General features: G+C 45.9%; 2 protein-coding genes across 2 annotated transcripts; both read right to left on the bottom strand.

The window, feature by feature from the left end:
• Window positions 1–13,033: 13,033 nt before the first annotated feature.
• LOC308331264 (uncharacterized protein) lies at window positions 13,034–49,693 on the bottom strand. Its single transcript, XM_080786610.1, has 21 exons — window positions 49,583–49,693; window positions 47,970–48,032; window positions 43,595–43,692; window positions 43,328–43,441; window positions 41,529–41,642; window positions 39,462–39,575; window positions 37,182–37,295; window positions 35,423–35,536; window positions 34,740–34,853; window positions 33,201–33,314; window positions 31,442–31,555; window positions 30,759–30,872; window positions 29,501–29,614; window positions 28,451–28,564; window positions 26,644–26,702; window positions 24,556–26,344; window positions 23,867–24,040; window positions 23,068–23,241; window positions 22,831–22,986; window positions 19,216–19,265; window positions 13,034–14,477 (listed from the first exon to the last, which is right to left on the bottom strand). The coding sequence occupies exons 3-21, from the start codon at window positions 43,672–43,674 to the stop codon at window positions 13,816–13,818; spliced, it is 4,398 nt and encodes a 1,465-aa protein (XP_080642736.1). The 5' UTR covers window positions 43,675–43,692; window positions 47,970–48,032; window positions 49,583–49,693; the 3' UTR covers window positions 13,034–13,815.
• A 14,205-nt stretch (window positions 49,694–63,898) lies between these two features.
• On the bottom strand, window positions 63,899–66,739 carry htr1fa (5-hydroxytryptamine (serotonin) receptor 1Fa; the record flags this gene model as incomplete). Its single annotated transcript, XM_080785708.1, is given in 3 exon segments — window positions 63,899–64,168; window positions 64,170–65,190; window positions 66,642–66,739. Coding segments are annotated over 2 exon segments (1,290 nt in total). The 5' UTR covers window position 65,190; window positions 66,642–66,739.
• Window positions 66,740–72,089: the final 5,350 nt, after the last annotated feature.

Raw genomic sequence — 72,089 nt, forward strand, 5'->3', positions numbered from 1 at the left:
GTTATTCTTTTCCGGGTCTCTCGTCGTCATGAAAACTGCAACGCTCTATAAGGGTTCATTTGGTTACCAACTATCCATCATTTAGCTGGGGACCACCTAGCTGGAACCCTCTCAAGGACCACTGGTGGTCCCCGGACCACTGGTTGAGAACCACTGATTTAGATCATTGGAATGGAAAATACTTTATTAATCCCCCGAGGGGAAATTTAATTCATTTCATTACAAAACACACATCAACCACATTAATACACTTAGAAAATTGCTGATCTACAAGCATGCGATGTGACACATTGTTTAGTTTATATAGATCTGCCATTTTCAGAATAACTGTATACAATTTATACATTTGAAAACGTGTGTGAAATAAATGGGACATTGTGCATAATAATTGCGACCGTAGATTACTATGAAAACCGGCAAAACCCGTGGCGTGACCCATCAGTCACTCCACCATATACGGGCATCAGTCCGTCACGCCTCGTGACACAAGCGAGAACAGAGCGACACGGAGGCTGCCGTGACACTCCATATATGGGCATTGCATTGGGACTGGATTACCAAGAAGCCCTGAGAATTAAAGCTGCTAGAAGCAATATTTCTCAACATTTTTTTTAATTGATTTCTTTGGTATTCAGACAGCCAGATATGAGTAAAACGCTCAAAAAATAACGTTACGTCTCTGTGACACATCTATGTGTCATCTCTGTGTGTGTGTGTGTGTGTGTGTGTGTGTGTGTGTGTGTGTGTGTGTGTGTGTGTGTGTGTGTGTGTGTGTGTGCGTGCGCATGTGCACGTGCTTGTGTGCAATCCCAATCTCAATGTTGCACATTAAGCTACATCAACTGATTCACATCCGTAAGACTACAAACTCCCTGTTTACGGATAATTTACTACCTCTTGTTGACAAACTTAAACAGGACCTAGAGAGATGGAAGACCATGAATATATCCTTGGCGGGAAGAGTGAATAGTATAAAGATGAATGTTCTACCCCGTTTTGTGTACTTGTTTCAAGCATTGCCAATATTTATACCTGTGTATTTTTTCCGTAATCTGGACAAACTCATGTTATCATTTATATGGGGAGATAAATCTCAGAGAATTAAGAAAGAAACCCTACAAAGATCCAGACCTGACGGGGGACTCGCCCTTCCCAACTTTAAGTACTATTACTGGGCTGCTAATATATCCAAGTTGGTCAGTTGGGTTCACAATCCTGATTTGGACTGGTGCCAAAACGAAGCCAGTTCATGCTTGGGCACATCTTTATTGGCTCTTATCACATCCAACCTACCCATTTCCCAGAACCGCTATACCTCCAACCCTATTGTTAGGAACACCTTGAAAATATGGTCCCAATTCAGATCCTCTTTCAACCTCAGAGAACTTTCTCCCTATAGCCCGATACGTAATAACCACCTGTTCACCCCCGCTCTGTCAGACCCAACTTACTCTCTATGGTCTAGATCAGGACTCGTTAGACTGGAGGATCTCTACGTCAACGACATTTTTGCTAACTTCAGGCAACTATCATCTAAATTCAATCTACCTAACTCTCATTTGTTTAGATATTTCCAGATCCGCCACTTCGCCCAGTCACATAATCCGATAGTTACGTATGTAACTACGGTTCTATGAGTCCCGAATGACCGCCAGAGGCGGTGCTTTAAGCATGAATATGTCCTTCGCGCATGCGTCGTCGAGTGTTGTATACAAACAAAGTCAATTTTGACCCCGTGATGACCCGAAGTAGTCTATATCTTCCGGTAGTCTGCAGGGGATCAGTCTCTACAGAATTTTCTCGCGCGAATACGAGGATTCTGAGTGACAGAGTGCCTCTGGCGGTCATTCGGGACTCATAGAACCGTAGTTACATACGTAACTATCGTTCTATTTCGTCCCTGCTGACCGCCAGAGGCGGTGCTTTAAGCATGAATGACTTATGCCAGCCAAGTCACGAGGGATCCTGATCACAAACCATAAGGAGTAGGCTTGGAGGACTCTCGTAAGAGGACCACGTCGGCAGGTCTAACAAGCGGCTCTCAGGGCCCACACTGGGCGCAATAGTTCCCGCTCGTCCATCCACTCTCCTGGTGGAGGGTAAAACTATGCTAGCCGTATAGGCTGGTTGAGGTGTGTATGTGACAGCACCCTCAGGAGGAACACTGTTCGGCCACAGAGACACTCAGGCCGTGTGAGCTTTGCTTCGGACGCAAGTTACTAACAGACAGGACGTGCCGCTCACGGACACGCTTCGTTACAGCAATATTGATTCTAGCATCAACATGATATTGCCCCTACTTATGCTTTTAGAGTAGGAGATCGGCCCTTGTCTAGGAGGGACTGCGGAACTCCAGACAGGTAGGCAGGGCAGCGCACTAGGTCTTTGCTCTGGCCTCAGTTGGAAATAGGTTCCATCGGTTATCGTACAGTAGCCTGATGGATGTCATGGATGTCACCCTTGAATTCAGGGTGGCATGCCTGGCTGGTTCCACACAGCGGTTCAGGGCCGCCAGTGGCCAAGCGCACAGTTGGGGGCGTTGAGCATTTGAATGCCGTATCCGACCGCCTCCCAGTTGGGGAGACCTCTGTCGGGGAGACGCCATGGCGTCCTCCGACTGGGTCTGTTCAGCAGAGGAGACCAAGTACTTCTTGGCTGGGGGGGGGGGGGGCAACCAGCAGTATGGTGTGACCCTCCTAAATAACTCTGAGGCGCTGGTCGTATCAGAGAGGCAGTGGCAAGGCATATGCAGTGCCTCTGGCAGTGCGCATTTAAAAGGATAGTGCCCTGTGGGCGGTGGTCTGCTTAGGGCCATGTGTGTCAGGAACGATGTAGGTCGTTCCGTTCATACTGGCTATGTGGCAGGAAGCCTAAGAAGTCCAGCAGGCTGACAGCCATTTGTGGCGTTCAGGTTCTATGAAACCTGGCCCGGTGGGCTGGGTGTCTCCGTTAGGGAGAACCAGGGAGGTTAGTGAGGTCCAGGGTGAGGAGGTCCACCTCCGCTCTGCCGGGGTAGCCTCTGATTTAGTGTTCACCACCACTGGATGGGGTACCGCTCCCCTCATGGAAGCTTTCGATGGGAGGGAGAGCCTACCATGTAGTCCCGCTCTCCACTCAGACAACTTGCCTATAGGCTGATCGGGCGGGGAGGCTGCCCAAGTCAGGAGGGGGTCCATAGACACCTACAGCAGCCAAGCAAACGTGGCCCTGCCCGATGACTTACGTGATACACGATCGAGGTGTTGCCCGAACGTATGAGAATGTGCTCGCCTCTCCTGTACGGCAGGAAGTGCTGTAGAGCGGAGCACACCACTTGCCGCTCCAGCACATTGCCGTGTTCGGCCCAGTCGGCTGGCACGGACTTCATAGACCTGTTGGGTCCCATCAGATTCAAGACATGTCGACACCCGTCTGTCTTGCGTCACAAGGAAGTATGTAGATCGGACTTCCCTTAGTGTGACTGAGGATATACAGCCTCTGTTGCGCCCTTGGGCAGGAGGACACCTCACTCCTGGTCTGATAGTAGGGCTCTCGTCATGTTGCTGATAATGGCCAATTTGACCCGCCGGATATGGGGGGCTGGCGTCAGAAGGCGCTGCACAGCCCGGAAAGTCACAGTCAGGTCCCTGCGTGGGACGCCAGGGAACACGCTGGCCTCTAGTGTGGGCCGGCGGTGATACGCGAGCTCCGAGGGCAGTCAAGATGATTTCATCAATGTTGGAGCTCGGCCCTTTGGGAGGCGTGATGTGTCGTAGGCCTACAAGCTGCAGCCTGGTCTTCCCCACCTGGATGGTTCGCTCCAGCGCTTCTCGCCCAGCCGAACCACCTAGTGCTCCTGGCTCCTCCGGGAGACTACGGAGACTTGGCCTAGTCTCATCAGTCAAGCTTGACTGTGAAAACCCGGCTTGGCGACGGGCTAGAGATACGATGGACATCAGCCGTCCGCGCTCTGAGGACATGACGCCAATGCCTCCAGTGATACACCAAAGGTGGCTGAGCCAGTATTAACGTTGCCACTATTAGGTGTGAAAAGGAGGCCCCAGTGAGCAGGTTGCCTGTGCTCCTGTACTGGGGTCGAGGTCACCTAGCGTTCTGCCGCCGGGCCTCGCTGGAGAACACCATGAGGGATGCAGTGACAGGCTTGGTGGCTGGCATGTAACCCAGGCCAGCCCTTATCGCCTTGTGCGTTCCAATCTATTAAAGTGTCAAGTCGCAACGGGTTGTCTCAGGACACTTTTTCCAATCAGGGCAGGGCTGCCAGGATTTCACCATCGGTATAGAGATGGGAGAAGGCCCTGATCGTCCGCCCGGCAGGCCTGTAGCTGACTCAGGTACAGGCGTGGGGGACGGCGAAGACGGCAAAGCCGCGTCTGCAGAAGGCGCTTGGAGGAGCCGACTGCCTGCTTTAGTATGCGTTCCACGGCTATGCGCATGAGCTGAAAAGTGGGAGGCTGGCTCTGATGCCTGGGAGGCACTGCCTTCTGCATCTTCCTCATAGTCATGGAAGTGCATAGCTTAAGCTGTCGGGGAGAGCACATCAACCTCGAGTCAGCTGTGTGGCATCAGAGAGGGAGGCGCTTCGGCACCCTCCGAGGTGCCTAGGTGTCATCCGAAGTGAGCATGGACCTCATGTGGGCCAACTCCGCAGATAGCTGAGCCCTCTCGGATCTGCTGTAGCCAGCGGTCAGACCTTTTCCTCCTGGCACACGGGGCAGGACCAAGGTCGGCTCACAGCTGAAGGAGAGCTTCACACGAGGTACAAAAGTGGGAGCTCTCCATTGTGGTGGCACCGGTTACTCTGGACCGGCCGGTGCGCACAAGTCCCAACTAGCCCAGGGCGCGGACGCTGCTGGTTGCTAGGTGTTGGCCGTATGCTGGGGGGAGGAGGCGCGTACGCTGCCTGTACCAGCAGAGGCTTTCGAGGTACAAAAGTGGGAACTTTCCGTTGTGGTGGCACCGGTTCCTTTGGGCCGGCCGGTGCACACCAGTCCCAACTAGCCCAGGGCGCGGACGCTACTGGTTGCTAGGGGTGGGGCCGTATGCTGTAGGAAGGGAGCGCGGACGCTGCCTGTACCAGCAGAGGCTTTAACTTAGATCGGCATCTAATGACTTAATCGAAAAACTGAATGCTGCTATACCTGCCGCAGCATGCATTTACGTTTTATGCAAATGCTCATTGTAGCACTTTGAGATTCAACCAGATGTAAAGTGCATCATAGAAACAGCACACAAATGTTGCTGTTAGATAGACTGTGCGACCTGCATGGTCGCGGTGGGGGAGGGGAGCTCGTACGCTACCTGTACCCCCGGCGAAGGCTTACTTATAAATTATGATAATAAAGTAGCCTCCAGTCAAGGTTTGGACGCTGCTATGTAGCAGCTGTAGTGTTCCTATGCGAACGCTTATCCCAGCACTATGACATTTATCCAAACTCCAAGTGCTTTATTATTAGTGTGGTTGCCCTAAGAGGGCAACCAGACTATTGTAATTTATGTTTGCTAGTCCAGAGCGAAACAAAAGACACTTCCAATACACTAGTCAAGTGTGCACCACTACGCATTCATGCTGGGAGGAGGGAGCACTAACGCTGACTACCCCAGCCAGAAGTTTGGTTAAATAAACCGACACAAGCTAGTTTTGGAGAAAAGGCTACAACCGATGGCTCCACCAATAGGGGCCGCCTGCCGAAAGAAGGGAGCGTGTACGCTGCCTGTATCAGCTGCAGCTAAGAACAGAACAAGCTATACACCGATAGCTGTTAATAAATGCTTGAGCTAACAAACATTAGTAGTAAGTAACATCAAGCTGGCCGTATGCTGGAGGAGCGGAGCGCATACGCTGCCTGCCCTGTACCAGCTGGGCCAACAAACAGTAAAGCAAGCTATACACAGATAGCTTTTTTTATCTTAGATAGTATAATAAGCGCTTGGGCTACAACTACAGGTAGCAGCGCCAGTTAGAGATCTATGCTGGAGACCAGCTGGGCTACTAAAAAACAAGACAAGCTATAGCCTGTTCATAAACAGCTTTAACTTTAAACTACTGGTAGCTGCTGTGAGCTACGCTGGCAGCAGTGCCAGATACCCTGTGCTGGGGACCAGCTGGGTTAATGGGACCTACAGGTGGACAAACCAGTTGCACCCACTGTATATGCAAAAAACTGTTAATGGAGCTTTGAGCTCCAGACATAATAATAATAATAAACTTTATTTATATAGCACATTTTCATACATAAATGTAACTCAAAGTGCTTCACATTAAAATAAAATAATACTGTATAATAATACATGCTGGTAGCAGCTTCAGCTAGGCCCACTGCTGGGGGCCAGCTGGGTTAACAACCAGACAGGCTATGTACACCAATAGCTATTTAGCTACAGACTATACTGGTAGCAACATCAATACCCTGGGAGGACGCAGGTAGCTGCTCCTGTACCGGGCTAATAATAACAACAAGAATACAAGCTATTCGCAAAAGCGGTTAAGCTTGAATGCTGCCAATAGGTATATGGCTTTGGCCAGCGGGGCTTGTCAAACAGAAAATGCCGGTTAGCCTTAACTAACTTAAGTCATAAGTTATATGTCGACTGCTGAGAGTATGTAGCGACAATGCTTGCCATCAGCAGGGGCTAACCAAAGCTTGACAGTAGCGCGTTTATCAAACGAAGGTAATATTATGACAGTGTTCTTATCCTTCGGCAAGTCTTATAGTCGCTTATAATAAGCGCTAGCGTTCACAGTTGAACAAAACTTTGTATGCAGAGCAGGGAGGCGGCGCGAACGCAGCCTATACTTACAAGAGGTTATGCCATGATACAATAATCATATAATTTGAACGTCTGTTAGCGTTCACAGTCGAACAAAACTTTTATGCAGAGCAGGGAGGCGGCGCGAACGCAGCCTATACTCACAATAGGTTATGCCATGATAAAAATATATATCATATCATTTGGACGTCTGTTTAGCGGGGATAGCACCACTTTAAACGATAACGTACCTTTTGTCCGAGGGGGGTTAGCCTTCCTTACCGGCGAGAGAGATTGGACGCTCCTGCGTCCACGTGAATCCGCGAAATAAACTCCATTCATCGAGGAGATAGAAAACCATAGTCGCAGTTCCTGGAGGGCGAACAAACGCTACTCCGACAGGCAGTCACGCCGTCACAGAACTACCGGCGACCAGGTACAGGCACCGTAGCTGCATATTGTATTGCATAGCAATACCTCGCAGCCCAGTGCAAATTTCTCACCACGACGCGCGAGAACAATTAGAGACTGATCCCCTGCAGACTGCCGGAAGATATAGACTACTTCGGGTCATCACGGGGTCAAAATTGACTTTGTTTGTATACAACACTCGACGACGCATGCGCGAAGGACATATTCATGCTTTAAGCACCGCCTCTGGCGGTCAGCAGGGACGAAATAGAACTTCTTTTCCTAACATCTCTCCCAAATCTGGAACTGAATCCATCTTAGATGCCCCGTTGCAAAAAAAAGGCCTTCTGTCTTATATTTATAACATTATCTCTAATTTAAGGACCACTTCTCTTAATACAACCAAATCAGGCTGGGAAGGGGAACTAGGTGAAACCATAACAGATGAGACGTGGAGTAACGCCCTCACTCAGGTAAATAGTAGTACCTCATGTGCCAGGCTAAACCTAATCCAACTTAAAGTTCTGCACCGCTCTCACTACTGCAAAGCTAAACTAGCTAGAATGTATACCAGTGTTGACGACAAGTGTGATAGATGCCACATATCCCCAGCTAACTTAACACACATGTTCTGGTCATGCTCCCAATTAACACAATATTGGACTGTTATATTTCGATCCTTATCAGAAATGTTTAGTATATCCTTACTCCCCTGTCCTGAAGTGGCAATCTTTGGTGTACTTCCAAAAAATATTAAGTGTAACAAAAAGGTTCATAACTGTATAGCCTTTCTATCACTACTCGCTCGAAGGAGAATCCTCCTAGAATGGAAATCCCCACTCCCCCCTAAACCAGACCATTGGCTGAAAGATACCATGCTATTCCTGAATCTCGAAAAAATTAAATTCGATCTACGTTGCTCTCCAGGAGGATTCACCTCCTCCTGGGGTCCGACAATAACCTATCTGGAGAATCTCTCAAGTCTGCTGATCGTCCCATAGACCAATGGTTATAAACCATGTTGTTCCCCTCCTACTCCGCACACCAACCCCACTCCTTATACTTCCGTCTATTTTTCTCTCTTTTCTACTTCTCATATATCCCTGCTGGCTATTACTACTAATTACCCTATTGAAATAAATGTATAGAAAAAGGCGTCAAAGTTCCAAGTGGGAGGGTGGGGGGTCGTTACTCGTCCTGTCTCTTGTTCCGTTTCGTTTAGTCTAATTTTTGTTTTGTCTCAGTGTCAGTTTTGTGACCAAACCAACTTAAAAACAACTCTGTCCATGTACTACCAGAACTGTCCTGTTCCCTGTCTGTTCTCTGTATTTGTATGTAAAAATAGAAAAAGAAGCATGACATATGTACTACATTACTTCCTGTCTATAACCCTATTCTATGCTCAATAAAAAACTCTAAAATTGAAAAGCTACATCAACTGTGGACCCAGGGGGACGATTTGTATGAAATGTATACAAATAGCAGATCTACAAGCTCACAACATGTCCAAACGGCCAAGCTCTCTCTCTCTCTCTCACACACACACACACACACACACACACACACACACTAAAGTAACCAAAAAATAGCCTCTGAGATTAATATCACATCACACAAAAAACAACAATACTTCTATAACTCATAGGTTCCCAAAGTGGGGCCCGGGGACCCCCAGGGGTCCTCGAGGGAGTTCCAGGGGGTCCCCAGCTAAATGATAGTTTAATTGGAACCAAATGGACCTGTAACTCTGAGAGAGTAGAATGGAACCAAATGGACCCTAATAACAGATCCATTTATACTCTCAGAATTAAATAAATGTTGATTTTACAATAATATAAATTGGGGGTTCCAGAGATAGAAATGCCATTAAATGGGGGTCCGTATAACTAATGCATGTCAAACTGGGGGTCCTCGAAATTAAACGGGTTGAGAATCACTGCTAGAGCCGTAAAAACCTCCTCTTATGGGGGGGGTCTCTGGCGTATGTTTTCAAACGTCCACCAGCGGTCCTTGAGGGTGCATGGTTCCAGGGCAGGTGGTCCGCATGCAGATATGAGTTTAACCAAATGGACCCGTCAACAGTAAAAAAAAAAAATAATATTGTTTAATACCTGCATTAGGCCAATTCATTTACCACAAGTCTAGATAGCATTTTGATCAACGTTTGCCTGCTAATATCTCTCCTAATGGTAGACCCGCCTACTAGCCCCTCTCGGAACCCTCCGAAAGCTTTTATGATCGGACCTAAAGTGTCAGAAACTTTACCACATTTGGGTTCTGCTTGTGGGGCTAACCCGCCTACCGACATCAACACGGCATGGGAGTATGTGGACAATTCGACAAACTCTTATCCGACAACAAAATATCCTAAAGTTATAGTTGTGGGTCCGAGAGGCTAAATGTCATCAGATGGTGGTTCCGTGGCTCAAAAGCTGAATACATAAACAATGGGCCCGATGTGTAAAAGGTTTTAAAGCACTGATCTTAAAGCTAACGGCTAACAACAAACACTCACCTGTTGTTGAGGAGCTATCGGCTGGACCATATAACGGCCTAACTTCTGTTTGATCAGCTTCTTCTTTGTAGAACTTATTGGTGTTTCTTCCTTTTAGTTTTTCCACCAGCTGGTAAAAAAACACCGTCGACTCTCATTAACTCCATGTTCATGTCAATGAAAGTGACATTCCGACGTGTTTAATATCAAAACAAACAAACAAACACTATAGCAGCGTGCTTGTTTGGGCGTGTGTGTTGTGTGTGTGTCAGTGACTGTGTGGTGGTGGTCGTGCGCGCGTGTGACCAGGAGGTGGCGCGCACGATCTGACGACTTAAAATACATGCACGTGCGTTATTATGGATCCCACCGCAGCTCAAGACAAACCCCCCCCCCCCCCCCCCACACACACACACACACACACACACACACACACACACCCCCACGCTCAGAACCCCTACTGCAAAGACGCGCGCACGCACACACTGACTGACTGACGTTATCTGGTTGCATTGAAGGCCTATACATGACTTAACTTTTAACGTTTGATATTGTTTATAATTATTTTAACATGTTATTGATGATATGTATCTATAAGCATACATTTATGAATTCAAATTGAACAAACAATATATATATTTTTAAATATATGTTTTATAAACTTTATTACAGGCTCGTGGCCCACAAGGTATAAGACAGTATAGTACATCACATATACGAGAATACAAAAGAAATAAAAAATAATAATACAGTACATTTACCCTGAAGCCCCACAGGTTACTACTGTAGGCGAGGCACTCATGCCTGCAGCGTCCTCTGGTGGTAGAAGTGTACCTTACAGAACTACGGCCTGGGTCTGTCGTCTGTCCAATGAGTCCATTCAGTGTCCTCTGGTGGTAGAAGTGTACCTTACAGAACTACGGTCTGGGTCTGTCGTCTGTCCAATGAGTCCATTCAGTGTCCTCTGGTGGTAGAAGTGTACCTTACAGAACTACGGCCTCATGGGTCTGTCGTCTGTCCAATGAGTCCATTCAGTGTCCTCTGGTGGTAGAAGTGTACCTTACAGAACTACGGTCTGGGTCTGTCGTCTGTCCAATGAGTCCATTCAGTGTCCTCTGATGGTAGAAGTGTACCTTACAGAACTACGGTCTGGGTCTGTCATCTGTCCAATGAGTCCATTCAGTGTCGAAAAAAATCTATTACGGGGTCCCTGTCATATATTTTAAAAAAATCTATTACGGGGGTCCCTGTCATATATATTTAATAATATCATATATATAATATTCTATTGCGGGGGTCCCTCCCTGTCATATATATAATATTCTATTACGGGGGTCTCTGTCATATATAAAATATTCTATTAGGTTGTTTTTAGTTCAGTGTTTGTTTTAAAGACGCCATTAGTACTAACGCCACTAACCCTAACCCTTGACAACGAAGGGAAAATGTACGTCATCTTGTCCCTAAACACAAACATTAAATGCCATTAACAATAAAGAGAATGTAATGTTTGTTTTACATCACCTATATAATAATCAACATGAGTTTTGATTACTTTAATATATCAGCGCCCCTCACTTCACACGGGTGTGATTAAGTTCTTATACGGACCGTAAGAAATAAGTTCTTACGTAACCGTAACACAGACCGATGCCTAATCAAAGCCTCGGAGCACCAGCTGCGCCCGCTTGATTTACTGCCGTTTCCAGCATGACAGCCACGACGTAAAACACACACGCAATGTTCATTTACAGCTGAACAATGTTTATGTTTATTATAATCAAACATTGCTCTGAAAAGTGTTGTTGAAAACCTTTGAGCGAGAAGCTGGAGTTTAAAGTGTAACGCCTGGTATGATGGTTACACATGGAAGTCATCTGGAAGTAGAACATCTTTCATTAAACTATTTTGTTGTTTTAAGCATTATGTTATACTTTAGCTATTGAAAAATAGCAGATCTATACAAGCTCATAGCGCGGCACCGCTATGAGCTTGTAGATCTGCTATCTTTTTTTTAAGCGTGAAAATGTTTGAATATATATTATTACAGAGTGAACATTTTAACTCAAATCTTTGCTTCTGAGGGGTCCCTGGAACAACATATTTTCAAAGGGGGGGTTGGTGGCATTATTACATATTATTTTGGGGTCCTTGACATGAAATATTGAGCACACAGAAACTTAAGGTTTTTCAGAAAACTGTCAGGATTTTGAAGACATTTTTTAAATTTCGACGTCAGGCCAAAATGGGTTAGGAAAAAGAAAAATCACACCCGTGTGAAGTGAGGGGCGCTCTTATCATTCATCATACATCACTTTCCGTGTTCAACCAATCAAATCATCCGGAATGTCATTCCGGCCAATCGCAATGTTGTGTCCTCACCGTTTCCGTCTTCAATCTTCCTGCCCTCACTTTTAGCTTCAATGTTTGCGTTCTGCTCATAGGAGGGTCACACTCACCCTGAACAGCTGTTCATAGGAGGGTCACACTCAGCTGCTCATAGGAGGGTCACACTCACCCTGAACAGCTGCTCATAGGAGGGTCACACTCACCCTGAACAGCTGCTCATAGGAGGGTCACACTCACCCTGAACAGCTGTTCATAGGAGGGTCACACTCACCCTGAACAGCTGTTCATAGGAGGGTCACACTCACCCTGAACAGCTGTTCATAGGAGGGTCACACTCACCCTGAACAGCTGTTCATAGGAGGGTCACACTCACCCTGAACAGCTGTTCATAGGAGGGTCACACTCACCCTGAACAGCTGTTCATAGGAGGGTCACACTCACCCTGAACAGCTGTTCATAGGAGGGTCACACTCACCCTGAACAGCTGTTCATAGGAGGGTCACCCTCACCCTGAACAGCTGTTCATAGGCGGGTCACACTCACCCTGAACAGCTGTTCATAGGAGGGTCACACTCACCCTGAACAGCTGTTCATAGGAGGGTCACACTCACCCTGAACAGCTGTTCATAGGAGGGTCAAACTCACCCTGAACAGCTGTTCATAGGAGGGTCACACTCACCCTGAACAGCTGTTCATAGGAGGGTCACACTCACCCTGAACAGCTGTTCATAGGAGGGTCACACTCACCCTGAACAGCTGTTCATAGGAGGGTCACACTCACCCTGAACAGCTGTTCATAGGAGGGTCACACTCACCCTGAAAAGCTGCTGATAGGAGGGTCACACTCACCCTGAACAGCTGTTCAGAGGAGGGTCACACTCACCCTGAAAAGCTGCTGATAGGAGGGTCACACTCACCCTGAAAAGCTGCTGATAGGAGGGTCACACTCACCCTGAAAAGCTGCTCATAGGAGGGACTAGCGCCCCTCAAAGAAGGGTCATAGGAGGGTCAAAGAAGGCGTTCAACAGCATGAAATGTAAATATGTTTTTAATCAACACATCTCAAATATAACAACAAATATATAGTTATATAAGATAACAGCATTGTGACAACAGTGTTGTTTTGGGCAGCACATTTCTATTTTAGTTTTAGTCAGTCTTTGGAATAAAACATTTGGCGGGCCTTGATGCGGTCGTAATGACAGTTTTTACACAAAATAGCCGCTCTACAAGCTCACGCTGCGACACACTGGACAGCTTCTCAAAGTCTTTGTCTCTCAGGGAACGACTCAGGTGGAGAGAAGTGGATTGGGTGGATGTTTATCGGAGGTGCCGTGCCCCGTCGCGGTCCATTTGGTTCCATTTGAACCATCTGGACCCAATGCACACACACTGTGTGTGTGTGTGTGTGTGTGTGTGTGTGTCCGTCTGTCCTCACAGCCTGTCTGTCTGTCCTCACAGCCTGTCTGTCCTCACAGCCTGTCTGTCTGTCTGTCTGTCTGTCCTCACAGCCTGTCTGTCTTCACAGCCTGTCTGTCTGTCTGTCCTCACAGCCTGTCTGTCTGTCCTCACAGCCTGTCTGTCTGTCCTCAAAGCCTGTCTGTCTGTCCTCACAGCCTGTCTGTCCTCACAGCCTGTCTGTCTGTCTGTCTGTCCTCACAGCCTGTCTGTCTTTCCTCACAGCCTGTCTGTCTGTCCTCACAGCCTGTCTGTCTGTCCTCACAGCCTGTCTGTCTGTCTGTCCTCTGTCTGTCCTCACAGCCTGTCTGTCTGTCCTCACAGCCTGTCTGTCTTCACAGCCTGTCTGTCTGTCCTCACAGCCTGTCTGTCTTCACAGCCTGTCTGTCTGTCCTCACAGCCTGTCTGTCTGTCCTCACAGCCTGTCTGTCTGTCCTCACAGCCTGTCTGTCTGTCCTCACAGCCTGTCTGTCCTCACACAGAGACACAGAGGAGTCAGGGTCCAACCAGAACCCAGCATAGAGCGGTTCAGTGAACGTGGTCTGGGCGGTGTACAGGTGAGTCAGAGTGTCCTCTAACACTCTGTAGAAGGACAGAGTCCCAGCGGGACGGTCCAGATATACGGCTACTCTGTTGGAGCCAGAGGGACGGATAGGAAGGACAGTGATCTTAGTATTGTGTATGACATAGTAAGGCTGTATTCCACCATGCTGAACATCTTTACAGGACAGACACCAGGAATGTTCATTCCCTCCAAGCCGACAGTCCCGACCGTCTCCTTTCCTACTGATGTCTCCATCAGTCACTCCTATCACAACCCCTCCACTGAACTGTACCTCACTGTAGCAGCGTTCATCTAGACTCTCTGAACTCAGGACCTGAGGCTGTCCATCAAACCTGTCAGGATGATCAGGATATGAATGACGCTGACCATCCTGACGGGTCACCTTCCTGTTGTTCTGAGACAGAGTGAGGTCACAGTGTGCTGTGTTTGTGTCCAGAGTGAGACGCTGGAAATCTGATGAGAAAACAACACAGTACACATTAAATACATCCTTCACTGAATGATACGTGCACGGAGCACGACACCACACACACACACACACACACACACACACAAGGTATCAGATGTACAAGCTCAAAGCGCGGCACGCAGTGATGCGCTGTGAGCTTGTAGATCTGCTATTTTTAAATAGCCAACGTATAAAATATGGATAAAGTGTTTAACCCATTTTTGGGCGGGAACCCCTTTTGGTGTTAGCATTATGTTATGCTTTAGCCATTGAAAAATAGCAGATCTACAAGCTCATAGCGCGCCACTCGGTGGCGCGCTATGAGCTTGTAGATCTGCTATTTTTGAAAAATCGAAGAACGACCCACGACCCACGGACCCCCTGGAACCCCCCACGGACCCCTGGAACCCTCCACGGACCCCTGGAACCGTCCACAGACCCCCTGGAACCCTCCACGGACCACTGGAACCCTCCACAGACCCCCTGGAACCGTCCACAGACCCCCTGGAACCCTCCACAGACCCCTGGAACCCCCCACGGACCCCTGGAACCCTCCACAGACCCCTGGAACCCTCCACAGACCCCCTGGAACCCTCCACAGACCCCTGGAACCCTCCACGGACCCCTGGAACCCTCCACGGACCCCTGGAACCCTCCACAGACCCCCTGGAACCCTCCACAGACCCCCTGGAACCCTCCACAGACCCCCTGGAACCCTCCACAGACCCCTGGAACCCTCCACGGACCCCCTGGAACCCCCCACAGACCCCCTGGAACCCTCCACGGACCCCTGGAACCCTCCACGGACCCCTGGAACCCTCCACAGACCCCCTGGAACCGTCCACAGACCCCCTGGAACCCTCCACAGACACCTGGAACCGTCCACAGACCCCCTGGAACCGTCCACAGACCCCCTGGAACCCTCCACGGACCCCTGGAACCCTCCACAGACCCCCTGGAACCGTCCACAGACCCCCTGGAACCCTCCACAGACCCCCTGGAACCCTCCACGGACCCCCTGGAACCCTCCACGGACCCCTGGAACCCTCCACAGACCCCCTGGAACCCTCCACGGACCCCTGGAACCCTCCACGGACCCCTGGAACCCTCCACAGACCCCCTGGAACCGTCCACAGAGCCCCTGGAACCGTCCACAGACCCCTGGAACCCTCCACAGACCCCCCACGGACCCCCTGGAACCCTCCACAGACCCCCTGGAACCGTCCACAGACCCCCTGGAACCCTCCACAGACCCCCTGGAACCCTCCACAGACCCCTGGAACCCTCCACGGACCCCCTGGAACCCTCCACGGACCCCTGGAACCCTCCACAGACCCCCTGGAACCCTCCACGGACCCCTGGAACCCTCCACAGACCCCCTGGAACCGTCCACAGACCCCCTGGAACCGTCCACAGACCCCTGGAACCCTCCACAGACCCCCCACGGACCCCCTGGAACCCTCCACAGACCCCCTGGAACCCTCCACAGACCCCCTGGAACCCCCCACGGACCCCCTGGAACCCCCCACGGACCCCCTGGAACCCTCCACAGACCCCCTGGAACCCTCCACAGACCCCTGGAACCCTCCACAGACCCCCCACGGACCCCCTGGAACCCCCCACGGACCCCCTGGAACCCTCCACAGACCCCCTGGAACCCTCCACAGACCCCTGGAACCCTCCACAGACCCCCCACGGACCCCCTGGAACCCTCCACAGACCCCCTGGAACCCTCCACAGACCCCCTGGAACCCCCCACGGACCCCCTGGAACCCCGCACGGACCCCCTGGAACCCTCCACGGACCCCCTGGAACCCTCCACAGACCCCTGGAACCCTCCACAGACCCCCTGGAACCCTCCACGGACCCCCTGGAACCCTCCACAGACCCCCTGGAACCCTCCACGGACCCCTGGAACCCTCCACAGACCCCCTGGAACCGTCCACAGACCCCCTGGAACCGTCCACAGACCCCTGGAACCGTCCACAGACCCCATGGAACCGCCCAAGGACCCCCTGGAACCCTCCAAGGACACACACACACACACACACACACACACACACACACACACACACACACACACACACACACACACACACACACACACACACACACACACACACACACACACACACACACACACACACACACACACACACACACACACACACACACACACACACACACACACACACACACACACAGTATCAGATGTACAAGCTAAAAGCGCGGCACGCAGTGATGCGCTGTGAGCTTGTAGATCTGCTATAAATAGCCTGTGATGATCGGGGATCATTATATCATTATAGTGTATATTTGGGAGGATATATATGAATATTTATCAGAAGTTCTCATATTGTTCTCAACTACACAGTACTAGGGTGGGGGGAGTGGTGCCTGTGTGTGTTTTCCCTAATCATCCGCAGGTGGACTGATTGATGATTGACACCTCTGAGGCTGGCCCGTCTGTCAGGGAGTGATGGGCCCTGACTGGCTGTCGGTCTGGAGTGGGAGTGCTCCTGATCATGGCTCTCCTACTCACCTATACTATATGAGTCAGTCTGTTCTAGAAGACAACGGGGAGACAGGCCGGAACCCTCTCTCTCCTACTCACCTATACTATATGAGTCAGTCTGTTCTAGAAGACAACGGGGAGACAGGCCGGAACCCTCTCTCTCCTACTCACCTATACTATATGAGTCAGTCTGTTCTAGAAGACAACGGGGAGACAGGCCGGAACCCTCTCTCTCCTACTCACCTATACTATATGAGTCAGTCTGTTCCTGGAAGACAACGGGGAGACAGGCCGGAACCCTCTCTCTCCTACTCACCTATACTATATGAGTCAGTCTGTTCTAGAAGACAACAGGGAGACAGGCCGGAACCCTCTCTCTCCTACTCACCTATACTATATGAGTCAGTCTGTTCTAGAAGACAACGGGGAGACAGGCCGGAACCCTCTCTCTCCTACTCACCTATACTATATGAGTCAGTCTGTTCTAGAAGACAACGGGGAGACAGGCCGGAACCCTCTCTCTCCTACTCACCTATACTATATGAGTCAGTCTGTTCTGGAAGACAACGGGGAGACAGGCCGGAACCCTCTCTCTCCTACTCACCTATACTATATGAGTCAGTCTGTTCTAGAAGACAACGGGGAGACAGGCCGGAACCCTCTCTCTCCTACTCACCTATACTATATGAGTCAGTCTGTTCTAGAAGACAACGGAGAGACAGGCCGGAACCCTCTCTCTCCTACTCACCTATACTATATGAGTCAGTCTGTTCTAGAAGACAACGGGGAGACAGGCCGGAACCCTCTCTCTCCTACTCACCTATACTATATGAGTCAGTCTGTTCTAGAAGACAACGGGGAGACAGGCCGGAACCCTCTCTCTCCTACTCACCTATACTATATGAGTCAGTCTGTTCTAGAAGACAACAGGGAGACAGGCCGGAACCCTCTCTCTCCTACTCACCTATACTATATGAGTCAGTCTGTTCTAGAAGACAACGGGGAGACAGGCCGGAACCCTCTCTCTCCTACTCACCTATACTATATGAGTCAGTCTGTTCTGGAAGACAACGGGGAGACAGGCCGGAACCCTCTCTCTCCTACTCACCTATACTATATGAGTCAGTCTGTTCTAGAAGACAACGGGGAGACAGGCCGGAACCCTCTCTCTCCTACTCACCTATACTATATGAGTCAGTCTGTTCTAGAAGACAACGGGGAGACAGGCCGGAACCCTCTCTCTCCCAGCCGCCACACAGTTGTGGACTTTTGATTATAGTTATTCCTTAATTTATTCCCTTCGGAAAGGAATTTGTTTTGCTTTAGTTGTCGTATTATTTTGTGTCTGTTTGTTAGGTTTTCTTTTGAGTTTAATCTGTTATTCTGTAAAACATTCGTCTTTTCCCTATTTATTCATCCATATATAAAATAAATGTTCGCATTTTGAAGCTGGTGTCCTGTCGGTCCATTCAATGTTACACTTAATTACCCCTAGACTAATTGTGTCGTAACATAGCCAACGTATAAAATATGGATAAAGTGTTTAACCCATTTTTGGGCGGGAACCCCTTTTGGTGTTATAGCATCATGTTATGCTTTAGCCATTGAAAAATAGCAGATCTACAAGCTCATAGCGCGCCACTCGGTGGCGCGCTATGAGCTTGTAGATCTGCTATTTTTGAAAAATCGAGGAACGACCCACAACCCACGGACCCCTTGGAACCCTCCACAGACCCCTGGAACCCTCCACGGACCCCTGGAACCCTCCACAGACCCCTGGAACCCTCCACAGACCCCCTGGAACCCTCCACAGACCCCCTGGAACCCTCCACAGACCCCTGGAACCCCCCACGGACCCCTGGAACCCTCCACAGACCCCCTGGAACCCTCCACAGACCCCTGGAACCCCCCACGGACCCCTGGAACCCTCCACAGACCCCTGGAACCCTCCACAGACCCCCTGGAACCCTCCACAGACCCCCTGGAACCCTCCACAGACCCCCTGGAACCCCCCAAGGACCCCCTGGAAACCTCCACGGACCCCTGGAACCCTCCACAGACCCCCTGGAACTCTCCACGGACCCCCTGTAACCCCCCACGGACCCCCTGGAACGCCCCTAGTTCCACAAAATATTTTCAGCAGATTTGGTGTAGAGGGAAAAGGAGGGTCCGAGGATAGATCCCAGAAGGACAGACAGACAGACAGACAGACAGACAGACAGACTCACGTGTTGTAAGGAGTTGAGGTTTAGTCCAGTGTTCTCCTCCATGATTCACACTGTAGGAAGTAGAACAACAATGAATCAAGTCAAAACCTCTGCTCTGGGCGGGAACCCCTTTTGGTGTTTTACCCCCTCAGGCCGGGAACCCATTGTTGGGTTCTGTACAGTATGGACAGTATTCAAAATTTTAAAATAATTTATGCTGCTATATGATCACATTTGATCATTGACACAGGGGTGAAAAATGGGTTACAGAATCGTGGGATCAAAATATATATTAAAATAATAATAATTGAAGTTTTTCAGAAAACTTAGGTCAGGCTTTAGAGGCGTTTTTAGAATCGGCCTTAGGCCTAAATGGGTTAATGTCTCACATCGGCCTGTTTTAGGCCCACCAAATATTTACTAAACACATTTTGTCATCATTCTCCCACAGACTCTGTCCAAACATCACACACATTGGTACCATAAAGGAAAGGAAAGGTACTATGTTTACCCAGGGTAACTGGACAAAGCTCAAGAACTAGTTTACAGCCAGGCCCTGCTCATAGAACATTTCATGGTAGGGGTTCAAATGCCTTGTCCAAGGGCACTTCAGCGGTGGTAATTGTAACGTGCCGGTACGGGGATACGAACTGGCGACCTTCCGATATCAAGACTTTCAAGACTTTGTACTTTCCCCCCTAAAGGACGCTTGGAGGAAGCTGCCACCAGTTTTGATGACTAAGACTAGACGATTTCAGATGAGTAAAATAGGACTAAAACTAAAGCGTGTGTTATTCAAAAGACTAAATTGGAATTAGCTGTCAAAATGAACACTGGCCAGGCTACCATATTGCAGCGTTGCAAACTGCATAATATTGCTGCCCTACAGAACAGATGTGAGTCAAGCAAGAACCCTCATGAAACAGGTGTTCAGAGAGCAACATCTAGTGGTCTATTGCACCTTTAAATCTGAGATTGTTTTGGGTCCATTTGGTTACAACGGAGCTTGTGATTGGCTAATTTAAAATTGTCTATATAGGCAACCTTAGGCACAAATAAGGAGGGTGATCACTGGCACACTGCGGCATAAGTGTGTGAAAGAGCCTTTTTGGTTTAAAATAAACTATTAAAGTCCCTCACATGTACTGTCTGTAAATGGTGCATTTATATAGCACATTTATCCAAGGCGATTTACTACATGTGCATTACATTCACCCATTCACACACATTCATACACCGATGACAGAGGTAAGTAATTACATCTAATTACATTCTACATTAATTAAAACTCAGAACAATAACCCACCTATCTCCCTAGTCAGAGTTCTGCTATATTTCCACCCTCACCCCAGAGGGACACATATTACACATTACATTGCACACTACTGTCGTAGCAAAAACAGCCAATCTACAAGCTCAAAACACGCCGCAATGTGACGCGTTTTGAGCTTGTGGATCAGCTATTTTTGCTATTATTTGAACTGAAATCCTGAATTATTTTTTCGCTATTTTTGAATTGGAATCCTGAAAAGTAAAACTTTTATTTAATTTCAAATGCATTTAGTTATAGTTATGTTAACTTTATGAACCAAATACAAATACATTGGACGTAAAAAATAGACATCAAAAGAATAATATATCAATGTTCGGATACATATACCTGGAACATAGACACTATCTACTGTATATTAATCTATGTTATAGAACCATGGAACATAGACACTATCTACTGTATATTAATCTAGGTTATAGAACCATGGAACATAGACACTATCTACTGTATATTAATCTAGGTTATAGAACCATGGAACATAGACACTATCTACTGTATATTAATCTATGTTGTAGAACCATGGAACATAGACACTATCTGTATATTAATCTAGGTTATAGAACCATGGAACATAGACACTATCTACTGTATATTAATCTATGTTATAGAACCATGGAACATAGACACTATCTACTGTATATTAATCTAGGTTATAGAACCATGGAACATAGACACTATCTACTGTATATTAATCTAGGTTATAGAACCATGGAACATAGACACTATCTACTGTATATTAATCTAGGTTATAGAACCATGGAACATAGACACTATCTACTGTATATTAATCTATGTTATAGAACCATGGAACATAGACACTATCTACTGTATATTAATCTAGGTTATAGAACCATGGAACATAGACACTATCTACTGTATATTAATCTAGGTTATAGAACCATGGAACATAGACACTATCTACTGTATATTAATCTATGTTGTAGAACCATGGAACATAGACACTATCTGTATATTAATCTAGGTTATAGAACCATGGAACATAGACACTATCTACTGTATATTAATCTATGTTATAGAACCATGGAACATAGACACTATCTACTGTATATTAATCTAGGTTATAGAACCATGGAACATAGACACTATCTACTGTATATTAATCTAGGTTATAGAACCATGGAACATAGACACTATCTACTGTATATTAATCTATGTTATAGAACATACACTATCTACTGTATATTAATCTATGTTATAGAACCATGGAACATAGACACTATCTACTGTATATTAATCTAGGTTATAGAACCATGGAACATAGACACTATCTACTGTATATTAATCTATGTTATAGAACCATGGAACATAGACACTATCTACTGTATATTAATCTATGTTATAGAACCATGGAACATAGACACTATCTACTGTATATTAATCTATGTGATAGAACCATGGAACATAGACACTATCTACTGTATATTAATCTATGTTATAGAACCATGGAACATAGACACTATCTACTGTATATTAATCTATGTTATAGAACCATGGAACATAGACACTATCTACTGTATATTAATCTATGTTATAGAACCATGGAACATAGACACTATCTACTGTATATTAATCTATGTTATAGAACCATGGAACATAGACACTATCTACTGTATATTATCTATGTTATAGAACCATGGAACATAGACACTATCTACTGTATATTAATCTATGTTATAGAACCATGGAACATAGACACTATCTACTGTATATTAATCTATGTTATAGAACCATGGAACATAGACACTATCTACTGTATATTAATCTATGTTATAGAACCATGGAACATAGACACTATCTACTGTATATTAATCTATGTTATAGAACATACACTATCTACTGTATATTAATCTATGTTATAGAACCATGGAACATAGACACTATCTACTGTACATTAATCTATGTTATAGAACATAGACACTATCTACTGTACATTAATCTATGTTATAGAACCATGGAACATAGACACTATCTACTGTATATTAAATCTATGTTATAGAACCATGGAACATAGACACTATCTACTGTATATTAAATCTATAGAATGAACCATGGATCATATGGTAATATGATATGATAATATGGGAAACTGCATTTATAAAGCGCTTTACATTACAATGTAGTTCACATTCACCCACCGATGGCAGAGGAAAACATGCATGCTCATCGGGAGCTGTTAGGGGTTCAGAGAGTCTTGCTCAAGGACACTTCGACATGTAGCAGCCAGGAGGAGCCGGGAATTTAACCTGGAACCTTTGACGGCCGCTCTACACAAGTCTACTCACTTGACAGTATCCAGGGCAGCAGACAGCTTCTTCAGAGCAGAGTCTCCTAAGTGGCTGAAGTTCAAGTCCAGCTGTTTCAGCTGGGAGGAGGGGTTGGAGGTCACAGCTGAAGCCAGAGAAGAACAGCCTTCCTCTGTGACTCCACAGCCTGACAACCTGCAGAGAAATACACATTTAACAAAGTGCTGTGTTGATGTTCAAGTAGAGATCCACACAGAGAGAACACACATTCTTTACCCCAGGATCTGCAGTCCACACTGTGGACTCTTCAGTAACGCAGAGAGCTGGAGCAGTTGTGATTCCTGCAGGCAGATGAAACTGAGGTCCAATTCTTTCAGATGGAGAAGATTAGAGCTGAGAGCTGAGAGCAGAACTTCAAATCCTGTCTGTGTGAAGGTACAGCCAGCAAGTCTGTAATTACACATGAAATATCTGGACTGAATATCACAGTTTTGGAGTAAAGACCCCAAGAGATGGAAAGAGAAGGCAGGCAGGGATGTGAAGTAAATCATCATAATCTTAATCTTCCAACATAGGAAATGTGTGTGTGTGTGTGTGTGTGTGTGGTGTGTGTGTGCGCGCGTGCGTGCCAACATGACTGCATACTGTAATCACTGTACCCCATTAGTTCACATAATGATAATTCCCTAGCAGCCATGATGGATGACATATTGTAGTTACTGTACCGTAGCATTGATAATGATAATCCCCTAGCAGCCATGATGGATCACATATTGTAGTTACTGTACCGTAGCATTGATAATGATAATCCCCTAGCAGCCATGATGGATGACATATTGTAGTTACTGTACCGTAGCATTGATAATGATAATCCCCTAGCAGCCATGATGGATCACATATTGTAGTTACTGTACCGTAGCATTGTGATGTGAGAGTGTGAACTAGACAACACAAACTCTGACCATATTATTATTCTAATCAGTGGGATACCATGATGTCAACTTTATTAACACTCTTATTATTAAGAATCAAACTATAAATAATAAAACAGAACTAATGTAAATAATAATGTGACCTCAGTATCTCCAGATGACAGTTTGGACTCTTCAATGCAGCAGAGAGCAGGTCCATGGATGGATCATCTATGGCATTATAACTGATGTCCAATTCTCTTAGATGTGAAGGATTAGAGCTGAGAGCTGAAGCCACAATCTCATATTGTGCCTTTTGGAGTTGACAGCCAACAAGTCTGTAAATGTAGATGATGTAAAATCAGTGATCATCAACACAGATTAGTTTTCTGAAAAAGCTATGTTTCTATGTCAGTCGTTCTTCGATTAAAATAGCAGACCTACAAGCTCATAGCGCACAACTGAGTGGCGCGCTATGAGCTTGTAGATCTGTTATTTTTCAAAAGCTAAAGCATAACATAATGTTTAAAACACCAAAATGGGTTCCCGCCCAAAATGGTTTAATACTTCAGTGTGTAACTTGCATTGATTGATCTATGAATGATATCTTATTTATTCTTTTTACTTTGTTCTGTGCGTGTCAGTCAGTTCCATTTAGGCAAAAAATGTAATGTAAAAATATTGTGTGCACACACACACACACACACACACACACACACACACACACACACACACACACACACACACACACACACACACACACACACACACACACACTTTGAGACCTGATTATTATTATATGGTGTGATGGTAGATTGAATCTAACAGGTTTTCTATCCACATGAATACTAACCGAGCCTTTCTGCTGTTCCTCACAGCTGGGAGTAGTCTGGATCTCCCCCCCCATCCTCCTGATGATGTGAAATATTGGTGCAGGTCAAACTCCTCCAGAACCTCCTCTGACGTCAGCAGCATGAAGGCCAGAGCTGAACACTGGCTCTCAGACAGTTTTGTCTTTGATCTGTCCGCTGACTTCAGGTACTGTTGGATCTCCTGATGTACTGAGTGGTCGTTCATCTCCATCAGACAGTGGAAGATGTTGATGAATCTGTCAGGAGAGAGACTCACATCTTCCATTTTCATCTCCTTCAGGTTGTTGATGACTCTCTGGATGCTCTCTGGACTGTTCTCTGTGTGACCCAGCAGGCCTCCTAACAGACTCTGGTTGGACTCCAGTGAGAGGCCATGAAGGAAGCGGACAAAGAGGTCCAGGTGGCCGTTCTTACTCTTCAGGGCTTTTTCGCTGGCTCTCTGCAGGAAGTCCTCCAAGGAACTGACATCATCTCCCAGGAATGTCTTCAGTACCTCCATGTTCTTCTGCTGTGTGAAACAGTGCATCAGGTAGACTGCAGCCAGGAACTCCTGGATGCTCAGATGAACAAAGCTGTAGATCTTTCTCTGAGATTGAACGGTCTCTTCTTTGAAGATCTCTGTGCACACTCCCGAGTACAGCGCGGCGTGGTTCACATCGAGACCACACTCTTCCAGGTCTTCTTGGTAGAACGTGAGGCTGCCTTTCTTCAGATGTACAAACGCCAGCAGGCACAGCTGCAGAAGAACATCCCTGTCAGTCTCATCATACTTGGTCATCATCCTTTTTATCATGAGCGATATGAAGTGGCTGTACATCCCGGTCAGGTTCTTGGGCATCTGTCCTCTCTTGCCTGTCTTCACCAGGTCCTCCACAACGGTAGCGGTCATCCAACAGAAGACTGGGATGTGACACATGATGTGGATGCTCTTGGATGTCTTCACGTGTGAGATGATGGTGCTGGCCAGCTCCTCATCATCACTGAACATCTTCCTGAAGAACTCCTCCTTCTGGGGCTCTGTGAACCCTCGTATTTCTGTCACCATGTCAACGCATTCAGGAGGGATCTGATTGGCTGCTGCAGGTCTGGTGGTTATCCAGAAGAGAGCCGAGGGGAGCAGATTCCCCTTGAAGAGGTTCGTCAGCAGCAGGCCCACCGATGATGTCACCGTGACATCAGAGACGACGTCATTGTTGTCGAAGGCGTCAGAATCGACGTCAACGTTCTGGAATTTCAGCGGAAACCTGCTTTCATCGAGACCATCGAAGATGAAGCCAACTTTCCAGGCAGCAAGCTGCTCTGCTGTGAGCTTCTCTAACGTTGGATGGAAACCATGGATCAGTGAGAGAAGACTGTGCTGCTTATCTCGGACCAAGTTCAGCTCCCGGAATGCGAAGAGAACCAGGAGATCTATATCTTGGTTCTCCAAACCTCTCGCCCAGTCCAGAGCGAACTTACGCACGGAGAATGTCTTTCCGATGCCAGCGATGCCATTGGTCAGAACTCTGCTGCTGGGTGTGTCTCTGCCAGGGAGGACGGTCTTAAAGATGGAACGGCACTTGATTAGGACGTCATAGAGGGTCTTCATGCTGGAGGCGGTCTCAAGCTGCCACACCTCATGTTGCTGATTAACCCCTTCACTCACTCCCGCTGATAGGTGGAGGTCTGTGTAGATGTTGGAGAGGGAGGGATGTTCAGTGACGAATGTCACATGTTCAAGACCGTCCAAAGTGACCCTATAGACCTTTAAATACCCCGGCAGACGGACATCTGATATGAGGAGACAATTAATACATGTTAAACATTATGCTTCATTTACAACTTTACATTTAACAATCCATAGCATTAAAACTACAAAGTAAACTAAAAGTAAAACAAATGAGAAAATTGGCTAAAATAAACAACATTGGATCGTTTTTTTTGTCTAAATGTATGTGTTTATCGTCAGTATTTGTATTTGGACAATGAGACAGGAATACAACGAGTATATTTAATCTGATGAGTCTGCTGCTATTTAAACATTTCATTCATTGAAATAAAATGTTAGTGTAAAATGTGTCCAGTCTTACTGTGTCCAGGTGTGGTTCGACTGAATGTCTTCTGTCCAGGTGTGTTTCTGAATGTCTCTCTGTGGAGATAGACAATAGAATATATACATATAGATGAAGACAATAGAATATATACATATAGATACATATAGATGAAGACAATAGAACATATACATATAGATGAAGACAATAGAATATATACATATAGATGAAACAATAGAATATATACATATAGATACATATGTATCTAACGGTTAATTTTCCAGCCGGATAGCCGATGGCATTATCCGGTTAATTAACGGTTGTTGATTTTATTAATTTATTTTTTTAATAGGCTACCCCAAATGTAATATGCATGTATAGGCTACATAATTAAAGTTGGTAGACGAATGGTATACATTTATTTATGCTCCTTTTTAAAAGACAAACAAAATGTTGTTAAAGCAACATTTAACAATATAAATAAATTGTTGTAGGCTTAATCATCAATAAACAACGCATCGCATCTGCATGCATGCATATGCGTGTCTACAGTACAGAGGTCCGCCGGTTCTATTCCAAAACATAAATAAGTCCAGTCCAGATCTGAGCAGCCTATAGCCTAACTATAAAGCCACTGGACGCATCATGGGCTAAGCCTTTTTTTATTATTAAGGAAGATCAGCATGCATGTTTGTTGACTTTTCACTGACGAGAAAACCCTCAAACATCGATAGCACATGGCTAACTTGACACGTGCCAGTGGGGAGAACTTTGGGACATTGAGGGGGCAGAAAACAGCGTCCGAGCAGCGCTGTTCATGCAGCCTGGAGTGTGACAAGCTGGGCGGCGCAAATAACAGCAATTTTAGGCATGTGTGCAACATGACAACTGTTTTAAAGTATTGTACAGTAACAACTACAGTCTCTGTAATGTTTATGTTGTACTATTACTAAAAAGGATCTGGTTACTAGCCGGTTACCCCCTGACATTTAGGGTTTAGAGAGACAAGTGCCTCTCTAAACACTTAAAACTTAGGTCAGGATTGAGAAGGCGTTTTTAGAATCCTGAATGGGTCTGTTGAATTGAGCAATTGTAACAGTTATCTCCTTCACGCATTCCGACCAGGATTACTGCATGTTTTTGTGAGGGTACCTACCCTAGGGGACACGGGGAGAACATGTGAGGGTACCTACCCTAGGGGACACGGGGATAACATGTGAGGGTACCTACCCTAGGGGACACGGGGAGAACATGTGAGGGTACCTACCCTAGGGGACACGGGGAGAACATGTGAGGGTACCTACCCTAGGGGACACGGGGAGAACATGTGAGGGTACCTACCCTAGGGGAAACGGGGAGAACATACAAACTCCACACAGAAAGGCCCTTTCGCCAAGTCGGGTATGGGCACTGATGACGCAGAGGAGAGAACACGCCCCCAGCACCCACAGCGGGAATCGAACCCAGGACCTTCTAGCTGTGAGGCGACAACACTACCGACTGAGCCACTGTCCCCCCTCTTGGTTTTATTTTTGATAAAGATTTTAAACCTAATAAACAAATCAGCTCCGTCGTTAAAACTCTCTTCTTCCAATCATCGCCACGGTCAAATCCTACCTCCCCCTAAAAACAGCTGGAGATGGTTATCCATGCTTTGATTTCATCAATAATAGAGTATTGCAACTCTTTGTATATTGGCATCGACCAGGCGTCACTCAGGCGTTTACAGCTAGTGCAGAACACAGCTGCCCGCCTTCTCACCGGCACTATAAAATATGTTATAGTGTATATTGTATAGTGTTACAGTGTTATAGTGTTGTATATATTTATAGGAGGGTTGACATACTGTGAATCAGGAGGTCCAGGTTCATTACTGAAGTCAGGAGGATATCCTTTAGACTTGTCACTCTTCACAGACAGAAGGCTGGGAGTTGGAGACTCTGCTCTGTGGTGGACACTTCTGGAATCATACAGACAGAAATAACAATACATAAACAACAGAGACAGTGAATAATACTACTAGAAATAATACTAAGTAAATAACAGACAGTAATTAGCATAACAGTAGCTTGTATTCCATGTAGTAAAAACGGTGCAATGGAATGATTTGCCCAAGGAGATAAAGACAAGTGCCTCTCTAAACACTTAAAACTTAGGTCAGGATTGAGAAGGCGTTTTTAGAATCCTGAATGGGTCTGTTGAATTGAGCAATTGTAACAGTTATCTCCTTAACACATTCCGACCAGGATTACTGCATGTTTTTGTGAGGGTACCATAGGGGACACGGGGAGAACATGTGAGGGCACCTACCCTAGGGGACACGGGGAGAACATGTGAGGGTACCTACCCTAGGGGACACGGGGAGAACATGTGAGGGTACCCTAGGAAAAACGGGGAGAACATACAAACTCCACACAGAAAGGCATTTTCGCCAACCCCGCCTCGGGTATGGGCATTGATGACGCAGAGGAGAGAACACGCCCCCAGCGCCCACAGCGGGAGTCGAACCCAGGACCTTCTAGCTGTGAGGCGACAACACTACCAACTGTGCCACTGTCCCCCCTCTTGGTTTTATTTTTGATAAAGATTTTAAACTTAATAAACAAATCAGCTCCGTCGTTAAAACTCTCTTCTTCCAATCATCGCCACGGTCAAATCCTACCTCCCCTAAAAACAGCTGGAGATGGTTATCCATGCTTTGATTTCATCAAGAATAGATTATTGCAACTCTTAGTCTTTGTATATTGGCATCAACCAGGCGTCACTCAGGCGTTTACAGCTAGTGCAGAACACAGCTGCCCGCCTTCTCACCGGCACTATAAAATATGTTATAGTGTATATTGTATAGTGTTACAGTGTTATAGTGTTGTATATATTTATAGGAGGGTTGACATACTGTGAATCAGGAGGTCCAGGTTCGTTACTGAAGTCAGGAGGATATCCTTTAGACTTGTCACTCTTCACAGACAGAAGGCTGGGAGTTGGAGACTCTGCTCTGTGGTGGACACTTCTGGAATCATACAGACAGAAATAACAATACATAAACAACAGAGACAGTGAATAATACTACTAGAAATAATACTAAGTAAATAACAGACAGTAATTAGCATAACAGTAGCTTGTATTCCATGTAGTACAAACGGTACAATGGAATGATTTGCCCAAGGAGATAAAGACAAGTGCCTCTCTAAACACTTAAAACTTAGGTCAGGATTGAGAAGGCGTTTTTAGAATCCTGAATGGGTCTGTTGAATTGAGCAATTGTAACAGTTATCTCCTTAACACATTCCGACCAGGATTACTGCATGTTTTTGTGAGGGTACCTACCCTAGGGGACACGGGGAGAACATGTGAGGGTACCTACCATAGGGGACACGCGGAGAACATGTGAGGGTACCTACCCTAGGGGACACGGGGAGAACATGTGGGGGGACCTACCCTAGGGGACACGGGGAGAACATGTGGGGGGACCTACCCTAGGGGACACGGGGAGAACATGTGAGGGTACCTACCCTAGGGGACACGGGGAGAACATGTGGGGGGACCTACCCTAGGGGACACGGGGAGAACATGTGAGGGTACCTACCCTAGGGGACATGGGGAGAACATACAAACTCAAAACAGAAAGGCCCTTTCGCCAACCCCACCTCGGGTATGGGCACTGATGACACAGAGGAGAGAACACGCCCCCAGCGCCGACAGCGGGAATCGAACCCAGGACCTTCTAGCTGTGAGGCGACAACACTACCGACTGTGCCACTGTACCCCCTCTTGGTTTTATTTTTGATAAAGATTTTAAACTTAATAAACAAATCAGCTCCGTCGTTAAAACTCTCTTCTTCCAATCATCGCCACGGTCAAATCCTACCTCCCCCTAAAAACAGCTGGAGATGGTTATCCATGCTTTGATTTCATCAAGAATAGATTATTGCAACTCTTTGTATATTGGCATCGTATAGGCGTCACTCAGGCGTTTACAGCTAGTGCAGAAGACATCTGCCCGCCTTCTCACCGGCACTATAAAACGTGAACACATTACTCCATTTCTGCCCCTCCCCATTAGATCTGCTCAGATAGATGCTTTAGAAATAAAGTTTCATTTGATTCGACTTGGAGTAGACAATTCAGACACCAGATGGAGTTCATGTTTCAACCTTTGATCAGTAGAGTGGTGTCCATCTTTGAAGTCAATAAGTCCATGCATGGACGAGTCACTCTTCATGGAGACACAGCTGGGTACAGGAGAGACTGCTCTGTGATGATCAACCCTGTTACAAAGAGAGGATCAACAGGATTTATAGACAATCATATCAGGCTTGGCAATTTCATAGTCTAGGAAGTTCTACTCAAACATGATTATTCTTAGTTGAAAACAAACAAAAAGCTTATAAAGTTAAACCTAAAACATTCAGCTGTAAACATTGACCACAGCTATTTCAGTTATATAAGTTATTTAAAATGTAAACTTTCTCACCCTAAATGAAAACAAAACTGAAATAATATTTTTTTTTTACCACCATCCGACCATAATATCCTTTAGATCCCTGGTGTGTTAAGTTCTAACATCCACCACTTTCCTAGAAATCTGGGTTTTATTTTTACTTTTTTCTAAATTTTTATCCCACGATTTTGCAACGCATTTTTTCACCCGGTGTCAATTATCTAATGTAATCCTGGACACTACACTTCCTCTGCCAACCTGGGAGAGCAACGGACTGACCTCATGCTTCCTTCTATGCATGAGGAGTGCAGCAAGCTGCTTCTTTTCACCTGACAGGCTGTTGGTTGTGAAGGAGTTAATGTTTCAATCACCCGGCTGGTCAATTCAAATTCAAACCTTTGATCAGTAGAGTGGTGTCCATCTTTGAAGTCAATAAGTCCATGCATGGACGAGTCACTCTTCATGGAGACACAGCTGGGTACAGGAGAGACTGCTCTGTGATGATCAACCCTGTTACAAAGAGAGGATCAACAGGATTTATAGACAATCATATCAGGCTTGGCAATTTCATAGTCTAGGAAGTTCTACTCAAACGTGATTATTCTTAGTTGAAAACAAACAAAAAGCTTATAAAGTTAAACCTAAAACATTCAGCTGTAAGCATTGACCACAGCTATTTCAACGCATTTTTTCACCCGGTGTCAATTATCTAATGTAATCCTGGACACTACACTTCCTCTGCTAACCTGGGAGAGCAACGGACTGACCTCATGCTTCCTTCTATGCATGAGGAGTGCAAGCTGCTTCTTTTCACCTGACAGGGGCCGCGTTTATATGAAGGGTGATCATTCCGAATAAATACTTCAGAATAAAATACTTCAGAAGTAATGTTTTTTGCTTCGAGTTTACACAGGAAATGGTCATTCCGAACGTGTGTTTACAAGGAGATGTGATATAAGACATAATACATGTTAATTCACGTAAAACTACGCCATCTGTTGGACACATAAAATATAGGCAGTTCATTCATTATGTGACTGTCTCAACAATTAGGCTACTACAGACGATACTTTGAAATCCCATCATTTCCCCCACCCGGGATCCCCTTCTCCGCTGGGAAGGTGATCATCTCGTTTTTATTTGTAGGCTATGCGCTGATCTACAGGCTGACAACGTGTCCCATCTGTGGTCTTGTACATCGCATAAAGCATATAGCCGCATAGCTCATCTACACCATACACCATCGCCGCATCATTATGGCATAATATATTCCGGGCAAAGTATAGGCTACCAGAGAATACATTGGGTGTTTAATACTAGATTGATTGCAGCTGCTCATCAATGCAATTAAACTGCAAAGCCGTTATGTTTCATGACGTTTTGGTTGCAACTTGGAATAATAGGCCTATAGCCTATACAAGTTTAAAGGGATAGGATGGACATTATAGCGATAATAGCGTATTCTTCCGACTGTGTGTGTGAGTGAGTGTGAGAGAGAGAAAGAGAGAGAGAGAGAGAGAGATTACTGAACAGTGGACTGACGGCATTTCGCCCTCTCGCTCCTCCGTCTTTCTGTGAGTCCCCGATGCACTGTAGCCTGCCCTACAGTATAGCATCAAGCATCCAGATACATATAGGCTGGCTATATAACCTATCAAACATGTTTGAACATTATCAGAGTGATCATCAACTCGGGACGGTTGGATCTTTGAACACTCACAGATCAGGGGGATCATCATCACTGCTGCTGCTCCACGTTTTTTTTTGTGGATTTCGGAGCTGCAAAATGCACGAAATAACCGCTCTATGTGCAAACTCCTCGGCGCGCCTCGGATACGAGCGCCTTGGAGTTGGAGCGCAATGGAAATGAGCATGCTCAGAAAGACCAGAATGAACTTACATCCGAAGCAGTGTATATATGAGTCCAATTTTCTTTCAATCGCATTGAACATCGGAGTAATCAGAATGGTTTTAAAATCGCATCGGCGTTTTCATTCGGATTTAAGTTTTTGTAGGTGTTTACATAACGTTTAATAGGATTTAACTTCTATTCGGAATGAAAAGGGGATTTAACTGCTCATGTAAACGTAGCCAGGCTGTTGGTTGTGAAGGAGTTAATGTTTCAATCACCCGGCTGGTCAATTCAAATTCAAACCTTTGATCAGTAGAGTGGTGTCCATCTTTGAAGTCAATAAGTCCATGCATGGACGAGTCACTCTTCATGGAGACACAGCTGGGTACAGGAGAGACTGCTCTGTGATGATCAACCCTGTTACAAAGAGAGGATCAACAGGATTTATAGACAATCATATCAGGCTTGGCAATTTCATAGTCTAGGAAGTTCTACTCAAACGTGATTATTCTTAGTTGAAAACAAACAAAAAGCTTATAAAGTTAAACCTAAAACATTCAGCTGTAAGCATTGAACACAGTTATTTCAGTTATATAAGTTATTTAAAATGTCAACTTTCTCACCCTAAATGAAAACAAAACTTAAATAATATGCTTTTTTAACCACCATCCGACCATAATATCTTTTAGCTCCCTGGGTGTGTTAAGTTCTAACATCCACCCATTTTCTAGAAATCTTGGTTTTATTTTTAATTTTTTCAAAAACTTTATCCCACGATTTTCACCCGGTGTCAATTATCTAATGTAATCCTGGGCACTACACTTCCACTGCCAACCTCGGAGAGCAACGGACTGACCTCATGCTTCCTTCTATGCATGAGGAGTCCAAGCTGCTTCTTTTCACTTGACAGGGGAGAGTTTCCCCGGTTGGACGTAGAGCGTGGAAAGAACACGTTATTCCGACAAGTTCCTTTCACCTCCATCAGGCCCCCCTGGCTGGCCAGGGGGAGGTAGTTTAGAGACCAGGATTACTGCATGTTTTTTGTGAGGGTACCTACCCTAGGGGACACAGGGAGAACATGTGAGGGTACCTACCCTAGGGGACACAGGGAGAACATGTGAGGGTACCTACCCTAGGGGACACGGGGAGAACATGTGAGGGTACCTACCCTAGGGGACACGGGGAGAACATGTGAGGGTACCTGCCCTAGGGGACACGGGGAGAACATGTGAGGGTACCTATCCTAGGTGACACGGGGAGAACATGTGAGGGTACCTACCCTAGGGGACACGGGGAGAACATACAAACTCCACACAGAAAGGCCCTTTCACCAAACCCGCCTCAGTGGGCTCTGATGACACAGAGGAGAGAACACGCCCCCAGCGCCCAAAGCGGGAATCGAACCCAGGACCTTCTAGCTGTGAGGCGACAACACTACCGACTGTGCCACTATCCCCCCTCTTGGTTTTATTTTTTATAAAGATTTTAAACTTAATAAACAAATCAGCTCCGTCGTTAAAACTCTTCTTCCAATCATCGCCACGGTCAAATCCTACCTCCCCCTAAAAACAGCTGGAGATGGTTATCCATGCTTTGATTTCATCAAGAATAGATTATTGCAACTCTTTGTATATTGGCATCGACCAGGCGTCACTCAGGCGTTTACAGCTAGTGCAGAAGACAGCTGCCCACCTTCTCACCGGCACTATAAAACGTGAACACATTACTCCATTTCTGCCCCTCCCCATTAGATCTGCTCAGATAGATGCTTTAGAAATAAAGTTTCATTTGATTCGACTTGGAGTAGACAATTCAGACACCAGATGGAGTTCATGTTTCAACCTTTGATCAGTAGAGTGGTGTCCATCTTTGAAGTCAATAAGTCCATGCATGGACGAGTCACTCTTCATGGAGACACAGCTGGGTACAGGAGAGACTGCTCTGTGATGATCAACCCTGTTACAAAGAGAGGATCAACAGGATTTATAGACAATCATATCAGGCTTGGCAATTTCATAGTCTAGGAAGTTCTACTCAAACATGATTATTCTTAGTTGAAAACAAACAAAAAGCTTATAAAGTTAAACCTAAAACATTCAGCTGTAAACATTGACCACAGCTATTTCAGTTATATAAGTTATTTAAAATGTAAACTTTCTCACCCTAAATGAAAACAAAACTGAAATAATATATTTTTTTTACCACCATCCGACCATAATATCCTTTAGATCCCTGGTGTGTTAAGTTCTAACATCCACCACTTTCCTAGAAATCTGGGTTTTATTTTTACTTTTTTCTAAATTTTTATCCCACGATTTTGCAACGCATTTTTTCACCCGGTGTCAATTATCTAATGTAATCCTGGACACTACACTTCCTCTGCCAACCTGGGAGAGCAACGGACTGACCTCATGCTTCCTTCTATGCATGAGGAGTGCAGCAAGCTGCTTCTTTTCACCTGACAGGCTGTTGGTTGTGAAGGAGTTAATGTTTCAATCACCCGGCTGGTCAATTCAAATTCAAACCTTTGATCAGTAGAGTGGTGTCCATCTTTGAAGTCAATAAGTCCATGCATGGACGAGTCACTCTTCATGGAGACACAGCTGGGTACAGGAGAGACTGCTCTGTGATGATCAACCCTGTTACAAAGAGAGGATCAACAGGATTTATAGACAATCATATCAGGCTTGGCAATTTCATAGTCTAGGAAGTTCTACTCAAACGTGATTATTCTTAGTTGAAAACAAACAAAAAGCTTATAAAGTTAAACCTAAAACATTCAGCTGTAAGCATTGACCACAGCTATTTCAACGCATTTTTTCACCCGGTGTCAATTATCTAATGTAATCCTGGACACTACACTTCCTCTGCTAACCTGGGAGAGCAACGGACTGACCTCATGCTTCCTTCTATGCATGAGGAGTGCAAGCTGCTTCTTTTCACCTGACAGGGGCCGCGTTTATATGAAGGGTGATCATTCCGAATAAATACTTCAGAATAAAATACTTCAGAAGTAATGTTTTTTGCTTCGAGTTTACACAGGAAATGGTCATTCCGAACGTGTGTTTACAAGGAGATGTGATATAAGACATAATACATGTTAATTCACGTAAAACTACGCCATCTGTTGGACACATAAAATATAGGCAGTTCATTCATTATGTGACTGTCTCAACAATTAGGCTACTACAGACGATACTTTGAAATCCCATCATTTCCCCCACCCGGGATCCCCTTCTCCGCTGGGAAGGTGATCATCTCGTTTTTATTTGTAGGCTATGCGCTGATCTACAGGCTGACAACGTGTCCCATCTGTGGTCTTGTACATCGCATAAAGCATATAGCCGCATAGCTCATCTACACCATACACCATCGCCGCATCATTATGGCATAATATATTCCGGGCAAAGTATAGGCTACCAGAGAATACATTGGGTGTTTAATACTAGATTGATTGCAGCTGCTCATCAATGCAATTAAACTGCAAAGCCGTTATGTTTCATGACGTTTTGGTTGCAACTTGGAATAATAGGCCTATAGCCTATACAAGTTTAAAGGGATAGGATGGACATTATAGCGATAATAGCGTATTCTTCCGACTGTGTGTGTGAGTGAGTGTGAGAGAGAGAAAGAGAGAGAGAGAGAGAGAGATTACTGAACAGTGGACTGACGGCATTTCGCCCTCTCGCTCCTCCGTCTTTCTGTGAGTCCCCGATGCACTGTAGCCTGCCCTACAGTATAGCATCAAGCATCCAGATACATATAGGCTGGCTATATAACCTATCAAACATGTTTGAACATTATCAGAGTGATCATCAACTCGGGACGGTTGGATCTTTGAACACTCACAGATCAGGGGGATCATCATCACTGCTGCTGCTCCACGTTTTTTTTTGTGGATTTCGGAGCTGCAAAATGCACGAAATAACCGCTCTATGTGCAAACTCCTCGGCGCGCCTCGGATACGAGCGCCTTGGAGTTGGAGCGCAATGGAAATGAGCATGCTCAGAAAGACCAGAATGAACTTACATCCGAAGCAGTGTATATATGAGTCCAATTTTCTTTCAATCGCATTGAACATCGGAGTAATCAGAATGGTTTTAAAATCGCATCGGCGTTTTCATTCGGATTTAAGTTTTTGTAGGTGTTTACATAACGTTTAATAGGATTTAACTTCTATTCGGAATGAAAAGGGGATTTAACTGCTCATGTAAACGTAGCCAGGCTGTTGGTTGTGAAGGAGTTAATGTTTCAATCACCCGGCTGGTCAATTCAAATTCAAACCTTTGATCAGTAGAGTGGTGTCCATCTTTGAAGTCAATAAGTCCATGCATGGACGAGTCACTCTTCATGGAGACACAGCTGGGTACAGGAGAGACTGCTCTGTGATGATCAACCCTGTTACAAAGAGAGGATCAACAGGATTTATAGACAATCATATCAGGCTTGGCAATTTCATAGTCTAGGAAGTTCTACTCAAACGTGATTATTCTTAGTTGAAAACAAACAAAAAGCTTATAAAGTTAAACCTAAAACATTCAGCTGTAAGCATTGAACACAGTTATTTCAGTTATATAAGTTATTTAAAATGTCAACTTTCTCACCCTCAATGAAAACAAAACTTAAATCATATGTTTTTTTACCACCATCCGACCATAATATCCTTTAGCTCCCTGGGTGTGTTAAGTTCTAACATCCACCCATTTCCTAGAAATCTTGGTTTTATTTTTTTCTAAATTTTTATCCCACGATTTTCACCCGGTGTCAATTATCTAATGTAATCCTGGGCACTACACTTCCTCTGCCAACCTGGGAGAGCAACGGACTGACCTCATGCTTTCTTCTATTCATGAGGAGTGCAAGCTGCTTCTTTTCACCTGACGGGGGAGAGTTTCCCCGGTCGGACGTAGAGCGTGGAAAGAACACGTTATTCCGACAAGTTCCTTTCCTCTCCATCAGTTCCTTTCCTCTCATACCTCCCCCTGGCTGGCCAGGGGGAGGCAGTTTAGAGACCAGGATTACTGCATGTTTTTTGTGAGGGTACCTACCCTAGGGGACACGGGGAGAACATGTGAGGGTACCTACCCTAGGGGACATGGAGAGAACATGTGAGGGTACCTACCCTAGGGGACACGGGGAGAACATGTGAGGGTACCTGCCCTAGGGGACACGGGGAGAACATGTGAGGGTACCTGCCCTAGGGGACACGGGGAGAACATGTGAGGGTACCTACCCTAGGGGACACGGGGAGAACATGTGAGGGTACCTGCCCTAGGGGACACGGGGAGAACATGTGAGGGTACCTACCCTAGGGGACATGGGGAGAACATGTGAGGGTACCTACCCTAGGGGACACGGGGAGAACATGTGAGGGTACCTACCCTAGGGGACATGGGGAGAACATGTGAGGGTACCAACACTAGGGGACACGGGGAGAACATGTGAGGGTACCTACCCTAGGGGACATGGGGAGAACATGTGAGGGTACCTACCCTAGGGGACACGGGGAGAACATGTGAGGGTACCTACCCTAGGGGACACGGGGAGAACATGTGAGGGTACCTACCCTAGGGGACACGGGGAGAACATGTGAGGGTACCTACCCTAGGGGACACGGGGAGAACATGTGAGGGTACCTACCCTAGGGGACACGGGGAGAACATGTGAGGGTACCTACCCTAGGGGACTCGGGGAGAACATGTGAGGGTACCTACCCTAGGGGACATGGGGAGAACATGTGAGGGTACCTACCCTAGGGGAAACGGGGAGAACATGTGAGGGTACCTACCCTAGGGGACACGGGGAGAACATGTGAGGGTACCTACCCTAGGGGACACGGGGAGAACATGTGAGGGTACCTACCCTAGGGGACACGGGGAGAACATGTGAGGGTACCTACCCTAGGGGACACGGGGAGAACATGTGAGGGTACCTACCCTAGGGGACACGGGGAGAACATGTGAGGGTACCTACCCTAGGGGACACGGGGAGAACATGTGAGGGTACCTACCCTAGGGGACACGGGGAGAACATGTGAGGGTACCTACCCTAGGGGAAACGGGGAGAACATACAAACTCCACACAGAAAGGCCCTTTCGCCAAACCCGCCTCAGTATGGGCTCTGATGACGCAGAGGAGAGAACACGCCCCCAGCGCCCAAAGCGGGAATCGAACCCAGGACCTTCCAGCTGTGAGGCGACAACACTACCAACTGTGCCACTGTCCCCCCTCTTGGTTTTATTTTTGATAAAGATTTTAAACTTAATAAACAAATCAGCTCCGTCGTTAAAACTCTCTTCTTCCAATCATCGCCACGGTCAAATCCTACCTCCCCTAAAAACAGCTGGAGATGGTTATCCATGCTTTGATTTCATCAAGAATAGATTATTGCAACTCTTTGTATATTGGCATCGACCAGGCGTCACTCAGGCGTTTACAGCTAGTGCAGAACACAGCTGCCCGCCTTCTCACCGGCACTATAAAATATGTTATAGTGTAATAGTGTATATTGTATAGTGTTACAGTGTTATAGTGTTGTATATATTTATAGGAGGGTTGACATACTGTGAATCAGGAGGTCCAGGTTCGTTACTGAAGTTAGGAGGATCTCCTTTAGACTTGTCACTCTTCACAGACAGAAGGCTGGGAGTTGGAGACTCTGCTCTGTGGTGGACACTTCTGGAATCATAGACAGAAATAACGATACATAAACAACAGAGACAGTGAATAATACTACTAGAAATAATACTAAGTAAATAACAGACAGTAATTAGCATAACAGTAGCTTGTATTCCATGTAGTACAAACGGTGCAATGGAATGATTTGCCCAAGGAGATAAAGACAAGTGCCTCTCTAAACACTTAAAACTTAGGTCAGGATTGAGAAGGTGTTTTTAGAATCCTGAATGGGTCTGTTGAATTGAGCAATTGTAACAGTTATCTCCTTAACACATTCCGACCAGGGTTACTGCATGTTTTTGTGAGGGTACCTACCCTAGGGGACACGGGGAGAACATGTGAGGGTACCTACCCTAGGGGACACGGGGAGAACATGTGAGGGTACCTACCTACCCTAGGGGACACGGGGAGAACATGTGAGGGTACCTACCCTAGGGGACACTGGGAGAACATGTGAGGGTACCTACGCTACGGGACATGGGGAGGACATGTGAGCGTACCTACCCTAGGGGACACGGGGAGAACATACAAACTCCACACAGAAAGGCCCTTTCACCAACCCCGTTTTTTGTCAGATGTATAAGTGCAGGTTCATTTCATGATGTCCTCATATTAAAATGATCCGCAGGACATTTGGCTTTAGTTGGCATCAAACCTGATTGATCTCATGATGAGATCAATGTAGTAGCCTACAGCCTACACAGCTACAGTTGCCCATATTATAATGAATTAAGGTGAGCTGGCTTAAAACGATGAATGGCCGAATGACGCGCCGTTATATACATTTTACGATGTGAATTTCACCCGGATTGGACTTGGTTCAGCGGCAGCATGCTGCCGTCCGTCCGTCCCCACACACACACACACACACACACACACACACACACACACACACAGGAGCCAGGCGTACCTACACTTTCCTCACTCTATTCCACCAGAATAATTAGGAAGGCAAATAAAATCATTGCAGACAACTCCCATCCTGCACATCACCTCTTCAATCTCCTCCCATCAGGCAGGAGATATAGAAGTATCCAGAGCTCAACATGTCACTTCAGGGATAGCACTTACCCCGTAGCCATTAGACATCTGAACTCATAGTATATGCATATAGCACTTTAATTTCCTATGCTGCTGTTTTTTTTGTTTTTGTATTGTACTGTCCTTCTTGTTTGTGTGTCTATGGTTGTCTGTATATGTTGAGTATGAACCAAGACAAATTCCTATAAACTTGTTGACATGGCAAATAAATTATTGAATCTTGAATCTCACACACACACACACACACACACAACTGACTCAGAGGAGCTCCGTAACAAAACAATTTAAATAGGCCTATACTGCAGGCATTACTACACTAAACAACGTTGGGTTTGTACAGTGCAGATAAGTGCACGTTCTTATTATAACTGTGAGTTTGTTTTCTAACATGCAGCGCGAGTCTGCCATAGCCGATCTACAAGCTCACAACGCGTTGCACTGCGAGCAGAAGGCTGCTGAGAGTGAGTCGCATGCTAGAAATATCCTAATAAATAAATAAAAAGGTGTCAGGCTTCGGCTGCGGGGCAGTTTCTGTAGGCTAACTTGACCAATGCCTCTAGAATGCATGCATATACTGTAGGCATACAAGCGCAAGCCATGCGTGATACTCTGCTTTAAAAACATATATGTGCTGACCAATGTTGGGGACACGTGCCTACATATTTTATATGGGTCTGGCAACTATTCATTGATTCAGCATGAAGACTAAAGCCTTCTGAATAAATATACGCATGCATTGATCGCGAGTACACTACCCTCTGAGCTGACGTGGAACTGAGCGGAGTTTACGACCAACGTAATGTGGGAATCCTCGTAAATGCCCGTATGCTCACGCTCCGCTCACGATATGAGCGTAAATGCTGTTGTAAATGAGGTCCATAGTGTGTATATTGAACAGGAGGATTGACATACTGTGTGTGTGGAGGTCCAGGTTCAATACTGAAGTTAGGAGGTTCTCCTTTAGACACGTCACTCTTCATAGACAGAAGGCTGGGTGTTGGAGACCCTGCTCTGTGGTACAGACTTCTGGAATCATAGAAACCAAGAAGACCATTTATTCAATATGTGTACAATATGTGAATTAACGTAAGGAGCGTCATTTTTTATTTCATTATTAATAAAAAACAGAAGTACCGTAAAAGACGCGCTGATATTGGCCAGTAGTCACTTTTGTGAGTTCAAAATGTATAATTGCGTTATGGAAAGCTGTTTCTGACACACTAAGTCCAAGGAGAGTTTTTCATGCAAAACTAATGCTTGGAATGGATTCAGAATCATGAAATCCTCTTTGTCAGATGTATAAGTGCAGGTTCATTTCATGATGTCCTCCTATTAAAATGATCCGCGGGACATTTGGCTTTAGTTGGCATCAAACCTGATTGATCTCAAGATGAGATCAATGTAGTAGCCTACAGCCTACACAGCTACAGTTGCCCATATTATAATGAATTAAGGTGAGCTGGCTTAAAACGATGAATGGCCGAATGACGCGCCGTTATATACATTTTACGATGTGAATTTCACCCGGATTGGACTTGGTTCAGCGGCAGCATGCTGCCGTCCGTCCGTCCGTCCCCACACACACACACACACACACACACACACACACACACACACAGGAGCCAGGCGTCCCTACACTTTCCTCACTCTATTCCACCAGAATAATTAGGAAGGCAAATAAAATCATTGCAGACAACTCCCATCCTGCACATCACCTCTTCAATCTCCTCCCATCAGGCAGGAGATATAGAAGTATCCAGAGCTCAACATGTCGCTTCAGGGATAGCACTTACCCCGTAGCCATTAGACATCTGAACTCATAGTATATGCATAATTATAGCACTTTAAAAAACTGAATGTAATTTCCTATGCTGCTGGTTTTTGTTTTTGTATTGTCCTTCTTGTTTGTGTATCTATGGTTGTCTGACTGTCTGTATATGTTGAGTATGAACCAAGACAAATTCCTATCAATTTGTTGACATGGCAAATAAATTATTGAATCTTGAATCTTGAATCTCACACACACACACACACACACACACACAGTCATAACTGACTCAGAGGAGCTCCGTAACAAAACAATTTAAATAGGCCTATACTGCAGGCATTACTACACTAAACAACGTTGGGTTTGTACAGTGCAGATAAGTGCACGTTCTTATTATAACTGTGAGTTTGTTTTCTAACATGCAGCGCGAGTCTGCCATAGCCGATCTACAAGCTCACAACGCGTTGCACTGCGAGCAGAAGGCTGCTGAGAGTGAGTCGCATGCTAGAAATATCCTAATAAATAAATAAAAAGGTGTCGGGCTTCGGCTGCGGGGCAGTTTCTGTAGGCTAACTTGACCAATGCCTCTAGAATGCATGCATATACTGTAGGCATACAAGCGCAAGCCATGCGTGATACTCTGCTTTAAAAACATGTATGTGCTGACCAATGTTGGGGACACATGCCTACATATTTTATATGGGTCTGGCAACTATTCATTGATTCAGCATGAAGACTAAAGCCTTCTGAATAAATATACGCATGCATTGATCGCGAGTACACTACCCTCTGAGCTGACGTGGAACTGAGCGGAGTTTACGACCAACGTAATGTGGGAATCCTCGTAAATGCCCGTATGCTCACGCTCCGCTCACGATATGAGCGTAAATGCTGTTGTAAATGAGGTCCATAGTGTGTATATTGAACAGGAGGATTGACATACTGTGTGTGTGGAGGTCCAGGTTCATTACTGAAGTTAGGAGGTTCTCCTTTAGACACGTCACTCTTCATAGACAGAAGGCTGGGTGTTGGAGACCCTGCTCTGTGGTACAGACTTCTGGAATCATAGAAACGAAGAAGACCATTTATTCAATATGTGTACAATATGTGAATTAACGTAAGGAGCGTCATTTTTTGTTTTGTTATTAATACAAAAATAAAATGTAACCGTGATGTTTATAAGTAAAATCAAATAGCAGGATTAACATACTTTGTATGTGGAGACTCTGGTCTGTGGATGTGATGTTTGTCAGCTCCCTCCTCCTCCTCTCTCTCCTCACACTGACTCATCTTTGGTCTTCAGGAAACCTGTCAAGATTACACGCACGCACGCGCACACACACACACACATACATTTTAACCATTTATTTATGTCAACACAAAGGAGATGCATCGAAGGACACAAATATTATTGGTGCAGTAGAGTTACTTTTACAAAACCATGGGATGTGTTTTCATGATACAATAGACATGTCACTCAGCACTCTATGGGTAAAAGTAACGGTTTCTCCGCAATATATGGTGTTTTACCTCCTTTTGGGGAATCCCAGGTTGGTGAAACCCTCTAACAACCAGTCTGTGGGTATAATGTCTAGTGAAACCCTCTAACAACCAGTCTGTGGGTATAATGTCTAGTGAAACCCTCTAACAACCAGTCTGTGGTATAATGTCCTAGTGAAACCCTCTAACAACCAGTCTGTGGGTATAATGTCTAGTGAAATCCTCTAACAACCAGTCTGTGGTATAATGTCCTAGTGAAACCCTCTAACAACCAGTCTGTGGGTATAATGTCTAGTGAAACCCTCTAACAACCAGTCTGTGGGTATAATGTCTAGTGAAACCCTCTAACAACCAGTCTGTGGGTATAATGTCTAGTGAAACCCTCTAACAACCAGTCTGTGGGTATAATGTCCTAGTGAAACCCTCTAACAACCAGTCTGTGGGTATAATGTCTAGTGAAACCCTCTAACAACCAGTCTGTGGGTATAATGTCCTAGTGAAACCCTCTAACAACCAGTCTGTGGGTATAATGTCCTAGTGAAACCCTCTAACAACCAGTATGTGGGTATAATGTCTAGTGAAACCCTCTAACAACCAGTCTGTGGGTATAATGTCTAGTGAAACCCTCTAACAACCAGTCTGTGGGTATAATGTCTAGTGAAACCCTCTAACAACCAGTCTGTGGGTATAATGTCTAGTGAAACCCTCTAACAACCAGTCTGTGGGTATAATGTCCTAGTGAAACCCTCTAACAACCAGTCTGTGGGTATAATGTCTAGTGAAACCCTCTAACAACCAGTCTGTGGTATAATGTCCTAGTGAAACCCTCTAACAACCAGTCTGTGGTATAATGTCCTAGTGAAACCCTCTAACAACCAGTCTGTGGGTATAATTAGAGTTGTCCCGATCACGTTTTTTTGCTCCCGATCCGATCCCGATCATTTGAGTTTGAGTATCTGCCGATCCCGATATTTCCCGATCCGATCACTTTTTTTTGCTCCCGATACAATTCCGATCATTTCCGATAATTCTTCCCAATCAGATACATTTTGGCAATGCAGTAAGAAAAAAAAAGGGACTAAAACGGTTCCGAACTGCCGCCCCGTGTCCGAAACGGTTGAGAAATGACAGAGTTACTGTGTGCCGGTCCCTCTACTGTACCCTCTACTGTACTGTACTGGCACACACGAAATCATCATATACAGTTAATATGGGCATGTGTTTGTGTGCGTGTGTTAGGTTGCACACAGGTGGTGAAAAACAACCATGCTGTTTTCATGCTCATACCCAGCCAGCCAGGCAGGCACCCACACACATAAGTCCAAGGGACTGGCTTGCACCACTCAAAAAGTTTATTTATAGCATTATCTTTTATTCTTTTTTTAGCATATATTATTTTGTTAGACATTTCTGCCTTTTCATTTTTTAAAGGGGGAAAAAAAACCTTATATTGCTATTTTAATGTGCCTCATCATTATGTTCAAGGGAAAAATAATGCACCTATGCGCTCACACGTGGTGCAGACGCAGCACATGCAGGGAGGAGAGGAGAGCTCCCTGGGGAGAGGAGGGATTCCGCACAGAAACATTTACAAAAGTTTACAATAAAGATCTCTGCATGAGATATTATGCTTATATTATTAGAAGAAGGGTTTCTAACTACAGTCATGGATTGGACATAGAGTATTTTGTTGGGACTTTTCAGACGGAATATTCTTCTCCTGCCCGGGTGGACAGAGCAACAACAACGAGTTGTTTTTGCTCTCTCTCTCCCTTTTTAGCACTCAAACAGCGAGTGCAGATGCAGAAGCAGATCTGAACAAGACGGTGCTTAGAAGCCTGTTGATTCGAGGTTACTCCGCTGTGTGTGTCTCTGTGTATGACGATCAATAATTATTCCACCGAGTGGTCTTTGCGAGGGCTGGATTCTCCTCATCACCTCTCTCTCTCTCTCTGTGGTTCCTTCTTTTTAAAAGTCGCTTTAAGCGTCGGTTGTTTCAGTGCAGCCGCTGCCGCTTGTTGTCGTTAGCTTTCTGCTATTAGCCTACTAGCCACGCAAGTTACACGAACGTCGCCATTCGTCCGCCCAATAGCAAATCTACAAGATCACAGCGCGTTGCGAAAGCAACTCTTTGTGAGCTTGCAGATCTGCTGTTTAGGGCCAACGTCACTGTCGTGCGCTAAGTTTTCCTAGGAGCAGCAGCAAGAGGCTGCTTCGAGAGGAGGATGTTTTGTTTAATTATTAATTATGAACCAATCTGTATTAAAAAACAAAACTAAAGACTCGGGAGGATGACTTTAAGACTTATAGATGGTCACGTTTCTTCTGTAACGTTAAATACAATTAAGAAAATATTTAATAAAAATAAAAAAATATTATATTTAATAAATATTTTTTCCCGATATTTTTTTCCCGATCCCGATCTTTTGAAAATGACGTGATCGGGCCCGATCGATCGGGAGGCCGATCGATCGGGACATCCCTAGGTATAATGTCCTAGTGAAACCCTCTAACAACCAGTCTGTGGGTATAATGTCTAGTGAAACCCTCTAACAACCAGTCTGTGGTATAATGTCCTAGTGAAACCCTCTAACAACCAGTCTGTGGTATAATGTCTAGTGAAACCCTCTAACAACCAGTCTGTGGTATAATGTCCTAGTGAAACCCTCTAACAACCACTCTGTGGGTATAATGTCTAGTGAAACCCTCTAACAACCAGTCTGTGGGTATAATGTCCTAGTGAAACCCTCTAACAACCAGTCTGTGGGTATAATGTCTAGTGAAACCCTCTAACAACCAGTCTGTGGGTATAATGTCTAGTGAAACCCTCTAACAACCAGTCTGTGGGTATAATGTCTAGTGAAACCCTCTATGCTGCCCTTGCAACACGTGCCCATGTGTAGCTAGACAGCTAGTTAACAGTGTTCTGAGAGGCTTGACTTTGTTTAATTTACTGGGTCTCTGCAGGTAATTTTGTAAAACTGAAACAATACAGAAATACACGAACAAATGAATTAACACACAGGGAATATGTGTGAGCGTGTGAGTAATATAGTATGCATAGTTATTAACTTATTAGTAGGCTATTTGCACTGAACTAGGTACACAATGTTGAAATCAAACACAGAAAATGGCTACTGCTACTGCAGCAGGAAACTGACATGCAGACCACAAGTGTTTACACAATTTCCAAACACATAATAACCAACTACAAAGGCATTCTGCAAACATCACATTCTAAATGAAATATACTCTTTGAACCGATTAACTAGAACTTCAAAGTACTTACAGACAATAATGTCCAAGGCAAAGCATTAAAGAATAATTATCAGCAGACCATGCGCACAGCTCACTGTTCCGTGGTGAAATGCTGGCCCTACTGAGTTTCGTTTTACTGGGAAATGCTGGCCCTACTGAGTTACGTTTCACTTTCTACTTCCACCACTGGAGGGCAGTAGAAACCTGTTAAATGACAGAATTATTAAACATTTACCAAACTGCCATTCCAAAGGCAGCACATTGATTGTTAATGGGTGATGGGTGAATAGGTGAAGGTAACCATGACCTATTTCAGCATTTTTCAATATGTTCCGCCACTGGGATTTCTTATAGGACCTTTTGATATGTTGTTACTAACATATTTATGAAACAAAACAAGTTGAAGGAGTTTCGAGCAACTTAAAACTGTCTGTGGTGTTCTCATAAGCACGAGTAGACGATAAAATGAGCAACAATTTTTTTAAAGACACCCCGGTTCACCGGTGTGGTGGTACGGGCGCCCTAGGCTGCATATGCTGTGAGTTACTGTCCTATCAATAAAAGGCATAAAAGCCCCAAAACATAAATCTTAAGAAAGAAAACAAGAGTAAATCCTTTGAATAAAATGTTACATGTCCAGTTATGAATATTAATTCACCGCTTCATCTTATGAAATCTCATCTTTATTGTCCCACTGGGGATAACTTCACACCACAAAGATGTTATGCGTATGTAACATAAAACCCCCCAAAGGCTCGCTCTGAACTGATTAAAATACTAGTATGATGTAGACCTACAAGTCATCAAATGTTTGTTTGAATCTTTACCTGTCATGAATCCCGTCCGCCCATGGTTCTGGTTGGACTGGATGATAAAATGACTTCTGTGTCCTGATTAGATAAAGTGGAGATGGGCGGAGAGACAGAGAGAGACAGAGAGAGAGAGAGAGAGAGAGAGAGAGAGAGAGAGAGAGAGAGAGAGAGAGACACAGAGACTATTATATTATAACTAAAGAAAAAGATAAATGCATCACATATTGGAACGAACTCACACAATCACAACACAAACTAGAAACATATGTGGCTCTAAACAGACAGTATACTGTGGCAGACTACACCTAACCACAGTAACTGATACAAACCTGAGAAAGACTTTGGCTGCGTCCGAATTGCTAGGGTTGTTCCCTACTCCCTATCCCCCATACGGGGATCCAGACTCTAGTGGACTCTATAGTGATGATTTCGGACAATACTCCCTGTATGGGGAGCACCGACTCTGACGTCAATATCGATAGAGGGCGCTGTAGTTCCGCGGGTTCATGTACTTTTTATTTGCATGAAATCCCCATTAGGTTTTTTCAGATCGCCTCATAAAGAACTGTTTGAAAAATAAACAAATCATCCCGGCCGTTTCACTCATTTGGATATGAAGAATCAACTGACTACAAGAAACCAATCAAAACGCTGCTGCTGAATTTCCGCTAGGAACAGACTGTATCAAATGTCCCTGCAAGGACAGTTTGTAAAGTTATTTTTAAATTCATGAATGAATAAAGAAAAAATAGGTTAATGAAAATATGTTTGCAGGCATTTAGGCCTATATATCTATGATAAAAAGGTTATTTTAAAATCATAGGCCCATAACAATGGGCCTATGATTATTATCAATAAATTAATATTAGGCTATATCCATTATCCAGCAATATGAAAACAGTGCACAACCTTGACAATATATGAAAATATCAGCAGCATGATTGAATCTTAACCACATGAACCCCCGCTAATCCTGGGGCGGGGGGGATACGGCAAAAATAGCCGATCTATAAGCAACGCGCGACGTCCGTGTTGTGAGCTTGTATACTTTTACTTGCGTACTTTTGGTAAAGAATTACCAAAAGTAGCCGATCTACAAGCTCTGCTCACAATACGGACGTTTGGTGTTAACAGAAACAGCAGTCCAATAAATTACTGCCTGCTTATATACAGTTTACACAAAATGGTAGCCCCTCTCGGAACCCTCCGTAAAGCTTTGGACTTTAAGCTTTAAAAATGTCAGAAAATTTACTACCATTGGGTTCTGCTTGTGGGGCTAACAAAATGGCTGCTTTGATGACACGGCACCTTTTGAAGAAGGCCTTGTTATGAGTTCTGAGTGACGCACATACATTATACGTTGTGTAAATAAAATGTGATAAATATAAACCCTTGCTCTGTTAAGTTTGTAAGCCTATGGAACATGTATTTTAAGGATATATAGGCTATGGCTTATAGTTTAGTATACATTTCATACATGTAAGTATAGGCTATTGTTAATCACGTTATACAGTGAACAGTCAATACTAACACAGTCCTTAAGTTATAAGCGCCGGTCCGGTCCAGCGCGCCCTGATCACAGCTATAAACTATAAGGTTTAAAAGTAGCTTGTATATATTTTAGCTACCTGTAGCTTAATTGTTGAGCAGAGCAGAGAGGACTCAGTCTCAGAGGAGGACAAAAAGATCGGTGAATGTTCTCTCTGTTTGTGTTTGGGGCGAGTCAGGGAACTAGGGAGGGAGGAGGAGACACGTAATGTAATCTGAGACTTCCTCATTCCTTGATTCCTCCTAAACTAGAAGAGCAGATCTACAAGCTCACAGCGCGTCGCGCCGCGCCGCGCTGTGAGCTTGTAGATCTCAGTAAAGGCTGGCTGGCTGGTTGGCTGGCTGACTGACTGGCTGGCTGGCTGGCTGGCTGGCTGACTGGCTGGCTGGCTGGCTGCGACGGACGGTTAAAAACGACCTGCAGCACACCGTCACCTAAATGCTCAGTATGTGACTGACTAGTACGGACGCGTTCGGAAATACCACACCGGAGCACACTCGCCTATTAGTTTGAGAGAGAGAGGGGAGGGGGGAGAGAGAGGGGGGGGTGAGGGGGAGAGAGAGAGAGAGGGGGGGTAGAGAGAGAAAGAGAGAGGGAGAGAGGGGAGGGGGGAGAGAGAGAGAGGGGGAGGGGTAGAGAGAGAAAGAGAGAGAGGGGGAGAGAGAGAGAGGGGAGAGAGAGAGGGGGGGAGGGGGAGGGGTAGAGAGAGAAAGAGAGAGAGGGGGGAGAGAGAGAGAGAGAGAGGGGGAGGGGTAGAGAGAGAAAGAGAGAGAGGGGGGAGAGAGAGAGAGAGACCCACTGACCCAGTGACCCACTGTTTGAAAACATGACTAATGACAAAAAACTCCCATATCTGTTGGGTGAAGAACAACAATATGACTACATGACTACAACTCCCATATCTGTTGGGTGAAGAACAACATTATGACTACATGTCACAACATGAGGGACAAATAAAAAACAACACTAAATGTGAGTGCCTACACAATGAAGTTTTAATGCATTTATCGCAATTCAATGAAATAATGTTAGATAGCATATTTTTTCATGGCAGGAATGAATGAATATTAATAAAACATATGTTCGGACACAATTAATATGTGTCTCACATGCATATATTTAGCCTACGTTTGTGATAAAGAATCTCACAAATATATTCTACAGCAAGCAACTGATTCCTCTCCTAACGTCATGCGCTGGGCCTGGGTGATACAATGAATCAGATTAATAATACTATTGCAAATGAGTAGATTTATTATAAATAAAATAAAACAATTTCAAATAAATGCAGATCATTTGTCTCGAGATCTGTAGCTTCGAGATCCGCCAGGGAAGAAAAGAGGGGGAAATTAAAGTTTAAAAAGTACATTTGTGTTGATTTCTTTCGCTGGTTCAACTTCTGCCTCTTCTGAGTTGGAGCGCAATGAGCGTGTGCATGCAGAAGCAGCGCACATGCGCAAACGCGTGCATGTGCGCTCAAGAGCGAGCTTGCGCAATGCATTATGGGGCAGATTTGCTTCGCTGTGTTTTTGTAGTGACCATCGGATGCTCCCTACAATTCCCGGTGCATTGTGGGATACTTCAGTCCACTACGTTAGGGTGCAAAAATGCTCACTACATATTCGGACACTATAACAAAATGGCGGAAACCTCAAAGTAGTGCACTATATGGGGCATAGGGAATGATTTCGGACGCAGCCCTGGACAATGTGCACGGACACGACAGACAGACAAAAATGTCTGGGTTTCCGAGGCTACAGACAGACAAGGAAAGAGAAGAGGTTGTCAAACTGGTTGGTTACCTGGTTCACACAAACAACTGATCATGACACGTCTACACAGAATGTTGATGACAACAAGCCTGAACAAGGCCCTTGGAGTGAGGTCTCTCTCTCACTCACTGAATGAATTGAAATACTAAAAATGGGCCATCTTCCCTGCATGTTTTTCCAGCATCAGTTCAAACGTTTTGGTAGGATATACATAAGGCTGTGTAGTGGAGTGGGATGTATCGCGAGAGTTGAGGTGTGAGATGGGGAAGCAGGAAGTAGAGAGAGGAGGACCGGTAGAAAGCCGGGAGCTGTAAGATGGACTGAAACCAACCTGTTGATTTAATAAAGTAACTATCTTCAAAGAACTGTATCTTCATTGACCGACACTACATTGGCGACGAGGATAAAAAGGAATTATGGCGTCCGCTTATGTTCAGCTATCGCCGCCGCCTCCGTTGAACTTGGAAGCATCGGATCTGTACACAGAATACAAGTTATGGAAGGACTCGTACACTATCTTTGAAATAGCCAGCGGCTGCGGCAATGATGGAGCTGATGATGCCGTCAGGAGAGCTACACTACTACATTGCATTGGAGCACCGACTCAGAGGATCTTTGCCAACCTCCCGGGACCCAAAGGTACATATACTGAAGCAGTTGCTGCTCTTGACAGATATTTCACGCCACGGCGGAACGTGGTGTTGGAACGACACAAGTTTAGGCAGCGAGCTCAAGGCACGGAGGAGCCTATTGATGCCTTTGTTAACTCATTGAGGGAATTGGCGAAGTCATGTGAATTTGGAACACTGGAAAATGACATGCTGAGGGATCAAATCGTGGAAAAGTGTGCAATGAAGAGGCTAAGGGACAAATTATTGCAGGAGGAAGATTTAACTATGGACAGAGCTCTTAATGTTGCTAGACTGTTTGAAGCAGCACATGCAGAGTCCAGAGTGTTCGCTGAAGACAGTGGGAGTGGCAGAGCTCGCGACAGTGTTAATTTCACCAGGAACGCACGTCACACTGCTCCCGCCCGCACAGAGAAAGCAAGAAACAGAGGCACGGATGAAGAACAGGGCAACAGCGACACCGTGTGTTTCAGGTGCGGCTTAACAACTCACACAGCAGATGATTGTGGAGCTAAAACGGCGAAATGCATGTACTGCAAGAAAATCGGACATTATGCTCGTGTTTGTAGAAAGAAAATGAACGCACAAAAAGAACAAAACCATGACAGGAAATATAAACCAGTGAGAGCAGTGGAGGACCCCTCAGACTCAGATTCAGATGAGTTTGTGCATGCAATAGATCCACAAGGAAAAGAAACCATAAGAATTAATGGGCAAAAGATAAAAATGGTCATAGATACAGGTAGTGGGAAAAATCTCATGGGGGAATGCCTGTATAATACAGTATTTTCGTCAAAAGTGGAATTGACACAGACCATGAAGAGGTTCTATCCATATGGCCAGAAGACCCCATTAAATTGTTTGGGTTACTTTAAAGCACAACTGGTATGGCAAGACAGTGTCATTACAGACAAGATTTATGTAATTGAAGGAAATGTGGAAACACTGATGGGCAGAAAATCTTGCTTTGCATTAAACATATTGACACCTGGGGGACAGGTGAATGTAAATGCAGTGGAGACAGACATATGCAGCCAATTGGCACAGGAGTACAAGTCACTCTTTAAAGGGCTGGGACAGATTACTGGCTACAGTCACAGGGTAACTGTTGATGAGAAAGTCCCACCCGTAGCACAGGGTTTGAGGAGAGTCCCGTACCCAATGATAGAAGCTGTGAACCAGGAACTAGACAAAATGCTGGAGGACGGTATCATAGAAGAGGTGAATGAAGGGTCTGAGTGGATTTCTAACATTCTAATTGTACCAAAGAAAGACACAAAAGAAGTGAGACTATGTGTAGATCTCAGAGAAGTAAACAAAGCTGTAATTCGAGAGAGACACCCAGTGCCAACTGTAGACAGTATACTGCAAGCAGTGCAGGGAGCAAAAATATTTGCTAAACTGGATGCTAGAAAAGGATTCTGGCAAGTGGAATTAGCACCAGAGTCAAGACACTTGACTACATTCATAACCCACAGAGGGTGCTACCGTTTCAGGAAGGTTCCCTTTGGGCTGTCAAGTGCACCTGAAGCATACCAGAAGGCTATGGACTCAATGCTGACAGGATTGCCAGGTGTTGTGTGCTACATGGATGATGTGACAATACATGCTGAAAACGGAAAAGAACTGGAACAGAGACTGAGACAAGTGCTACAGAGATGCAAAGACAGGGGTCTCACCCTCAATAGAGAGAAATGTGTTTTTGGATTACGCCAGATTGAGATGCTGGGACATGTGATCTCAGCAGAAGGCATAAAACCAGACCCCCAGAAAATAGAGGCTGTCTGTAATGCACCGAGACCTGAAAATGTGCAGCTGTTGCGCTCGTTCTTAGGCACATGTGGTTTTCTGATGAAATTTATTCCAGACTATGCCAATATATCAGAACCACTCAGGAGACTGACACGGAAGAGTCAAGAGTGGGAGTGGACATCAGAAACTGAGAAGTCATTCAAAGACATGAAAAGAGCACTGGTGAGTGAACCCTGCCTAGCATACTACAAGATCAATGCACCCACTGTGGTCATAAGTGATGCGAGCCCGGTGGGACTGGGCGCAGTCCTGCTGCAAGAACAGGAAGACGGACAGAATAAACCGATCGCTTATGCAAGCCGCTCACTGACTCCTACGGAGAGACGCTATTCCCAGATAGAGCGAGAGGCTCTAGGATGTGTATGGGCTGTCGAACGCTTTAGAACATATCTGTGGGGAGGCATGTTTACACTTCAGACTGATCACAAGCCTCTTATTTACATGTTCAACCCTGAGAAGGCTACACTGTTGCCACCCAGGATTCAGAGACTGGGATTGAGACTACAGCCATATGACTACAAGATTGAACACATTGTTGGAAAGTCTAACGTGGCAGACTCACTGTCAAGACTACCCTTACCAGACACAGAGGAAAACGGGTACGTTGAACCATATGTAGGAAAAGTGCTTTCAGTGACCATGCACGGCTTACAAGCAATGACACTTGAGGACATTAAACACTCCACGACAGAGGATGAAACGCTAAAGCAGCTCATGGCAATAGTGGAGGTGGGAAAATGGCCAGACCCGATTCCACTGGAACTGCAGCCTTATGACAGATGCTCGAGTGAGTTGTCTACATATGACGGACTGATACTGAGGGGGCACAGGATTGTGTTACCAAAACAGAAAGTGAAACAGGCACTGAAAATTGCACATGAAACTCACCAGGGTGTGGTCCGCACCAAGCAGTATCTGAGGAGCAAATTCTACTGGCCTAATATGGACCTAGATGTCGAGAGACTGGTCCGAAACTGCTCTGCTTACAACACCAGCCATGCTCATGTTTGGACGTGACATTCGCACCAAGCTACCCAACCTGGTGGATGAGGAGGAAAGGTCAAAGGACATTCAAAAACATCACAGAGAATACACAGACAAAATGAAGGACTACGCTGACAGAACAAATAGAGCGAAGGAACACAATTTCAAAGTTGGAGACCTGGTCCATGTCGCCAGTAGAGACAATGGAAAACTGGACACTAGATTCAGAGACGCTCGCTATGTGCTCCTGAGAAACACCTCTGACAATTCATTTGAACTGATAAACACACAGGATGGCTCTAGGGTTACAAGGAATGTTAAACATCTGCGCCATGCTCCTGTGGAAATGGACTTTGATTTCGCTATGCCAGCAGAAGCACAGGCAGGCATTGGAGTACCAGCGGATGAGGAAACCGGAGGTTTGGACATGCAGGACATACCGAACACTGCAGAGTGTTCACCTAAAGTGATATCAGGCTCAGGCAATGACAGAGTTACTAGGGGGGGGCGAGTTATCAGGAAGCCGACCCGATACAGAGACACTTAAGATAAGGGAACAAAGACACTGAATGCATATTGAGAACTGAAAAAAAAAAAGAATATATGTTATTTGGTTTCCATTGATTACAGGTGTTGACAATTAAAAAAAAAAAAAAAAGAAAAGAAATGTTGACTGTTCAGATTTTGCACTGTTTAATGTGTTTGAAATGTTACATTGTTGTTTGTAAAGACTAAGTCTTTTGGTTGGGTTCTGTAAAGTGTGGGTAACTTTAATTCTAACGAAGAGAGGGATGTAGTGGAGTGGGATGTATCGCGAGAGTTGAGGTGTGAGATGGGGAAGCAGGAAGTAGAGAGAGGAGGACCGGTAGAAAGCCGGGAGCTGTAAGATGGACTGAAACCAACCTGTTGATTTAATAAAGTAACTATCTTCAAAGAACTGTATCTTCATTGACCGACACTACAGGCTGTGTGGCCAAACTGCAAATCTGCAATTCTCGTATTGTAATTCGTAACTTTATTTAACTGTTATTCCTTGTTTCATGTTTTTCAGTGTATTTGTATGTCTTTAATGTTCAGATTAATTGAAAATGGAGGATAATTCAACAGATACAATGCCAAGGGGCTTGTCTTTGGTGTATAATATTAATTATATTGCACTGTCACTAACTTGAACTCAGAAAAGTACATTTAACCTTTATTTATTTTCTCATAAAAAAAGGACAAAGTCTTCATTTTCAAGGATGCTGAGATTACAGAAGACATAATACAAGTGCAGCCTGTGCAGGCTAATAATATTGAACATATTTAAGGCTATAGGTAGCTGTTGCTTAGTTTAGTAAAGTTAGTATTAGAAAAAGTAAAGTATTCAATATTCAGAGATACATGAACCCTAGCCCCGCAAGTCAGAACCCAATGGTACTGAAGTTTCTGACATTTTTTAGACTCCAGCCCGGTTCTGCACGATAGATTGGGCTGACCCAGGGGGTTCCGAGAGGGGCTACATGAACCCCTACCATGAAATGTTCTATGAGCAGGCCAGGGTGTGGCTGTAAACAAGCATCTCGAGTTTAGTCCACTTCCTTGGGTAAACAAAGAACTTTGCTTTGCTTTGTAGGCTTATTGTTAACCACAGGTTAAAAGTGTAAACACAACATACTAACGCATAAAGGTACCTTTTATATTAGCCCTGAAACATGACTGCCAATACGAGAGTCATGTATCAGGGCTACGTAGCCCTGATACATATAAAAGTACTTTTATATATACCTGTACAGTCACTACGCCGTCCTTGTTGAGCAGAGCAGAGGGAAAAGATCGCCCAAATGATCTTCTGAAAGTTCAGACTGTTTGGGGGGGATGGAACGAGACACTTCCTCGTTCCGCCCACACTAGAGGAGCAGATCTACAAGCTCACTAGATCTGATGGCTGCGACGTGACAGAGAGGGAGAGAGAGAACCACGCAGACCGCGTCCATTTTACCATATTATATTAAAGCTAATGGCAACGTGCTACCTATAGGTGCAATGGCAGCCCATTCATCCAAACAGAAAAGTCCTCTCTGATTGTATTACACAACGTCAAACTCACCAACATTGCAGCAGCTGTGCGAAAAGCTTGAATTATTCTCTTTCTATCCTCAAAGTGTTTGTTTCATAAAAGTCCACTGTAGACATGTTATGACTGAGCTACTGTGGGTCCTTGCAGCTGATTCTTTTTCCAAGTGCTGGAGTTTGTCAACATGTTATTACTGTCTCATTGTGTCTCTATGTCATATGTTACTGTCTCATTGTGTCTTTATGTCAACATGTTACTGTCTCATTATTGATTATTGTATATCATTGATTTTGAGATCAGCTATTCAATTATTGAACTAGTTATAATTATTGCACTGAAGCATTCATTCAAGCTTGTTTACGTAAATGCATTTATACAAGTGATTGTTTTACACCAGTGGAGTTTTTTTAGGTTCTTTACACAGTGCTGTCTCCAACACAGCGCTGTCAGGCTGACCACATTGAAGCGTGAATTGTTTGTATGTTAAACAAGGAAACAAAATGTCTCTCTACAAATGCCGAAACCACACGCTTATGCTATGCCCATGGAGCATGCACGTGGCACGCACGCACACACACACACACACACACAAACACGCACACGCACACACACACACACACACACACACACACACACACACACACACACACACACACACACGCGCACACACACGCACACACACACACACACACACACACACACACACACACACACACACACACACACACACACACAAAGCTCTTGTGAAGTAGTCTATGCATGGTGAAATGAAGCCTGAATGAATGTGTGAGCAATAAGTCCTCATCACCACTAGATGGGAGCGTAGGACTGCTATAGACAACAGACAACAGGTTCCGACCTCCATCATCAAACAAACTGGTATTAGAAGTGAACCAATTTGTTTTGTTTGTTTTGCTGAAGAGACCCCTTATATATACAGGGAAAACGATCTATAGCATTAATTACTATGAGAATACACAGGCTACTATTACAAAGGACTGAAAGGAGACCCTTTGAGTCTCCCCTGCCACCAACACCAGCTCTCAGCTAATACAATAGACATAGAGCGTCGCAGTCCCGCCCCCTCGAGAGACCCGGAACATAAATCCACGTTCATTTTCCTCATAGACTTTTCAGAAAGTGTTTATTTAAAGACGTTTATACGCCGCGGACAAAGCCAACTCTTGTCGTGACCAATCATCATGACAACCAACAAACAATTTCCCGGGCCAAACAAATTGAATTAGAAAGTAGGTACATGCGTATCATTTAACGATGGTGTTTAGTGGTGATGCTGCCTGTAGCAATTGGGGCCCATTTATTAGGAAGCTCCCACTATAGGTCCAACATTCTTTTAAGCCTCTCTCTGGTGCTGGAGGGAAGGGGAGGTATAGGTTAGACAGACGGCCAGTCGGGGAGAAGCACAGTACTGTGAAAGGAACTGCTCCCCAGTGGCTTTTGCAGCAGCATGAGGCTATTATGTCTTCCTGCACCGCCTTCTCCTTCTTCTTTAACCCATTTAGACCTGAGGACGATTCTACAAATGCCTTCTAAAAAAAACCCCATGTTTCTTCTATGTCAGTCGTTCTCAAACATTGTCATGTCAAAAATATATGAAATTGACTGACCGCCGACCCCCATCTGAAAATATGTTGTTCCAGGGACCTCCCCGCAGAAGCAAAGATTTGAGTAAAACTTTCACGATTTATAAAAAAAAAAAAAGCAGATCTACAAGCTTGTAGCGCAGCACTCGGTGAGCTTGTAGATCTGCTATTTTTCAATAGCTAAAGTATAACATAATGCTTAATGCCGTCGTCCAGAATGGGCTAACGAACCTGACAGACTCACAGATGGGAACAGGAGGAGGACAGGTTCATGCAATACTGTAACTTGCACTGGGTTTGGTGGACCCGTTCACGGCCGTATCAGTCAGAAAGCAGTTGGCGATAAAATGTAGGCCTATATGGCAGACTTAATGGACAAAGGGGGCAGCCCGTCTAGAAAACCTAATGGGACAGTTCATAGAAAAGTCGTAGCAATTCATAGCACAGTGAAACCCCTTTTTGTGCAGCCTTATGTTGTATACTTTAGCGGCCAAATACAGATATTTTTGGGTGTCCTTGAAATGAAAATGTTTGAGAACGACTAACAGAAAACTGTCAAGATTTAGAAGACACTTAGTAGAATCGTTCCCAGGTCAAACTGGGTTAAACATCAGAACATGAGCCAGTAGAGTCTCGTCTCTGCGTTCATCTCCAGGGGCCTGGTTAGCCAGATAACCCAGCAAGCACGGTCAGGACCTGGATGAAATGGTGACGTCTCCACTGGGGCCCAGAATCAGATCAGGTCAAACCAAGACTATAGTCAGATCTGGCCCAGAACGTCACCTGCTGTCAACCAACATACATTCTGCCCACTAAGACGGACATGATCCCCATGGATGAATCACTAGAGAGTCTGATCCAGGCCAGATATGACTTAAGTCACATCACAACTAGTCAGATCTAGATCCAGAATAAGATATATTATTTCAACTGGTGAAGACGTCTTGGAAATGACGTAAAGATCATCCCCATATGGGCACCTGCACCCCACCTGCAAACAACAGATATGTCACAATGTTACACAATGTGAGTAGATGTGCTATTCTTTGACAACTATTGAAAAATGTTGACAAATTTGGTACGTTTTTTTTTTTTTTTTTGCCTTTTTATGCCTTGCAATACCATTATGCCAAAATAGGGATGCCAGTTGCCAAAGTGGTTAAGCCTCTGTGGCTTTTGTAAATATTTGACCAATGAAATTAATTAACAATAGCTAAAATACAGCATTTATATACACCATGCATAGACTTCACAAGAGCTTTGTGTGTGTGTGTGTGTGTGTGTGTGTGTGTGTGTGTGTGTGTGCAACTGTGTGTGTGTGTGTGTGTGTGTGTATATATATATATATATATATATATATATATATATATATATATATATATATATATATATATATATATATACACACACAATGGATGCATTATTTCTAAACATACCCTTGTGTTTCACCTGACAGCGACGATGTATCGCTCCCTAGTGGCAGCGAAGGGGAAAGAAATGCAGTTTCATTCATCCAGTGCATTCTCCACTTCAGCCATGATGGGGAGCCATCATTCCATGACTTCAGACGGCACTCCATTTATCTTTCACATTCAGCATACTGTAGTTATGAGTTATGAGTTATGACCCCCGCATCGGAATCCATCTCCACATAAAACCATTTGCCAGCGCATATAGCGCTGCCCCCCCGATGACCCACACAGAGCATTATGGCTCCGAGTTTCAAACCATTGACCAATAATTGAATGAGACGCTAATGAATTGAATAATGTCTTCCCATGCAGTTTAAAACGAAAGGATGCAATATATAATATTTCACCGTGTAACTAACACATTGCAAAGGTCACATGGGTTGAAGTGTGAGTCAGAATGTGCCTGCCCATAAATGACAGAGAGAGGCTACTCTACTCAATCTCAGCAGAAACCATCAGTTATACTCCTCCACACTATACAGTATGTACAGTAGGCCTACAGTACAGTACAGTACAGTACAGCAGGCCAACAACGGTCGGCATTGGAAACGACCTCCTAGTATGGATGTGTATTGTCTAGCGCTACGAGAGTGAGAGAGAGAGAGAGAGAGAGAGAGAGAGAGAGAGAGAGAGAGAGAGAGAAAAGAAACAAATGAACAGTCAGGATCAGGAAAAGAAAGCAGGAACGCATTCTGTGTTGCCAGCGGGGGGGGTGTGTGTGTGTGTGTGTGTGTGTGATGTGTCATCTCTCTGGTATATAACAACAGCCTCCGGCTATGCTTTACTGATAGATTTCTATCCACAAGGAGGATAGAGGAGGTCGTACATGATGCTGTATTGTGTTGTGTGCTTTCTGCGGGATGTGAAGAAAGCAGGAGCAAGTGTTTGAGTGGGAGTGGTATATATACCTTGCATTGTATTGTATTGTATTGTATTATTATTATTATTATAATTTTTTATGTATAGAGCGCCGAAGTCCTGACGTCACTGTCAGTATAGAGGACGCCAGTCCACAGGTTCGTGTACTTTTTTATTTGCATTGAAATTCCAATTGTTTTAGATCTCTTCATATAAGAACTGTGAAGGGTTGGCGAAAGGGCCTTTCTGTGTGGAGTTTGCATGTTCTCCCCGTGTCCCCTAGGGTAGGTACCCTCACAAAAACATGCAGTAATCCTGGTCTCTAAACTGCCTCCCCCTGGCCAGCCGGGGCGCCTGATGGAGGGGAAAGGAACTGGTTGGAATAACGTGTTCCTTCCACGCGCTACGACGTCCAACCAGGGAAACCCCCCCCCCTCCCCTGTCAGGTGAAAAGAAGCAGCTTGGACTCCTCATGCACAGAAGGGAGCATGAGGACTGTCCGCTGCCCCCCCAGGTTGGCAGAGGAAGTGTAGCGCCCAGGATTACATTAGATAATTGACACTGGGTGAAAAAATGGGTTACAAAATCGTGGGATAAAAAGTATATATATATATTTTTTTTAAAGAACTGTGATTGAAAAATAAACCGATCATCCCGGCCTTATCTTTATGGATATGCATCGACTGAAGGTGGAAATGTACAAATATACCCAAAGAGTAACACAATAAGCGCTATAGAAACGAGTCGTGGTTACTGTATTCGAGTCGAGTCACCGCCAGCTGAGCTTACGTCGTCAACGAGGAATCTCAGGAACGACAGCTGCGGGCGTGACGTATATATTAGCAGCGACATTGCTTTCATACCCTTGTAGTTTCAAGGCTTTTGCGGCCACATTCATTCCATTTTCTCCAGACACTGGCCGTATCAAATATGAGGGCTCCATTTGCGTCACCGCTCCAAACCCCTTATCGCTAAACTTCTTTGCCTTTTCTTTTAACTATTTTGCAAAACGTTTTTTGAATAGTTAAAATGGCCAGTCTACAAGCTCACAATGTGTCAATGTACTATTAAAAAATGTTTTTCAAAATAGAAAAAAAAAAAAAAAGGCAAAGAGGTTTAGGGATAAGGGGTTTAGCGGTGACGAAAATGGAGACGCTAATCTATTTCTCTCAAATGCTGAAATCAAGACAGGCTTCATAATTTGTCACCCATAATGCTTTTATGGATCAGAGGTGTTGCACAGAAATATAACAATTATTGCTAACTGTCAAAACATTCAAGGGTAATATTATATCTTTTAGGGATTGGACAGAAATAGTTGGTGTCATATAATTATTAGCCTATATATGATATATTTCAATAAAGATATAACATGATGACAATGGTTTGACGTTGATGCAAGGTCATGAAACATGTTAAGTACAGTTCAAACATTGTCCAATTTATTAAATAAATGACAGTTTTGCCATGACTAATGCCATCTCTATGGCACAGCATCAGTTCTGCCTTTATAATGCCATCTCTCTGGTATAGCATCAGCCAGGCTAATGCCATTGAGGCAGCGGTGGCCGAACGGTTTGCGGAGCGGTCTTGATATCGGAAAGGTCGCTAGTTCGTATCCCCGGACCGGCACGTTAATATTACCACCGCTGAAGTGCCCTTGGACAAGGCATTGAACCCCTACCATGAAATGTTCTATGAGCAGGGCCTGGCTGTAAACAAGTTCTTGAGCTTCGTCCAGTTACCCTGCAGGGTAAACATAGTACCTTTCCTTTCCTTAGTCCAGTTACCCTGCAGGGTAAACATAGTACCTTACCTTTCCTTTCTATGGTACAGCATCAGCCTGGCTAATGCCATCTCTCTGGTACCGCATCAGCGAGCTATTAGGCTACCACTAGATCTGGGGTAGGTTCCATACATCTTTCAATATTTGTTCCATCACTGAGCATGAGTTTTGATTGGGTCACATCTTTGAATAATATAATAGTCCATATTATAGTCTCCGTTATTCAGTTTTCTTTTTTTTTTTTAATATGCTGAGTGAGTTATATCCACCCTGGCAGTATCGCAACATCAACACACCATCGAATATCATGTCAACAAAGTCGAATGAATGCAACGTTCTTCTTTCATGCCTCTGCCTTCTCTATACTCTCTGTATTTCAGCTAGCAGCTCTCAGTCAGAAGACGGTTTGTCAGCTAGCAGCTCTCAGTCAGAAGACGGTTTATACTCTCTGTATTTCAGCTAGCAGCTCTCAGTCAGAAGACGGTTTATACTTAGCTGAGCGGAACTAAGCAGGGCTTTGAGGAGGACGCTGAACTGAGTTGACATTTTGTTCAGCTATTTTGAAGGGAGGCCATGTTGTTGTAACCTGACTCTGCCAGATCCAAAAAGCTTGCTACACAAATTTGTTTCACAGCTTATTTGGATCTGGGATCGCGGAAGCAAATTCAATGACGGGGCTGTTCCTTTTTTTCAAGATACATGGTAGATGATTGGATGGGAGCGTCTGTCTATCACCGTGTGGGCGTGCAAACACAACCAATCATATCGACGTGTCTATATACCGTCACATCCGCATCCCGCCTTTAGCTCACGCTGATTGGTTCGGTACGAAGCAGATCTGACTCAGGGCTCAGATGAGTGTTGTGTTGGGGAATATGTTTCCGCAATACCGCCCTCATCTGGCAGCGTCAGGTTAATGTTGTTGTGGGCCTGTTCGCTGACACCCAGAGACCCCATCCAAAGACGGTCAGCAGGTTCCTAGACCTCAATGTGTGTGTGTGTGTGTGTGTGTGTGTGTGCGTCCGTGCATGCGTGTGTGTGTGTGTGTGTGTCTGTTTGTGTGTGTGTCTGTGTGTGTGTGTGTGTGTGTGTGTGTGTGTGTGTGTGTGTCCCACACTCCAATGAGCACACAGGAGTTCCAGTCTGTTGCAGACTCCAGCCTGTTCAGACTGCAGGAGAGTCTGGGAATGTGCGCACATCAATCATCAACTAATAAAATCACTTTCTCAGATACAGAACCCACTCCATTGTCTGTCTGTGTGTGTGTGTGTGTGTGCTTGCGTGCGTGCGTGCGTGCGTGTGTGTGCGTGTGCGTGCGTGCGTGCGTGCGTGCGTGCGTGTGTGTGTGTGTACGTGGGTGTGTGTGTGCGTGCGTGCGTGCGTGCGTGCGCAGCATATCATTATGCTCAACGTTATATATTATCAGAGGTAATGATTGCACCTCATCATTCTCTGGAAAGCCTTCTTGAAGTCCTGGTTGAAGATGGTGTAGATGAGAGGGTTGATGAGCGAGTTGAGGTAGCCCAGCCACGTCAGGAAGTCGGCCGTCTCCGTGGAGATGTCACACGAGCCACACGTGTTGACGACCACCTCCTTGATGAAGAAGGGCAGCCAGCAGACCACGAAGGCCCCCAGGATGAGGCCCAGTGTGGACGCTGCCTTGCGCTCCCTGGAGCCCGAGATCCGCGGCCCCCCCCCCCTGGGACAGCTGGCTCTGCCGCGACCCGCCGCCGCCGCCGCGTCGCGACTCGCTCCAGTGGGACTTCCTCCGGACGGGCTTGGAGACGACGCGGTGGTCGCGGTCCCTCTCGCGCTCCTCCGTGGAGTCCGAGGCCGACTTCTCCCCGGCGGGGTTCACCACCACGCAGGGGTCCGGGAGGCCGCCGGGAGGCGCCCCCTCCCCGGCGGGGTACGCCGAGGGGATGGCGCTCCCGTTGCTTCTGGCCACGACGCGGGAGGAGGAGGAGGAGGAGGAGGAGTGGCGGCCGGCCTGGCGGCTGGCCTCCCGCCGCATGTAGAGCGTCTGCGCGGCGCGGTAGATCTTGTAGTAGAGGATGAGGATGAGCAGCAGCGGGAGGTAGAAGGCCCCCAGCGTGGTGTACAGCGTGAAGGCCACGTGGCGGTGCCGGATGACGCACTCGTCCTCCGCCAGCGCGTCCGCGCTCCGCTGCCGCCACAGCAGCGGCGGCGTGGAGATGAGCGCGGACAGGAGCCACACCGCGCCCACCATGGCGGCCGAGCGGGCGCCCGTGCGCACGCGGGCGTACGCCACGGCGTCCGTGATGGCCCGGTAGCGGTCCAGAGCGATGACGGCCAGGTGCAGGATGGAGCAGGTGCAGCAGGTGATGTCCACGCTCAGCCAGGCGCTGCACACCAGCCGGCCCAGAACCCACGTCTCCTTCTGCAGGTACACCACGCTGACGGGCATCACCAGCACCGCCACCAGCAGGTCGGTCACGGCCAGCGAGCAGATCAGGTAGTTGGCCGGGTGGCGCAGCTTGCGCGTCACCACGGTGGCGCTGATGACCAGGCAGTTGATGACGGTGGTGAGGACGGCCAGCACCGACAGGGTCAGCGTGAGGACGACCTTCATGCCCGTCGGGGGGGAGGGGCCTCCGCCGCCGGCGGCCTCCGCCGCGGTGTCGTTGGCGTTGGCGCCGCTGCCGTTTGCGGCGAACGGCCCGTCGGTGCCGTTGGGAAGGAGGAAGTCCATTCTGCAGAGAGGGAGGAGGGGGAGAGGGAGGGGTGTTAGGACGGCCCGGGGAGAGGGAGGAGGGGAAGAGGGAGGGGCGTCAGGGCGGCCCGGGGAGAGGGAGGAGGGGAAGAGGGAGGGGCGTCAGGACGGCCCGGGGAGAGGGAGGAGGGGAAGAGGGAGGGGCGTCAGGACGGCCCGGGGAGAGGGAGGAGGGGAAGAGGGAGGGGCGTCAGGACAGCCCGGGGAGAGGGAGGAGGGGAAGAGGGAGGGGCGTCAGGACGGCCCGGGGAGAGGGAGGAGGGGAAGAGGGAGGGGCGTCAGGAGGGGGAGAGGGAGGGGCGTCAGGGCGGCCCGGGGAGAGGGAGGAGGGGGAGAGGGAGGGGCGTCAGGGCGGCCCGGGGAGAGGGAGGAGGGGAAGAGGGAGGGGCGTCAGGGCGGCCCGGGGAGAGGGAGGAGGGGGAGAGGGAGGGGCGTCAGGGCGGCCCGGGGAGAGGGAGGAGGGGGAGAGGGAGGGGCGTCAGGGCGGCCCGGGGAGAGGGAGGAGGGGGAGAGGGAGGGGCGTCAGGGCGGCCCGGGGAGAGGGAGGAGGGGGAGAGGGAGGGGCGTCAGGGCGGCCCGGGGAGAGGGAGGAGGGGGAGAGGGAGGGGCGTCAGGGCGGCCCGGGGAGAGGGAGGAGGGGAAGAGGGAGGGGCGTCAGGGCGGCCCGGGGAGAGGGAGGAGGGGGAGAGGGAGGGGCGTCAGGGCGGCCCGGGGAGGCTCATGAGGAAACCTTTCATAGCGTCAAATTAAATCACGCATTTATAATTGTGCTGCGACTGTGCCAGTAAATTATTTGCAGCTTTTAAATGTGACAGTATGTGTGGCTTCAACTCATGATACATTTTACACTCAGAACTGCATAACATTATTATTATTACTTTTTGTTTGTTTTTCATGTGATTATGAGATGACAGTGATATTATGTATATTAATATATTATATATTATACCTAGGGTAGGTATACCCTCACAAAAAACATCTATACTGCCTCCCCCTGGCCAGCCGGGGCGCCTGATGGAGGGGAAAGGAACTGGTTGGAATAACGTGTTCCTTCCACGCGCTACGTCCAACCAGGGAAACTCCCCCCTGTCAGGTGTAAAGGAGCAACTTGGACACTCAGGCATGAAGGAAGCATGAGTTCAAGTCCTTTGCTCTCCCCTTGTCCCCCATATATGGGGACTAGGTTGGTCTCCCCTTGTCCCCCATATATGGGGACTAGGTTGGTCTCCCCTTGTCCCCCATATATGGGGACTAGGTTGGTCTCCCCTTGTCCCCCATATATGGGGACTAGGTTGGTCTCCCCTTGTCCCCCATATATGGGACTAGGTTGGTGGAGGGTGTGTAGAGCCCAGGATCACATTAGATGATTGACACAGGGGTGAAAAATGGGTTACAAAATAGTGGGATAAAATATATGTATATATATTATACCTGCTGAGGCTGAAAGCGGTCCCTCTGGTTAAAACTTCAGTCTGTGACACACAGCCTGCTGTGATCCATCCACGGTCTACTGTCTGGAGGACCGGCCATCCCTGGACACCCTCTGCGTCGTCACAGAGGAACCTGGACACCCTCTGGGTCACACAGAGGAACCTGGACACCCTCTGGGTCACACAGAGGAACCTGGACACCCTCTGTGTCACAGAGGAACCTGGACACCCTCTGGGTCACACAGAGGAACCTGGACACCCTCTGCGTCACATGCAGAGGAACCTGCACAACCTCTGTGTCACCAAGGAACCTCCTGGACACCCTCTGGGTCACACTGAGGAACCTGGACACCCTCTGCGTCGTCACAGAGGAACCTGGACACCCTCTGCGTCACACAGAGGAACCTGGACACCCTCTGCGTCGTCACAGAGGAACCTGGACACCCTCTGCGTCACACAGAGGAACCTGGACACCCTCTGCGTCACTGAGGAAGCTGGACACCCTCTGGGTCACACAGAGGAACCTGGACACCCTCTGCGTCACACAGAGGAACCTGGACACCCTCTGCGTCACACAGAGGAACCTGGACACCCTCTGCGTCGTCACAGAGGAACCTGGACACCCTCTGGGTCACAGAGGAACCTGGACACCCTCTGGGTCACAGAGGAACCTGGACACCCTCTGGGTCACAGAGGAAGCTGGACACCCTCTGAACCTGGACACCCTCTGGGTCACAGAGGAACCTGGACACCCTCTGCGTCACTGAGGAAGCTGCAGCCAGGAGAGAGAGAGAGGAACAAAGGAGGAGGTGTCATTTCAGGAAAAAGAAAAACAAAACTATGGGGGTTTTCATTATTATATTTGTTTGCATTTAAATAAATTAGGACAACAAAATAGGGACGCCAGCTTGAAAGTGGATAACGAATGTATGGCTGCAGATTGCAGACTGAATCTATGTCTGCAGACAGACAAGACAACATGTCTATAATGCATGTCAAATGTCACAATAAATACAAAAGAATTAATCAAATACATAAATGACGACCCTGGAAAAAAAAGGAGAAACAAAGTGACAGCGGAAGGAAATCTATTATTCTTATTCTTATCTTGAAAAAATATACTTCCAAGCGTATGTTTGCGTGGTGCAACCACTCCAAGGGACAGCAATGTCCAGGTTCACTTATGTGACGTTAATGAGCGCCAGTATGACTATGAGTACCAGTAGGGGGCGCTGTTGTGCCAGAAACAGAGAGAGAGAGAGACAGTGCTGCACTGTTGCCTGCTAATGAGAGAGAGAGAGAGAGAGGGGGGGGGGGGGGGGGGAGGGGGGGGGAGAGAGAGGGGAGTTGCACTACTCAGTTCACACGGGTGTGATTTCTCTCTTTACTCTTCGCTGAGACGTGTCCTCGTTTCGTATCGAGTCTGCCGTCGACCCACGCCGACTGCCTATAGCGATCAGTGGTCGACCAGCGCCCCCCGGTGGTGGGTGTGATTGTATCTGCTTGCGTATCTGCATTGTACAGTTGAGGGGGACCGTACCTATGTTCCCTCAGCCCTATGTTCCCTCAGCCCTATGTTCCCTCGGGTCCGCGTCAATATGCCGACGGTCCGATCGACAACCTACCTCAAACCCTCACCCTAACCCTAACCTCCCCCGGGGCAGACACCTAAACCTAACCACCCACGACCCACCATCTCCCGACCCACAGCGCACCTCGGACCAATGCTCCTTCTGAGGGAACATAGGTATGACCCCAGTTGGGGTACAGTATACGACGCCTGACAAAGATACAGAACCTTGCCATGGGAAAAAGGTCCGTTTCAGTAGGAGTTTTGTCCCCTCAGCCATCGCGGCATTAAACAAACTGCCCCGCCGATAGGATGGTTTCTGTACACAGTGGGGACCTCATGTTTTGTTTTGTTGTACTGTCTTGGTGTTACAGTATGTGCTCTGTGTTGTTTTTGATGTGGGTGTTGAACTGTTGAACAGATTGTGAAGACAAATATCCTTCAGGACAATAAAGATTATTATTATTCACTCTCTTTCCCATCGCTCTCCGTGCTCAGCATTCTCAATATGCATGAGTGAAACAAGTTCTTTGGTGGAAGATAATTAACACATTTTGGACTAAATCCTAATAGTTTTCTGAAAAACCCCATGTTTCTATACGTCAGCGGTGCTCAACCTTTTTCATGTCAAGGACCCCCAGAATTATCTCTGTTGGGCTACGGACCCCCCCCCCCATCTCAAAATATGTTGTTCCAGGTTTATTTCCCCAAGACAACGTGAAAAACTGCAACACAAAACATAACAATATCCTTTTAAACTCGTTGTCAGTCAGTCAATCATGACGTCCGTATTATGTAAACAAACACAATGAGATGTAGGCCTACACAAACAATTACACGATCGACGGAACTACAACACCGTTTACAAACAAAGAAAACAACAACATGTAACATACCGTGTGCGCCTTCTGCAGATTATTTTAGGAGAGCTACTTTATCTTCTCTCATATTCTTTACTTAAGGACACTCTTTTTAGACGTGGGAAGAGCTATCCTTGCACCACTGAAACTCAGCTTGTTGTGACTGAGTTCAGCTCACACAGGTGCAATGAATCAATGCTGCCTCACTCTAATCACAGGGCTCTGCTCCTGCATGCCCTTCACACAGCATACAAAATACAATATGTACCCAAATAAACATTCATATTGTTGTAGCCAATTTGATGATTTTATATTGTGGTTAATTTCTTGTGAAGTTGCTATGACAACCTGGGCATAGGCGGGTTCAACCAATCACAGGCACAGCCTATACTTGTATGCGTCACAGGTGCACGGCAGCAGGGGTTTTGGGAAACGTCACAGGGAAAGCCACACAGTTTTTCAACCGTGCGTGTTTTGTCTGTTTTCAGTTGTTTTGAGTTATCCTTTGTTTATTTTGCATCACGAGGTATTGTTTAAGTTAAAGTGTAAGTACCCGGTTTATGTCATGCCTTATCCACCCCCTGCAAGCAAAATAAAACATCTTTAAATGCACTCAACGAGACGACCTGAGTTACTGTCATCGTCACCACGCGTTGGAAAGAGCTTCACGCCACATCCCTCACTGGCATCCTTTCTTTGAAAAGTTGCCTTTACACATATTGGGCTGTATTTTGCGTGTCTTAAGCACCAGGTCTTATTCCCTAACTTGAGTAAACTAAAGACCTGGAGGCGTGGTCAATGCTCTTTGGCCACTCAGAATAGCCAAATGGCATTGATCACGCCTCCAGGTCTTTAGTTTACTCAAGTTAGGGAATAAGACCTGGTACTTAAGACTATAATATAGCAAGACTATATTTTTAGCAAAATACAGCCCATAATGTTCACATATTATACATTTTCAGAAAGGCAAGCGATAAAATAGGATATTATACAAAATACCCATTGCTGGGACAGCTACACACAGACTATTAGCCACTCTACGCAAATCACAATGCGCCGCAGGCCCTCAGGAACGCGGCGCATTGTCTTTATATCTAAAGGGATTATTGAACAACACCATAGGCAGCGGTGGCCGAGTGGATTGCGGAGCGGTCTAGATACCGGAAGGTCGCCAGTTCGAATCAGCGATCCGACACGTTAAAATTACCACCGTTGAAGTGCCCTTGGACAAGGCATTGAACCTCTACCATGAAATGCTCCATGTGGGCCTGGCTGTAAACAAGTATCTGATGCTTAGTCCAGTTACCCTTGGTAAACTTGATTTACCAGAACGCATTTCTTCTTCTTCTTCACCACCCCTTAACCCATTCTGACCTGAGATCAGATTCACACGAGGTTTCCACTGGACACACACTGGTCTGATTAACCCATTCTGACCTGAGATCAGGTTCTAAAAATGTCAGTCGTTCTTCGATTTTTCAAAAATAGCAGACCTACAAGCTCATAGCGCGCCACTCGGTGGCGCGCTATGAGCTTGTAGATCTGCTATTTTTCAATAGCTAAAGCGTAACATGATGCTAACACCAAAATGGGTTCCCGTTCAGAATGGGTTAAATATGACATAATGACAACACAGCAGGAGATAATAGACTGGAGTCTAGTCTATTATCTCCTGCTAGGCGTTGGCATTATGTGGCATTATGTGTATGTTCTCTATCATAGTCTATAGTCACTACTAGACTATATGATAGAGAAAATAATGGAAAAGAAAGACATCAAAATAACTATTTGAGGCTAGATGACTTTCACCCACTCGCTGGATATCCATAAATAATGACGTTTGCCAAATTGAAATTGGAGTTTCTGTAAAAAATGAGCTGAACACAAATGTCGGTTGTATAATACTGCTTCTCCAGAGTATAGAATGAATTTGCTGCAGTAAAGCTGAGGCAATAGATTCTTTCCTCAGGCTACAATCCTCTGCGTCACGCAACAACTATTCATCTCAAATGTGGTAGAATTCTTTCTTTCTTTCTTTCTTTCTTTCTTCAAAGGCATTCCATACATCATCAAGACACTCAGGCACCGTGTTCTCCCCGTGTCCCCTAGGGTAGGTACCCTCACATGTTCTCCCCGTGTCCCCTAGGGTAGGTACCCTCACATGTTCTCCCTGTGTCCCCTAGGGTAGGTACCCTCACATGTTCTCCCCGTGTCCCCTAGGGCAGTGTTTCCCAACCTGTGCTACGCGGAGCTATGGTGCTCCTCTTGATGTCTCCAAGTGTTCCGCCTGATTTTAACTAAATTAACACTATCCCTCCCCCGAAAGCAAAAGCTATTGAGCTGCAGGCTTCCTATTGTTGCGTCGTTGTTGTCACACGTCTAACCATTAGACATGCGATAACTACAACACGAAACAATAGACTCTAACGACCCTCGGCCATTGAAATGTTAATGCTTAGATGCATGCAGAAGACGCTACATTTCGCTCCCTCCAGAAAGACTGGAGCGCGCAGAGTGCATATGCACGTAGACGGCAGACACACACAGTCCCGACCCAAACACTGAGGAGGTAAAGTAAACGTGACGTTGTTGTGATTAAACATAATGTGCCACGAAAAATAGCTGTCCAAAATAGCTTTCCATAGATGTCCAAACATGATCGCCTCGTTCGGCCAACAAAATATATCTCCCTCCCTTCACAGAAGCGCAGCGATGCCTGATTTATTCTTCGTCGTACACGTGTTATGCTTGCATGCTGAAAATGGCTGATCTACAAGCTCACAGCGCGTTGCGGACGCAACGCGTTGTGAGCTTGTCGATCAGCTATTTTCAGCACGTGGAAATAAGCAGGCTGTGAGAACTGAGACCCTTCACAATAAAAGCATGCAGCATTCACAAGTTGGCTCATAATAAAGAAAGGAAAAGGATTAGGTGGCATTTCACATTTCATATGAGCATTTTTTTTTAAACTGAGGCTCTGTCTCTGTCCTTTTCTTTCTCTTTGAAGTTATTTGATGAG

Source organism: Protomyctophum bolini, assembly GCF_963924005.1.
Source record: "Protomyctophum bolini genome assembly, chromosome: 16".
NCBI lineage: Eukaryota > Metazoa > Chordata > Actinopteri > Myctophiformes > Myctophidae > Protomyctophum > Protomyctophum bolini.

Bases quoted from the DNA above. Each gene is read 5' to 3' on its own strand.
- LOC308331264 (XM_080786610.1), bottom strand. From the start codon at position 43,674: ATGAGTCAGTGTGAGGAGAGAGAGGAGGAGGAGGGAGCTGACAAACAT. The intron at 37,296-39,461 runs GTATGTCAACCC...TCTTTGTAACAG, and splicing joins CCTGGACCTCCTGATTCACA to GGTTGATCATCACAGAGCAG. The intron at 35,537-37,181 runs GTTTGAATTTGA...TCTTTGTAACAG, and splicing joins CACCACTCTACTGATCAAAG to GGTTGATCATCACAGAGCAG.